Source organism: Hemibagrus wyckioides, linkage group LG09 (assembly GCF_019097595.1).
Source record: "Hemibagrus wyckioides isolate EC202008001 linkage group LG09, SWU_Hwy_1.0, whole genome shotgun sequence".
Taxonomy (NCBI): Eukaryota; Metazoa; Chordata; class Actinopteri; order Siluriformes; family Bagridae; genus Hemibagrus; species Hemibagrus wyckioides.
This window is the reverse complement of record NC_080718.1, coordinates 25,645,630-25,717,718: the sequence shown is the minus strand read 5'-3', so window position 1 is coordinate 25,717,718 and position 72,089 is coordinate 25,645,630. Positions and strand designations below refer to the sequence as shown.

Sequence of the window (72,089 nt, the reverse complement as noted above, 5' to 3'; positions counted from 1 at the left end):
TTTTGTCTCTTAAGAGTACTCATTAGCTTCGTAGCTGTAGAGCTAATACGTAACCGTGGCTAACCTTTCCAGCTCTCTCTCACTGTTTAGCTACACATGCTACTCCTGAGACACCACTGATCCTGATAAGATAAATTTATATATTTCTGTAAAGCTGCTGTCACAATGTCCACTGTTAAAGTGCTGAACAAAATAAAATCAAATATTTTTTATACTTTGTGGGGGCTCAAGTGGTTAAGGCACTGGCTTGTTGATTGGAAGATCAGGGGTTCAAGCCCCAGTATGGCCAAGTTGCCACTGTTGGGCCCTTGAGCAAGGCCCTTAACCCTCTCTGCTCTAGGGGCACTGTATCATGGCTGACACTGTGCTCTGACCCCAACCTCCAAGGATGGGATATACGAAGAAAGAATTTCACTGTGCAGTAATGTATATGTGACAAATAAAGGCTATTTCTTCCTACCCTTATCCAGAGTGACTTATACATTATCTCAGTTGGAACAGCTGAGCAATTTAGGGTTAAGGTCCTTGCTCAGGGGCCCAGAAAAGGCAGCTTGGTGAACATGGGATTCAAAAATATGAGCTTTTGGGCAGCAGTCCAACACCTTAACCTTATGCTACGACATCCCCGCTGTTCCATTTGAGATGAAGGAAAAAAACTCGTACACTAGGCAGTAGGGCATAGTGTAAGTGTGTAGTGTGTACCGAGTCATTTGGGACACAGCTTTGGAGTTGAAGTGAGAACATGCTGGACTCCGAAGAAGCCTTAGCTAATCATATACATGTGGGACAAGTGCAAAACTGATCCATCTGATATTTTAAGAAAATTGGACGTTTATGGAAACGAGGTAGAAATACAGTTTTCTTTTTATTTTCACCTTTTTCAAAAGGCAACCTGGTTTTACAACACTTTTATTATTATTATTATTATTATTATTTCCCCTCGGGGTCATGTATACCAGTATAGTTTAACATGAACAGAATAATTATTCCAGATTCCTTCATCACAGTATACCATCATACCCCTAACACACAGTAAACCTTTAATAACAATCTAAAAGAACAAAACCTGCTTGTTAGTTCACACACAGCATCACAAAAAAAAAAAAAAAAAAATCCTTTCATGGTTTTAATTCAAAATAAAAAATAGCTCCAGAACAGGTTTTTAATATGATATCATAAAATATCTAAAAAGAGAGCGGAAAAAAAAAAAAAAAAAACTTGTACCAGTAACAAATGCTAGATTTATCATCATTAACATCATTGTAATGGCTGCTCTGAGACGCTCTTCAGCAGTAGCCTGAAAACCTTTCCGGTGTTCCATTGGGTTTCTGTAAACGGAAAAAGCGAACGGCTTCGATGCGTGACGTGTCGGTTTCGGCTTTTCCTCTGTAATGGGAAAAAAGGGGGGATAAAGAACCAAAAAAATACAGTCCACCAGTTTTTGAGAAAGGTGGTACAGTACATCCTCGTTAATCGTCCACGTGCAACCGTTCAGAGTCCTGCCGGTGGAATCAGCGGGAGTTACATAGCGTATTTCTGAGTCCACTCTCGCGCCATTCTGTTGTATCTGAAATGAAAGAGAGAGAAAGAGAGATTAAACACAAATCTAAATCAGCTCCTAGGAAAGTAACACATTCTATTCCATTACACATTTACTGTACAATCCTACATTATTTAGTTGTGGTAGTAGTGACATCACAGTGCTGATGGCTGATTGGCTGGAAGGTGGCGATTCATTTTCTATAACTGCTGCTATGACACTAGTCTCTATAAGCATATACAACGATCAGGCATAACATTATGAGAGGTGAGAGGTGAAGTGAATAAGACTGAGTATCTCATCATGGCACCTGTTAGTGGGTGGGATGTATTAGGCAGCAAGTGAACATTTTGTCCTCAAAGTTGATGTGTTAGAAGCAGGAAAAATGGACAAGCGTAAGGATTTGAGCGAGTTTGATGAAGGGCCAAATTGTGATGGCTAGACCACTGGATCAGAGCATCTCCAAAACTGCAGCTCTTGTGGGGTGTTCCCGGTCTGCAGTGGTCAGTATCGATCAAAAGTGGTCCAAGGAAGGGAGTGAAGGCTGGCCCGTGTGATCCGATCTAACAAACGAGCTACTGTTGCTCAATTTAGGCTGTTTTGGCAGCAAAAGGGGGACCAAGACAACATTAGGCAGGTGTTCATAATGTTATGCCTGATCAGTCTAAGTATATGCAATGTATTTAAAAAAAAAAAAAAAAAAGAACTGGAAACTTTGAGCCTCTTTAATTAATAAGTCTTTTAAGAAAGTTGTTTATAAATGTTTGTGAAAGTCAAAAACCTCTGTTGGATTAATAAAACTCAGCCTTTTCTTTGTGCTCGTGTGTGTATGTTGATCATATCTGAAGTCAAGAGCAAAATTAGTTACGACGGCTCATTTGCATTTAGACACGCCCACAAAACTCCATAAAAGGTCACGTAGACAGGAAACTGGGAGCAGGAAATAGTTACTAAAAGCAAGACTGAAAGGCAGAAGTGGAAGCTATTCTGACTCGCATCTGACTCTTGCATGGGCTCATTAATTAATGCAGCTAAATTAACCAACAACTGAGTAACAACCCTGTACAGGCAGGAGATATTAATCTGGTGTGAAACTGATTGAAAATTAAAAGGGAAAGGTTGCGTACTTGTCTTTGTCTGATTTGTAGATGTGTGCGATGTCCGGAACTAAAGGGTCATCTGGGTTGGGGTCACACAGCAGTGAGCATATGGATAACAGCACTGAAAGACAGATGGATTGAGAACATTATTCCTTCATATTAAAAAATAAATAAATAAATAAATAAATAAATAAATAAATAAATAATAAAAAAAAGTGATCATATTTTTTTTTTATTTCACTCACATACAAAAATAAAATAAACAATAAATGTAATATATTTTATTATTAATTCACATAAAAAAACAATAATAGTATTTTTTTATTATTCATTCACATTAAAAATAAACAAACAAATAAATAAATAACAAGTGTAATAATTTTATTATTAATTCACATTAAAATAAATAAATAAATAAACAAATAAATAATAATAGTAATTATATTTTTATTATTAATTCACATTAAAATAAATAAATAATATTTTTTATTATTCAAAGGAGATCTCCAGGCAATTGCATTCAGGGAATGTACGGGTGGAGTGTAGAAGTATACGTACTTAATCTACATTAAAACATCAGGTGTAAACGCATCTGGGAGGAATTTACGAATAAATTTGTTCATATTCAGTTTGGTAAAGGAAGCTCAGTGAACTTAGTTTTACTGCACAGACCTACACTGAGATGCAAACATAAACAAGGTGCAACTTTTTTATTTTAATTCACAAAAACGTCCTGGATACACAAACACGAAACCTCACGATGATGGAAATAAATCCATGAATGCCAAAATAAGCTTTACTTTTGTTATGGGCAGGGTTGCCACATCCTCATTTTTCCATTTTTCTTTCAAATTAGGCAATCCTGCTGTTCCACATTTTGTGTGTGTGTGTTTTTCTTTGTCTGTGTGATGAAGATTCGGTGCATCTCATTTTATTTATATAAAGATCTCGATTTATTTATACATAAAAAAAAAAATAAAGCAGCACCACAGGTTCTGTTCGGCCCGGTTCTTGTTCTAGAGTAAGTGAGGTTGCAGTTGATACCTTTAGACACTGTGAGCGCAGGACTCCACTGAGAGCGCAGGATGTCCAGACAGATGCTGCCGTTACTGTTGATGTTTGGATGGTAGATTTTTGTTGTGAAGGCAACCTTGGGGAAAAAAAGTAAGAAAAAAGGAGGATTGTGTCAAGATTCTCGGATGAAGCGTCTACTCACTAATGATGAAACACTTCAGAATTATGCTGAAGCTATTTATATTTCCTAGTATGATTTCATGATGGGACACCCCTCCAAATCTTTCAGGTTCAGGTGTTGTTTTCCCTTAGTTCCAGTGAAAGGAACTCTTAATGCTTCAGCATACCAAGACATTTTGGACAATTTCATGCTCTTTGTGGGAACAGTTTGGGGATGACCCCTTCCTGTTCCAACATGACTGCACACCAGTGACCAAAGCAAGGTCCATAAAGACATGGATGAGTGAGTTTGGTGTGGAGGAACTTGACTGGCCTGCACAGAGTCCTGACCTCAACCCCATAGAACACCTTTGGGATGAATTAGAGCGGAGACTGCGAGCCAGACCTTCTCGTCCAACATCAGTGCCTGACCTCACAAATGCTCTTCTAGAGGAATGGTCAAAAATTCCCATAAACACACTCCTAACCCTTGTGGAAAGCCTTCCCAGAAGAGTTGAAGCTGTTATAGCTGCAAAGGGAGGGACAACTCCATATTACATTCATGTGCATGTAAAGGCAGACGTCCCAGTTTTGGAGTGACTTACAATTATCTCATTTACACAACTTGCCTTGCTCAGGGGCCCAGTAGTGGCAGATTGGTGAACCTGGGATATGAACTTATAACGTTCTGAGCAGTAGTCCAACCACTTAACCACTAAGCTACCACATCCCACAGAACAAGCCTGCATTAAGACAAATAATCCAATTCAAGTCAAAGAATCTTTTCACTAATATCAGTTATGTAAGAAATGCTCACATTTAGTGATGATGTGGACCTAGCAAACTATTCAGTGAGCATTTGAATTACAAAATGTAATAAATAAATAAATAAAATAAAACAAAAATGTAGGAGATCTTCTGTTACAGATCCCTTGTTTATCCTGAGCACTTAAACCGCCCACTGTTCTTCAGAAAAAAAACAAAAAAAAAACCTCCAGGACATTCTTTGCTTTTCCAGCATTGTCTATTTATATTTGACCTCTTTCTCACAGTGAGATCTTTTCGCACTGAGGACGACTGAGGGACTCGTACACAACTATTACAAAAGCGGCAAACATTCACCGATGCTTAAGAAGACAACATGATACATTAAGAGCCAGGAAGGGGGGTGTGTAAACTTTTAAACAGGATGATGGGTGTACACTTATTTTGTCTTCTGGGAAACATGATCTTTAAACAAAGTAATAATAATTTTAAAAAATCATGTTTTATGACCTAAATAAAGGTAAATAAATAAATAAAGTAATAAAATAAAATAAAATAAAATAAAATAAAATAAAATAAAATAAAATAAAATAAAATAAAATAAAATAAAATAAAATAAAATAAAATAAAATAAAATAAAATAAAAAGGGACATGTTTATTTTTTCCTCCCTGACTGGGACATGAGTGCGAATCCCATAGCTGAATCAAATGCACTAATATAACACATGCTCTCTGGGTGTCAGTCACAACAACATCAGCCAATCACAGCTCATATATAAGGAAGAGGGCAGATAGCCAAGAGAGAGAGCAAAACTGGCCATTATATCTCAGAATCTGTCTCAGGTTCAGCATGCTCTCTCACCTGTCAGTCAAAGCGACTCTAGCCAATCACAAGCAGCAAGTTATATAAAACAAATAAACAAATAAATGACATTTTGTCCAGCTTCACATGTCTCTGAGGAAGCATGAATCCACCTCAGCTGGAAGTGGTCATAAGATGAGGTGACCAACATTCCCAAACCACACGATGCACTTTATGTGGCTAGGACGACTTACTTTAAGTCCTCGGCTCTGTGGTGTTTTATGTAGCACCAGGAACCTGGAGAAACGTTGTTTAATTTCGCTGTGTACTGTGTCAGCTATATATAATTAAAATGACAATGAAAACTTCTTGACGCTTGACTTTCAAAGCCATCTTTAAATATCTCTCTACTCAATGCTAAACCGGTCGTCATAAACTACCCTTGCTTGCTAGCTATTTTAGCCTCGTATCTCTGGAAAGTAAACATATTTCATCTGAATCGACTGTATTTGGAAAAGTGATGAGACTAATTCTTTGGAACAAAAGAAGGGTGAGCGCAAAATATTGTGTAAGGACGAGTCCTTTATGTCATTTACACAACCGCAGCGAAGTGGTACGGAGAAGCAGAAGTTGGTTACTAACGATGATATGGACTAGCACATTCATGTAATCTGGCAGGTTGACTCACCTTCGGTGGTTTAAAGGGGTAGTCTGTTGGGAAGTGAATAGTCAGGAAGAAAACCCCGCCCTGATACGGACTGTCACCCTGAGAGAGAGAGAGAGAGAGAGAGAGAGAGAGAGAGAGAGATGAAGGAAGGAAACGTTTGGCAGAAACCTCTAGAATTTTTGTCTTTGTTAACCACAATCAATGTAACTGTGTTTCTCAGGCATTATCTGAAAAACAAATCTAATCAAATAAGAAATAACAATTAACTTGGAATAAAGTAAAGAAAAAAAAATTCACCGCAATGTTTTCTGTTTCATATTTTGCCACAACAAAAATAAATAAATAAATAAAATTTCAATATTGCTGCATTTGCTGTAACTGAAAGGCTGCAACTCAACTCAGAATTCACTATGTAGCTGGAATGAATGGAGGGAAAGAAAGAAAGGAATAAAAGGAGGGAGGGAGGGAAGGAGAGAAGGAAGGAAGGAAGGAAGGAAGGGAGGAAGAATGAAATAAAAAAGGAATGAAATAAAAAAGGGAAAGAAAGGAAGGAAGGAAGGAATGAATGAAGGAAGGGAGGAAGGAAGGAAAGAAAGAAAGAAGGAAAGAAAAAAGAATTCTGGGATCTGCTCTGATGTCATTTTCCTCAGTATAATAATTTCTTAAAGAAAGAAAGAAAGAAAGAAAGAAAGAGACGTAATTCTGGGATCTGCTCTAATGTCATTTTCCTCAGTATAATCATTTCTTAGTTCTCAGGAGAGAGAGAGAGAGAGAGAGACAGAGAGAGAGAGAGCGAGAGAGCGAGCGAGCTGTAAGATTATTCTGCATCTCTCCACTTGTAAAGGAAATAAGGAGAACCACAGCAGGAAATGAGGAGCAGCTTGAGAAACACTACACTACACTACATGTCTTCAAACAGACCCCAAACTGGACCACAAATCATCCAAAAAGCAAGAAAATAAAAATAAAAACAATAATATTAAATAAATAAGTAAGTAAATAAACAAACAATCATACAAATGACTAAACAGGTATACAAATAGGTAAATAAACAATTAAATAGGAAGCCTTTTAAATAACAAAAAACATTTAAAAGTATAAAAAATTACAGAATAAAAATCTATCAACTTTTGAATCATTTAGCTTCATCATCATAACGGTAAACAAACTAAAATCTAAAAAATAAGATTATCTAGAAAATCAATTTCTGCATGAAAAGCCCTAAAATCACACAATTTGGATTTCCTGAGCAATTCATACACGGGTGAGTCAAATGAAAAGCTTGGTTTCGCCAACTGCACACAAAACTGGAAGAATTTTTTTTCTACAGGAATCTGGATTGTCCTTAAGCACTGGAGGAATGATTGCACCGAACATCATGGGGATATATATGTTGATGTGTTAGAAGCAGGAAAAATGGACAAGCGTAAGGATCTGAGCGAGTTTGACGAAGGGCCAAATTGTGATGGCTAGACCACTGGATCAGAGCATCTCCAAAACTGCAGCTCTTGTGGGGTGTTCCTGGTCTGCAGTGGTCAGTATCTATCAAAAGTGGTCCAAGGAAGGAACAGTGGTGAACCGGCGACAGGGTCATGGGCGGTCAAGGCTCATTGACACACGTGGGGATCGAAGGCTGACCCCTGTGATCCGATCCAACAGACAAGCTACTGTTGCTCAGACTGCTGAAGAAGTTCTAATGCTGGTTCTCATAGAAAGGGGTCAGAATACACAGTGCAGGACGGGTCAGGGCTGTTATAGTAGCAAAAGGGGACCAACACAATATTAGGCAGGTGGTCATAAAAGTTTGTGATCGAGACGTGAAAACAAAATTAAAGACTGCTGTATTTGCTTGCAGTTGTTCAAAATGATGAAGATTTTCCTCAGATCTTCCTCAGATTTGGAGAAACTGCAAGCTTTCATTTGATCAACCCTGTAATACAACTGAATTCAATGTAAAATCAGCCTTTTGGACCAGATGAAACATTAAACAAACATCATGGAACAAAGAGAGAATGAAAAAGGCCTGTTCTTACTGGTCCCATTATTGTAGCCTGCCAGTGAAACACTATAGAGACAGAAAGAAAAAGTTAGAATTAGCATTTTGACAATTAACACTTCATCACCCTGGATCTTTTCTAGAACTTGTAGAGCGACAACAACCACATGCACGAGGACTGGTGTGAGTGCTGCATATATACTGTATCGTTTTTAACCCTTTTTACCAGTACACTGGTGTTCCAGTTTGCAGGCAGAATGGAAATGGACTTTTTCAGTCAGTATAAACAAATATTCAGGCTGCGAGTCTGATATAAAATGAGTCTGTTGGCTTTCAGTGCGATTTAGACGTGCGTTTTTCCCTCTGTTGGAGAACTTCACACAGAATTGTAGTAGTTGAAGGTGAAATTTGTTTAGATAAACAAGCACTTGGAGCATCTCAGAGAGCAGAAATGGGTTTGATATCAACATTTACTTTGAAAATGTGTGGGGAAAACTAACAATTTTTTGGTTTTTTTTTTTTTTTTAGAGCTTTTCTATGAATATATTGCCCCTTATAGGCTAGGAGAAAAACTACAAATTCTTAAAGCTTTGAGTGTCTACTTTCATATTTTATAAGTTTCATAAAACCGTCACTGTGGACTGTGACATGGCAAAGAAATTCATAGTTGAAAACAAGCACAAATACATTTTTTGGTGCTTAAGTGTGTAATTGTAGATATGGTGAAGTTTTCTATAAGGAGATGTGCATTTATTATTTCATGGAAGGAGTCTCCAGTGTCAGGTGTTAGACGCCTTCAGACATATCGTTCTACAGCGTTTAACGTATTGATGAACGGATAAATTAAAAAAAGTGTACTCGGTTTAGAGTTGCTGTGGTATAAGAGGAATAAAACACTAGTAGGAGGATCATTAATGTCAGAGTGTTCTGATTGTTTTCCTCTAACGGCGCTCCCCTATGTGATATTTTTAATTGCTTACAGGTTAGTAGAGAGTTAATAAACACTTACAGTCCTCTCCCATCGGTCCTGCTGAGCATTGTGAAGGAGGGTCCCGCTGCAAGTCCTGTAATTCCTACATAGACAGAGAGAAAGAGAGAGAGAGAGAGAGAGAGAGAGAGAGAGAGAAAAAAAGAGGGGGGGGGGTTTGGAGAGATACAGACAGAGAGAGAGAGAGAGAGAGAGAGAGGGTCTTTACATGGTGCATTCATAAATGTTTTTGCATACAGTAATGGAATATTCCATGGAAAACTCCATCGTTTGTAAAACTCCTCCGTTAGCATGAAGTCATTTCAGAGGAATTTCTCCGGCGCATGCTGCAGCTCCTTGCAGATTCAGATTTTTCTCTTCTTCTTCCTGTCCGTGTTTACACCCGCGACTTGAGTACGTCACTCGCTCTAAACAAAGCCTGGCTCACATCACCTCAGCTGATTAATGCATGCTAATATATACTATATTGCCAAAAGTTTTGGGACACCCCTCCAAATCATTGCATTCAGGGGTTGGGCTTGGCCCCTTAGTTCCAGTGAAAGGAACTCTTAATGCTTCAGCTTCATACCAAGACATTTTGGACAATTTCATGCTCCTAACTTTGTGGGAACAGTTTGGGGATGACCCCTTCCTGTTCCAACATGACTGCACACCAGTGCACAAAGCAAGGTCCATAACTTGACTGGCCTGCACAGAGTCCTGACCTGAACCTGATAGAACACCACTGGAATGAATTAGAGCGGAGACTGGAAGCCAGGCCAAAACTGGGACATCTGTCTTTACATGCACATGAATGTAATATGGAGTTGTCCCGCTCTTTGCAGCTATAACAGCTTCAACTCTTCTGGGAAGGCTTTCACAAGGTTTAGGAGTGTGTTCATGGGAATTTTTGACCATTCCTCTAGAAGCGCATTTCTGAGGTCAGGCACTGATGCTGGACGAGAAGGCCTGTCTCACAGTCTCCGCTCTAATTCATCCAAAAGGTGTTCTATTAGGTTGAGGTCAGGACTCTTTATGGACCTTGCTTTGTGCACTGGTGTGCAGTCATGGAACAGTAAGGAGCCATCCTCAAATTGCTCCCACAAAGAAATTGTCCAAAATGTCTATGTATGGAAAATTAGCGGAGGTTATAGAGATATACACGAACAAACAGGCTAATTGACCAGATGAGGCTAGATGTGAAAGCTATGAAAGATAACAGAACCTGCTCAGGTGCAGAAGCACAGACCCGAAATTTTTTCCTAGCTGATAAAAGTATTCAAAGCGGTCACTTGCTGGATTTATCCAATCAGGATTGTTGATTTATGAATATGTAAATGAGAAGCAGGGTTTAGGAATGTAAAGTGTCAAAGATCAGATTATGAAGAGCCAGAATTCAGTGTTAACCCCGGGGAAAGGAGGAGCAGTGTGAAACCTCTGACTACATAAACCCAGGACTTTGTTACTCAGAGTTTATAACCTCTAACTACATAAACCCAGGATTCTGTTTACTCAGAGTTTATAACCTCTAACTACATAAACCCCTCATGTCTTTGTACACACATATGAAGCTGATTGAGGTGATGCAGCAATTCCTCTTGATTCCTCCTAAATGTTTACAGAACGGATTGGAGCTCTTAAAAACATGCTATGTTTAAACCAGACAATTAGGAGCTACTTAAGATGTAAGACTTATGACATCTGATTATAGAAAATCTCTTATTTAGAAAATAAAATTTTGCTAACTTGGATCAGTGATGAATCTTGACTCCAACAGAACATCTTACATTTGTATTCTATTTGAAAACAGATGGATTGTGTAAAGTTTGTACTCCCTGTCTGGACTATTAAGGTTTTTCTTCTTTCTTTTTAGTCTTATTTTTGTGTGTGTTGTATCTTGTAACTAAGCTACTGTAATAACACAAGAATTTCCCTCATGGGATCAATAAAGTCTATCTATCTATCTATCTATCTATCTATCTATCTATCTATCTATCTATCTATCTATCTATCTATCAATCATCGATCCATTCATCTATCTATCCATCCATCAGCCACCTATCGATCAATCCATCAATCTATTTATTCATATCTATTTATCCATTCATCCATCTGTCTATCTATCTAATATCAATCCCTCCATCCATCAGTTTATCTATCTAATGTATCCATCCATCTCTTTCCATCCATTTATCCATTCATCCATCTGTCTATCTATCAATCCCTCCATCCATCAGTTTATCTATCTAATGTATCCATCCATCTCTTTCCATCCATCCATCCATTTATCCATTCATCCATCTGTCTACCTAATATATCAATCCATCCTTCCATCAGTCTATCTATCTAATCCATCCATCTTTTTATTCATATCTATTTATCCATTCATCCATCCGTCTATCTAATATATCAATCCCTCCATCCATCAGTTTATCTATCTAATGTATCCATCCATCCATCTCTTTCCATCCATTCATCCATCTGTCTATCTATCTAATATATCAATCCATCCTTCCATCTGTCTATCTATCTAATATATCAATCCATCCTTCCATCAGTCTATCTATCTATCTATCTATCTATCTATCTATCTATCTATCTATCTATCTAATGTATCCATCTATCTATCTAATGTATCCATCTATCTATCTAATGTATCCATCTATCTATCTAATGTATCCATCCATCCATCCATCCATCCATCCATCTATCTATCTATCTATCTATCTATCTATCTATCTATCTATCTATCTATCTATCTATCTATCTATCTATCTATCCATCTTTCCATCCATCCATCCATCCATCCCCTTATCTTGACCGTATCATATTACAAGCAGTACTGTAATCTTCTAAACACTGGATATTTAAGGGTGGAGTGTTTTTGTTTCTTTTGAGTTCAGAATGATTTATTACACCCTGCATCTGTGTACTTCTAAACTGTGAATTTTTTAATTGTTGTGTAATATTAAAAACATCAATTATAATAAATAATAATAATAATAAAATCCTTGCATTTCATTGCCTTGTACCCATGTGCAATGTCAATAGAGTTGAATCTTATCTAATCTTATCTAATCGAATCTAAAAAGCTCAGTCTCAGCATCGCTTTCTAAGATGGATTTTCCGTCCAGGTTTGTGTCTGTCTTGCAGCTGAAAAGAAGAAGAAGAAGAAGAAGAAGGAGAAGAAGGAGAAGGAAAAAAGAAACCTCAACTTTGTATTTGTCAGCGACTTGACAATTAGGGTCATGGCTACAGACGCAACTTAACCGTGTAATTACATCGGTCTGTAAACAGCGCACAGATTACCGTAGATGAGGTCAGCATTGCAAAAGAAAGAAAATGCCAGGAAAAGATCTAAAGTAAGGGAAGTTAGTGGTCAGAATACGCTTCTGCTGTTCGTCAGAGAAAGATTAGGAGCTGAGATTTTAGAGCTGTACAATTTCATCAATTTTTTTTTTAATGAGAAGGTACTGCTGATATTATACTGCTGACGAAGAGAAAAAGTCAATCGATGGTCAGATCAGACCTCACACTGTACTGTACATGACACAACATTTCATTTCCATTCAGTTTATTTGTAAAGCACTTTAACAATGGACATTACACAGAATAATTTCTAAACTTTATAGTTAAGCTAATATTTATCCCTAACATTTATCCCTAATGAGAAGCCTGAGACGACGATGGTGTGGAAGAACTCCCTGAGATGATATGAGGAGGAAGAAACCTTGAGAGGAACCAGACTCAGAAGGGAACCTCATCCACACTGGGTGTACCAGTAGGATGTGATGCGAGGTCAGTTGCACTGGAACCGTGTTGCGATTCCAGTTGTACGTGAACGCGATTGTTGTCATGATCCAAGGCCGTGGCTCAAATCGGCTAGGTAGTGTGAGATTAAGTGCTCGGAAAAGATACGCGTTTTTCCACTACCTTAGTATTATAGTATAACAGTAACACAAATGTGGGCCATTTTGATTAAAATGTACAGAATAAAAGCTAAAATAATTGTATAAAAAAAAAAAAAGAAAAAAGTCTAAATACAGAGTAAAAACCTGTAGAATTTGCAGAACCAGCTAATGAATTTTTTCACATACGTATTATATCTTTATAATTATATTACTATTAAACTACAGGAAAATTTACAGCCATAAATTTAATTGTTTATTTATTTATTTATTTATTATACACCTAGCAGTAAGGACATACTTATAATGTACACCATATTGCCAAAAGTTTTGGGACATCTGCCTTTACATGTGCATGAACTTTAATGACAGTCCATTCTTAATCCGTTGGGTTTAATTAGTTGTCCTGCCCTTTGCAGCTATAACAGCTTCAACTCTCCTGGGAAGGCTTTCCACAAGGTTTAAGAATGATTTTACGTGGCCCACCACTTCCCAGTTGCTTCCACTTTGTTATAACACCATTAACAGTTGTTGTTGTTGATCTTTCGGCTGCTCCCTACGTGTGTGAGGGGTCACCACAGCAGACCAACCGGTCCGCAGAACAACTTGGCACAGGTTTTATGCCGGATGCCCTTCCTGAAGCAACCCTCCCATTTTTATCCAGGCTTGGGACCGGCACTGCATCCGGTGGCTGGGGTTTGGGCACTGGCTGGGAATCGAACCCGGGCCTTCCGCATTGTTCCACGAGAAAGTTACCACTGAGCCACCAGTGAGGAAATGTCACGAATGGACTTATTGCGCAGGTGGAAACCTATCATGGTACCATACTTGAATTCACTGAACTCCTGAGAGAGACCCATTCTTACACAAATGTTTGTAGAAGCAGTCTGCATGCCTAGGTGCTTGATTCTATCCACCGGTGGCCAGGGGAGGGGTGTCCCAAAACCTTTGGCAATATATGGTAGATTTAGTCTGATTGATTAAAGCCGGGTTTTGGCTGTCTGATCTTTTATGATTATTACCTGTCACAGCGTAGGATATGAAGTCAATCCAATCTTGGCCGAATTCTATAACAGAGTGTGAGATAATGCGTGTTTTCTGCTTCAGATTATCTGATGAAGATCCTCTGGTGATAGATCTACAATTCAAAGTCATTAATCAGCGATTAATCGTCTACGCAGAAACAGCTTACAAATTGAGTTTGAAGTAAATCGAGCTTGTTTTCTGACCATATTTGTAGCTGTGCTTTGCGTCATCCTGGGTCTGTGGCTTTCGACCAATCACAGAACAGTATATTAAGGCTAAATGACATCACAAAACTACCTAGCAGTTTCAAGTCCCTGCTTGTTTCTTAGCTACGAGTCTTTTATCATCGTTGTTAAATAGATCTTATTTGAAAGAGTACACGACATTTCTGCACTAGGGCCTGGCAGCTTAAAAACGATAAATATCGCGAGATGTTGCGTTGTCATAGGAAATATCAAAGTCAAGTATCGCGATATTCCCTGATATATCGAACAACCTTTAAGGAAAAATAATAGATTTATTTGATTTAAGGGAAAACCCCTAATCACGGGCAACTAATTTATGCGTTTAAGTAAATGAATATATCTTATAGCTTTTTCTATATAAAGGTCTATAAAATGTTGGTTAATGAGAGAGAGAAAATAATAATAAACAAGTTTGTGATGATCAGTGTAAATAAGTGACCTTAGGTTGGAGTTGGGGGAAATAAACCGGGTTTAGAAATATATTTAAGTGCCGTTTTTAAGGTTAGATACTGTTTACTTTAAAGAGAGGCATTTTTAAAAGCATTTTTGCAGAAAATAAATCGTTATAAATGTGTAAAAAAAGGCGTGTCGTTATGGTTTGTTGACAGATAAACTGAGCCGGCTTTGTTCTCGCTAGCAAAGCTGTAACGTTAGCTAACGCTGTGTAACAAACCCAGCCTTAAGCAAGCAATAAAACTACATTAACCATCTCTCAATACGCCTTAATTACCTGTCATAGCTGTTTTATTAGCCGTAATGTCAACAGAACATTGATTTACCTTCTGAATCCTTTTCAGAGCCATCACATCCACCGACACCTCTAACCCCTTTTTTCTGCAACCTCTTCAACACCGCGCACTGAAGGAGGAAACATGACTGAGCCGTATCCCAAACCACTCTGTAGTGAACATCGAGTGCACTACAAAAGGCCCAATCGACTGTGGGTTTATAAAGCTGTTCAGTGCACTTGCGTAGGGATTTTTGAGGTGTTTGAAAAGCAACCAGCAGCATCAGGAAATCGAGCATGAATGGATTTCAAAATAAAGTTGGAAGTGGATTATTATGGAACGAACAAATTGATTCAACTGACAGTCAAAAACAAACAAACAAACAAACAAACAAGTTAGACAGATAATCATATTTATATCTAAATGAATTCCGGATGCAGATTTATATGTGCTTTGTCAGCAACCATAGAAAAAGGAAAAGAAGACGTGACGTGTTTGATGATTTATTTATAGGATTGGTCAAACGTCGTTGATTAATTTTCTACATTTGCGGCTAATTAATTTTATATTAATGTTCCTATAATAACATCTTCGACATGGAGATGTATGAAGGATGCTGCTTATGAACATCTATTTTAATAAACATAACTGTTGATATGATTAAGATGTCTGTAAGGAGATGTTTTTTATTTCTTTTATTTTGTAAGAAGAGGATTTATTTATTTTTTTGGAAGGAGTCTCCAGTGTCAGAGGTAAAGCTTACATTACAGCAATTTGGCACTAATTACATTCAATTTATTAAAGAATGACAGACCCTACTTGGGCATTGGTGCCTCAAGTGGTTAAGGCTCTGGGTTGTTGATCAGGGTTCAAGCCCCAGCACCACTAAACTGCTACTGTTGGGCAATTGAGCAAGGCTCTTAACCCTCTCTGCTCCAGGGGGCGCTATATCATAGCTGCCCCTGTGCTCTGACCTCAACTTCTTCAGCTGGGATATGAAGAAAAGAATTCCACTGTGCTGTAATGTATGTGTGGTGATAATAAAGGTTTCTTACCCTCAGTTCTTTTTCTTTATCTCCTCCATTTATAGATAATTTGAAATTTGTGGACACACACACACACACACAGGGTTTTCATGAAGTTCTTGTACAAACCAGTACAGTTGCTAGATAGATAGATAGATAGATAGATAGATAGATACTATTGCATATGTTATCAATAATTATGAAATACACATTTCTTCTTTAAGGAAATTATTATTATTATTCATTTTTTAAAGAGTTTAACAAGCTGTATTTCTTGCTTTGGAAACATCATTACCATCCAGAATCCTGTTAAAAAGATGAACTAAAAATTTTATTATTAAGTGTGTGGCTGCTTTGTAGTAGAGGTCAGTGTGAGTTATAGACAGACAGATATTATTTATTAGTAACTTAATTTGTAAATTTATTTATAATTTTATTTATAATTTTATTATTTGTTGTATGTACTTACTTTTTTTTTTTTTTTTAAAGCAATCCGTTTCCTAGATTGTCCAAGTTTACAGTGAAAAGCATTTTTTGTGCCATTCTGGTGTTTTTGTTTTAAACAATAATCTTGTAATAATAAAAATGCACACAACTTTCATTATCAGCTGAACGGTGTCCGAGTAGAAAAGCCGAGCTGCTTGACGTTGCCATGATACGAGTGTGTGATGGTTTAGATGAGGAAAGCTGGAAGCTTCAAATTACTTCAAAAAAGTAAAATGAAAATGAAGTGAAAATAGTGTAAATGTAACACACACCATTTTATATTTTATAATTGTGGTGATTTTCAGACAACAAAATATTTTACACCTTAAATCACAGTTTTTTGGGATTGTTGAGGCCAAAAGTGCTTAAATTGGTCATAGCTTTTTTTATTATTATTATTTTTTATTTGTGATGCAGCTTAGATTATTTTTTTTTGTGGAAATCTAGTTAAATTGGTGAAATCAATAACAATATAGGATTTTTCTTTTACACTCCTAGCAGTGAAGACACAGGATGATGGACTTGGCGATATCACATGTCACATGAAAAACTGCAAGGACCTCTGATTATCATGGGGTTTGCTTGATCTTACATTCTTTTCTATGATTACAAAAATTAAGAAATCCTAAAGGGACTGTTAAATCAAGTCAAAGTTCCACTTTTTATTTCAAATTAATTTTATTTATTCTATACTTTATGCTTTGATACAGAATTTAAACTGTTTTCAGAGACTTTCTCGTCTTTTCTTGCTGTTTGGATTCCGTGTCCCATTCTTTTTGCACACTTGTGGTTCAGTAAATTTTTTGCACGTGAGAAACTCCTCCCGCATTCGGCGCACGTGTGCCCTTGCTTGTTTGCGTGCATCTGCGAGTGAGCTCTGAGACCAAACTCCAGACGGAAACACTTCCCACACTCGTCACACCTGAAGGGTTTCTCCTGCGTGTGGACGCTGGCGTGTCTGAGGACACTGGATAAGTGGGCGAAACTCTTTCTGCACTCGCTGCAGGAGTACGGCTTGTCACCACTGTGCGTCCGCTGGTGCGAGGACAAGCTTTTCCTCGTCAGAAACCTCTTCTCACACACCTCACACCGGAAGCTGTCTTCTGTATGGACGCGTCGGTGGCGCTCGAGATCGTCGAGGGTGCTGCATTTCCGTCCACACTCTCCGCAGGTGAAAGGTCTGGAGTGTGGATGGACTTGCTGGTGCGAGCGAAGATGCCCGGCTGTGATGAAACTCTTGCCGCACTCGTCACAGCGGTGCAGATTCACTCCCGTATGGAGCTGCTGGTGCTTTCTGAGATACGTATCCGAGCTGAATGATTTGGAGCACACGGAGCAGGAAAATGGCCGCTTGATCACGTGAATCTTCTCATGCAACCTGAGAGAGCGGATATGACTGAAACTTTTCTGGCAGGTTTGGCAGACATGTGTTTTCTCGCCGGAGTGCATGCGTTGATGAAGACGAAGATGGCTAGCTTGGGCGAAAGTCTTCTTGCAGAGGTCACAGGTGAAGGATTTGAAATCCCTGTGGCTTCGCTGATGTCTGGACAGACAAGCGGCTAGGCTAAACCTCCTGCCGCATGTTTCACAGCTAAACGCCTTCTCGCCCGTGTGAACCCTGCAATGGACGTTAAAGGTGCTCTTAGCGATGAAGGTCCTGCCACATTCCTCGCAGTGGTATGGTCTCTCTCCTGAGTGAATCCGCTGATGGGACACCAGTCCATTCCTCAGCTTGAATCTTTTACCGCAGATGTGACAACCAAAAGGTTGAATCCCCCGGTGCTCATTTAGGATGTGGGCACCTAGTATGTGCTTGTTCAGGAAGCATTTGTCACAGCTAGGGCAGTTAATCTGCTGGGTTCTGTTGTGACTAGTCCGATGCGCAGCTCTCGCTTTAGCTGTTGCAAAAGCTTTTCCGCACTCTTCACATTCCAGAGGTTTTTCTCCCTTATGCTCAGAATGTCTGTGAGCCATCAAGCTACATTTAGCAGAGAAAAGCTTCCCACATGACGTGCAGTTAAATGTATCTTCTCCTTGGACAGTGTGCACTTTGAGGTAACGCTGGCGGCTGAAGGACTTGCCACAGTAGCGGCACTTGAAAAGTTTCTGTTCTGATTCAGGAGAAGACAGATTTGATGTTTGGTTTCCTGCAAATTGGTGTTCAGGGGAGGATTGGATTGATATATGGTCATCTTGAGATAGTTGTTCATGGGAGGATGGGTTTGCAGATGGTTTTCCTTCAGTTTGATGTTTAGTAGAGGAAAGGTTTGAGGTATAGTCCTCTCCAGACTGGTTTACATGACAGAACACATGCAAGGTGTATTTCTCTTGAAATTGGGGTTTGAGACTGGACGATTGTAGGGTGTGATCCTTTCCAGAATGGTGTTTATTAAAGGACAAGTTTGAGGTAGAGTCCTCTCCCAGTTGTTGTTTAATTGAGGAAGAGTCTGAGATAGAGTCCTTCACAGAATGGCATTCACGGTATGAGGTGCAGTCATCTTGGAATTGGTATTCAGGAGAGTATGAGTTTGAGTCCTCTCCAGATTGGTGTTTAGTTGAGGAGGAGTTTGAGGTAGAGTCCTCTCCAGATTGGTGGTTAGTAAACAAGAAGTTTGAGGTACAGTCCACTTCTGATTGATGTTTAGTAAAGGGCAGGTCCTCTCCAGATTGGTGTTTATTTGAGGAAAAGTTTGATGTAGAGTCCAACACAGTTTGTTGTTTATTTGAGGTCAGGTTTAAGGTAGAGCCCTCTTCAGAATGATGTTTAGTTGAGGACAGGTTTAAGGTAGAACCCTCTTCAGAATGATGTTTAGTTGAGGACAGGTTTAAGGTAGAACCCTCTTCAGAATGATGTTTAGTTGAGGACATGTTTGAGGTAGAGCCCTCTTCAGAATGATGTTTAGTTGAGGACATGTTTGAGGTAGAGCCCTCTTCAGAATGGTGTTTAGTTGAGGACAGGTTTAAGGTAGAGCCCTCTTCAGAATGATGTTTAGTTGAGGACAGGTTTAAGGTAGAACCCTCTTCAGAATGGTGTTTAGTTGAGGACATGTTTGAGGTAGAGCCCTCTTCAGAATGGTGTTTAGTTGAGGACAGGTTTAAGGTAGAGCCCTCTTCAGAATGATGTTTAGTTGAGGACAGGTTTAAGGTAGAGCCCTCTTCAGAATGGTGTTTAGTTGAGGACAGGTTTAAGGTAGAGCCCTCTTCAGAATGATGTTTAGTTGAGGACATGTTTGAGGTAGAGCCCTCTTCAGAATGGTGTTTAGTTGAGGACATGTTTGAGGTAGAGCCCTCTTCAGAATGGTGTTTAGTTGAGGACATGTTTGAGGTAGAGCCCTCTTCAGAATGATGTTTAGTTGAGGACAGGTATAAGGTAGAATCCAACACAGCTTGGTGTTTAGTTGAGGACATGTTTGAGTCCTCTCCAGATTGGAGTTCAGGGTAGGACAGGTTTGCGTTGTGGTCCTTTCCAGTCTGGTCTCTAGAAGAGGACACGTGCAAGCAATGCAGTAGGATCTGCCGTGTCTGGCTCTTCACTCTGCATGGTTTTGGATCAGTGGCATTGCTGGAATGTTCTCTCTGAGCTGGTGGGTTGTGTAATGCTTCAAACCTGAACTCTGTGAACACAAACACAAGCGATGAAATGTGTACAAAAAAAAAGATAGAAACATTCCCAAGTGCACAGAAACGCAACACAAACATACTAAACTGCAACAATATAATAGATGGTAGAAAACAAGCAAAAAGCAATTCAGCAAACAAAATATGCAAAATGATTCAAGGTCTTAAAAAAACAATATGATGTAATCAAAACATTTTTAAAGACTAAACATGCAAAAAAATAAAATATAAATAAAAAAAAAAGATTAAATAAAACTAACACAAACATAATAAATCAGACAACCAGCAAGAATCAAATTTAAAAAGCAAATGAAAATTAAAATAAAGCCCATACAATACATTAAAGTAATTTAAAAAATTTTAAATAATAATAATAAAAAAAAACAAACAGGCAAATATAAAAAATATAAAAATAAAGCTCAGGCACTACAAAAAAATTAATAAATTATACTAAAATAAAAAAGGGAATGAAAATTAAAATAAACCTATGCAATATATACAAAGAATTAAAAATTATAATAAAATAAAAAGTGAATGAAAATTAAAATAAAGCTTATGCACTACATAAGAATAATAAAAAATAATACAATTTAAAAAAGCAAATAAAAATTAAAATAAAGCTCATGCACTACATAGAATATATAATACAATAAAGAAAAAGAAAAGCAAATGAAAATTAAAATAAAGCCCATGCACTACAAAAAAAAAATACTAAAATAAAAAAGTGAATGGAAATGAATAGAAAGCCCATGCTCTATATATAAAATAATAAAACAATTATAATATAATAAACAAAGCAAATGAAGAAGCAAAAAAAGGCCATGCATGTACATAAAAAAATAATAAACATAAATAAATAATTGTGAATTGTGTCTAATTGTTACTGAATTTCCCTTAAGGGTCAACACAAAATCTTTATTATTTTTCAGAATAGGTACCAATTTCCCCTCTAAAGTTGTGTTCCAAACTACTGAGTGAAATAAACAGACATGCTCAACACACATCTTACCTTTAAACAGATTCAGAAACACGCTGCTTTGTCGCTCAGATTCTCCTTTGGTAAATAACTCTGCTCTGGAGTCTTCCATTGCTGTGTGCCAGGTCAATGTCGTGGTTTCACGCCGCAGAGCATATGATCAATCAGAGACGTGAGAAGAACGTCTGGTTGTTGAGATGTTGTGTTTGCTGATGGGGATCAAATTTGGATCTCTGCTGCACCATGTAATCAGTATTTCACTATTTAATAGATTACACACCTTTATATGACACTAACCCTATCTCTAGGTGAGTGTGTGGAAATTTAATACATTATCATCTAATAAAGCATGCCATAACTGCACTGGTTATTAATGCACTATTCTTTCATAAAGGGGAAAAAATGTACTATCGTGTTCTTGGTGCCTGCAGCTTTGAATGTTTTCCTGCTCTAACTCACTGAGGCACACACACGTGAACTCAGGAACGGTGGTTAATCAGGTGATTAGTTGAAACAGGTGTGTTAGAGCAGGGAAAACACTAGCATGGGCAGGACACAAAGTTCTCCTGGACCTCGGCTGGGAATGTGTGTAAAAACAAGGACAAAGTAGATCATGCATTTTGATTGAAGGTCTAATATTTTCTTGCAGGCTCTCCAGGTTTCTTCCCAGCTTCCAGAAACAAGTGAGTGGAATAGTTATGCTAAAATACTCCAAGGAAAGAATGTGTGTGTGTCATCCAGGGTGTATTCCTACTAAACAACCAGTGTTCTCAGTATAAACCGTGACCTTGACCAGGATAAAGCACTTACTGGTGGTGATGGTGGTGGTGATGATGATGATGATGATGATGATCACACACACTGATCTGAGTTACAATTTTGTACCTTGTTTTTTCCAAGAGTGTGATTCTATCCTTACTGTTCTGATGCTTCTTGACTTTTCTACTCTGTAAATGTAATCATGGGACTCAGGATTATTCGCTGCCAAGAACAGTTTTCTCTAGAGTGAAAATTTAGCATTAAAAACAAAACCTTGCCTTTTCTGCTGCCATTTCAGAAATCAGAATCAATCAGAATACTTTATTGATCACCTCTTTGAAATTAAAATGCAGCTGATTGCAGTACAATCTAAGTAAAATAAAATATAAGAATTGAAAATTAAATAAGTTTTGGGACACCCCTCCAAATCATTGAATTCAGGGGTTGGACTCGGCCCCTTAGTTCCAGTGAAAGGAACTCTTAATGCTTCTGCTTCATACTAAGACATTTTGGACAATTTCATGCTTTGTGGGAACAGTTTGGGGATGACCCCTTCCTGTTCCAACATGACTGCACACCAGTGACCAAAGCAAGGTCCATAAAGACATGGATGAGTGAGTTTGGTGTGGAGGAACTTCAGAGTCCTGACCTCAACCTGAGCTTTGTGCACAAATCAAGGTCCATAGTCATGTTGGAACAGGCCAGCTGTTATATTTGGCTTTTCTCCCAGCAGGATGGAGTCTCTCTCTCTCTCTCTGTCTCATCACTTTCTTTTTCGTCTATCTATCTAATCAGTTTCTTTTTCATCCACATCTCTCTCTCTCTCTCTCTCTCTCTCTCTCTCTCTCAAAGCATCTTCCTCATCATCTCAGTAAGTGTTTTGCTGGAAAAAATAAACCGGATTTCTGTACCAGCTGCTTCGTGGCGTTGATAAAAGTTCCACATAAATACAATCGAATTGCACTGAAATGCACAAATCAGAGCTAATCCACAATCAGACAGAATTAAATCCTGTCATAAACATGTTTGTTTGCAGGTAATCAGCTTGAGCTGGGTGTGATTTCATGGCCAGGTTCCATCTCCCAAATCCTGTTTGTTTTTTTGTTTTTTTTATATGAATGTCCTTAAACCTACAAACATAATAAAAAGCAATAATTATTTTGTTTCTGAAGGAAAGTGATTTTAGAAGACAAAATAAGTCATACCCAATAATTAAATATAAAGTTCATCCACTAGGGGGCACTACACGCTTAATCACACGGATCTCACTGAAGTAAAGTGTCTGAAAAGAAAAATAATAATAATAATATAAAGCAAGTCACAAACCCACGTGCAGTGTATGCTTTTACTGAAATTCTCCCAAAAGGGTATGAATATCAATTCAGGTTTTGTAAAGATCTGTCTGTATTCTGATCCTGGTCTTGTTCTCTGTATAAATGTGCCTTGAAAATAAATACAAATTGCACTGAAGATTGTTTACAACCTTCAAAGTGACAATATGTAGAATTTTTGTTTTTGTTTTTTTCCAGTCAGGATGCTCCTGTCCAATCACATACTAGGATCCTGCAGTCAATCCACAATCCGTATATTTTCTTTTTTTTGTTTTTTTATTTTCCCTTATTGAAAAAAGGGCTTTCGCATGTTCCTGAAATGTGAATGCTTTTACAATATTTTATACTGTGGGGTAGGAATCTGTAATGCTATGGAAAAGGCTCCATGTCCGAGTGAGATCCAAACATATATTAATAAATATAGTGAAATCTTCTTCAATCCAATATGTGAGCAATCCCTTAAAGCCTTTCATTAGAAACAGAAATTAAAAATACTACACTCGGTGTGTTTACATGTCCATTTCCATCAATCCAAACAAATTCCCCCCCCAAAGTACTGTTTATATGTACCATAAATGTGATGTATTGAAATCCTATTCAAATATCTGTTTACATGTGTGTTACATATATTCCGAGTGAAACAAATCATGTCTGTGGTCACGTTCACACCGGAGATAGCGGAGAGTTCCACCGTGGACATGACAACAAAGTGTATACATCTCCCGCCAATGATTATTTTCTCAAACGTTACCCACTTTTCATGACCAAGAGAGAGATTTACAAGCGGTGTTCCAACATCCTCCATATTTAGGATGTAAAAAAAATAACTGGTAAATGAGCATCACTGCACTGCTCATGTGCACGAGGTATCTTTTGAATTCGATGAAGAAGTATTTGCTTTAAAGTGTTTACACTGCACATTCTTTACTAGTTACCGGTTTATTTAAACTGGTTTGAAATACCACTCGGATGGGATCAGATCATCCAAGGTGTTTACCTGAAGACTTTCCATTCCAATTACAGTTCAGTCATTTTGCAGACGTCCTTATCCAGAGCAACTTCTCATTTTATACAGCTGGGTAGTTGAAGGTTAAGGGGCCTTGCTCAGGGGCCCAGCAGTGGCAGCTTGGTGGATCTGGGATTTGACCAGTAAGCCAACACCTTAACCACTAATCTACCTATTCACCACTTCTCCTGCGCCGTCTTCACACACCCCCCACTGACTGAACCACAAGAAAAAAAAAAATAAATAAATAAATACATTCATACATAAAATCAATCAATAAATAAAAACAAATATTTACATTTCTGCTTTTGCATAATTAAGTGATGCGCTTCAATTTTAGCATGAATACATTCAGGAGTAAAACTGGTTAAATAAATAACCATACAAATGACTAAACCAATATACAATTAGGGCCCAGTACTGGCAGCTTGGTGGACAGATTTTTTGGTTGCATTTAAACGTAGAGGATTATTTTTAAAAGAATGAAGCACTGCCCTGTGATGGACTGGTGACCTGTCCAGGGTGTACCCCTGCCTTTCGCCCAATGTGTGCTGGGATAGGCTCCAGCAGATCCCCGTGACCCTGATTAGGAATAAAGCGGGTGTATGGATGGAAGAAAGAAACACTTTGAATCAGAAGTGAATGTAATTCCTTGATCACTTTCATCAGTGTGTTGCAAACACTCTACACTGAAATGCAATCAGGATGCTCCAAATGACAGGTTTACACGTAGGTCAAAATTAACTATAACTTCTCCTGAAAATAGATCATTGTTTTTTAGCACTAATTATTTGCCATTTAGCCGCTTGCTCATCTTGCGTACGTTTGTGTCTATGAAGTGATCTGCAACTGATAAATGAAGCTGGTGCTTGAGGGTTATTATTAAATCACCACTCTTGTTATCGTTAGTAGTTGAAATGCAACAACAGAAGACCTGCTTCAGGTTTAAATAAATATTAATACCTAGCAATTAAAATACTAGCACTCAGAATGGTCATTTCTCTCGAATGTGAAGAATGGAGAGCTGTAGGGCAATGTCATGATCATTTTATAGAATAAGATTCGAAGAACTGTATAAATCTTTTAAGAAACCGTAAAATACACATACTGTACAAATAATAATGTAGAAGTGTACAGTTTCCATTCCTGATTGATTTACATTCGTGCTTCGGACGATTAATTCGTTCTGCATTCTATTGCTTTATGATTGTGTCTCTTCAATAACAGGCAGGATTACTCGTGCAGGGCTTAAAGTGGGTCCATCAGCTCTTATTGTTTTTTAGTAAAGGGCAGCAGAGGAGAGGCGATGCTGTGGGATTATCAGGATAAGTAGTGATTGATGATATTTTAATAGATTTAATCCCTCCGGAGTGATGATGTCTTGGGGTTGTGGGTTTATAATCTGATCCTCACTTCTGCTAATCTGTTCTCTCTCTCTCTCTCTTTCATTATTTATAAGCGCCTCGAAAAAGCAGCATCCTCCAGAATCTCTTTAGCTTAAAGATGCTGTCATTTTTAAAATTGGAGAAAAGCAAAAAAGAAAAAAAAGATAATTAAAGGAATCTATAAAAAATAATAAATAAAAATTGACCAGTAGATGACCATCTGTAGAGTCTATCCCCTGACTGACCCCTCCTCCTTTTTGTTTCCTTTTGTTTAAATATCATCATTTATTTTTCTTTTTGAGAAAAATAGGAGGGGTTTGGGTTGTTGTTATTAGATTTGTTCATTGTGACCAACGGCAATGCAAATTAATTGTATTAAATATAAATGTATATAATATTGACCTTTGAAATAAAATTTTATGCAGACTTGGCTCATCATAGATTTTAAGACATTACATGATGTGTTTATTCACACACAATAGAACGAGAGCTTTATGGACCTTTTGTTCTCCTGAAGCTCTTGAGTTTATTTATTGTGCTGCTGTCACATGATTGGCTGATCGGATAACTGCATACATGAGATGTTCCTAATAAAGTGGACAGTGAGTGTAGTAGTTAATTTTTTTTTTACTTGTGTATTTTATGCTAATGTTAGGTACACACCCTTTCCCACTGTCCCCTAAATTTGTCAATTTTTAAAAGTTTAAAAATTCAATCATTTATTACGAGAAATAAATAGATATAAAATATATCTGCATGGCATTCTGTGAAAATTGAATAATTAATTATTTCAATTAATTCATTCATTTAAGGAAATAGACATGCAAGACTGGGCATGTTTGGAGAGAATTGAGTTTAAAATGACCTTATAAATATTTACAGGGCAAATGATAACAATATAAAATAAGATAAATATAATTTATCTTAAATAAATTAATAAATATCTTAATATCTTAATTTAATTTATATTTATAATATAAGTTCAAAATAAAGGTGAATTTGTTTTATTTTATTTTTTATTATGATTAAAAAACCCTGGAACATTTGCATTAAGCAAAATCAAGAAAAAATGTAGAAAAACATTTAGTTCTATTAGCTATAGTAAAAATTTAATTCATATAATTAGTAATCATTTGACTGACCCTTGTATAAACACAATTATTTAACAAGTTTTGTTTAATGTAAAACCTTTTGTTTTCCAATTTACTTAAAACAATATTATTTCATATTTATTACAAACTTGACAAAATGAGCCATTTTTATTACCAAGAATGAAAATCTCATCAGACCATTTAATTGCGTAATTTTTTTTGTAGATTTTTAATTTCATTGCAAATTTTATACATAGACCTACAATTCTCAAGCCAGAAAAATATACTGAAAATATATTAGAATAAAGATAATTTTATGCAACAATAATAGTGACATTATGTGCTGGTGTAACAGTGCCAAATACCAATACTAATGTAAATCCAAGAATTCACTTCACTTTCCATTACTGGTGTTTGTCAAGCAGCTGAAGAACAGCTCAGGACACAGAAATACAAACAAGGTCAGGGGACAATTATGTGATTTCTGAGCCACTCAGAGGGAATTACACATGATTATGTAGAAGCTTTAAAGCTTAAACCTGAACATTAAACCACAGCTGGATGGATATGAATGTGTTCCTGCATGTCATGTAATTATTATACCTACAGAGTGAAGAAAAACAGCAATATAGCTGATTTTGATATACAGCATAGACTCGCAGCATGGGCTATTTCCTGCAACTATTTCATGTATTTCAGTTTATTTCCTGTCTCCCAGGTGACAGTCAAACATAGTCATTACACCCACATTTCTATGTTTATCTAAGTTCATTTTTATGAAATAATTCAATAAAGCAAGGTCAACACAACAAAACCAATCGTACACAAGGGCCTGTATTTGCAAACAAAACCAAAAGGGTCAGTGGGTTTTATTTTTTTAAGAGCGGATTTGTGGATTTGTGCCATTCTCAATAAATGAGAAGTAGCCTATCAGGCTCAATAAAGAAGGTGTGGCTTCTGTGGGGGTCAGTAAGGTGTGGCCTGATCAATTCCGGAGGTCAATATCTTAGTCTGAGTAAAGGATATCCTAGGAAAGGAGGCATGGCTTTTATCTTTGTTAGTCCCAGTAAAGGAGGTGTGGCTTCTTTGTTTGTCATTCTCAATAAAGGAGGCGTGGCTTCTAGGTTTGTCAGTCCTAATGAAGGAGACATGGCTTCTATGTTTGACAATCCCAATAAAGGAGATGGGGCTTCTGCGTTTGCCATTGCTAATAAAGGAGCCATGGCTTCTAGGTTTGTCATTGCTAATAAAGGAGGCGTGGTTTCTATGTTTGTCAGTCCCAAAAAAGGAGATGTGGCTTTATTGTTTGTCACTTCCAGTTAAGGAGGTGTGGCTTCTAGGTCTGTCATTCCCAATAAATGAGGCGTGGCTTCTGTGCATGTTTTATTAATTTAAAAAAAATGACATGTCCATTTTTTTTTCTTTGTTCAGTTGCTGATTATGTGTAAAGAATTCTCAGTTACATTACAGCAGCTAAACGTTAAAGCAGAAACTCCAGTCCTCTGTTTGTTGTCTATGGCTATGTTACAGCGTTACCTCTGACTTGTACAAGATGCTGACCCCAGAGACTCCTCCCACAAATGCTAAATAAAAGCCAATCCTGCAGAATTAGAGGAAGAGTCCATGAACACCATTTACTTAAACTCATCCTTTATTTGTCGATTTGTGACGATTGCTTTCTTGAATATTCAGCAGTAATGCAGATAAAGTGCTTCAGAGCTGTACATGTCCACAGACAGTATCTTATAGTCATAGATTTTTTTTGCAATGAGAACGTTTAGAAAAAACAAAGAATAAAAATACATCATCTGCAGTAAATATAAAATAAATAAACTGCTCTAAGTGACTTGACGGGTGACACACTTGTACACTTATAGCCATCGTTTCATTACGCATGACATGACATAAAATAATTCAAATGAAACACTTATAAACAACAACAAAAAACAAAACCACACATTAAAAATAGAGGTCCATATCGTATCTGTATTATCAGTTCTCGTTTTCAGAGTTGCTGTTGGTTTCCGGACGAGGAGACGAGGCTTTCAAAGCGCTCTTGCTGTCCTGTTTGGATGTGCTGGATAAATCGATGGCCATATCCTCCACCTCCTCTGTCGTCGAGCCTCGTCTCGGCCATGCGGCGTCTCCGTCTTTCCCTTTCGTCTCCTCGTGGTATGGATCAGTGTGTGTGGATTCGGTCCTCTCCGGGGATTTCTTGGACATTTCAATAGACTTTTTATGCATTCCTGAATGAGGAGAAGAAAATACACTGGCGTTAAAACCTGACCCAAACCTGCACACATGTAGAGTTGTGTAAGAAATCATGAGGAAAAGCCCACCTCTCCGGCTGGGGCCAGTCTCTGGTGTTGGTGATAGCTTGTCCTGATTTTGCAGAGTGAGAGGAGTCCCTGGGTCAACAAGGACGAAACTTCAGTTAAATGAAATCAGCCGGAACACAAACTCCCTCGTGTGCCTCGCTTTATTTTTCACTTATTTGGCTCGATAATAAGTGACCAGCATAAAATACTGTTAATTACTTAATGACGTTACGTACCATCGACCTTACCCAAGCTAGTCAGCTACTAAAACACAACAGAGCGCTAGCCACAGTCAGCTTATAGCTTTTTAGTTTGCTTAGTGAGTGTTTAGCTTTTCCAAAAGTAGTTTTTTGAGTGTACGTAGCTAGCAAACATTGGTTATTGCTCACTATGTCATTTCTTTATTTTTCATTTAAACAATTAGCCAGCTTTGCTATAATTCCACTTACACTGTGTGATTCACATCAGTGGTCAAGTTCACTAGCTGACTGTTGCATAGTGTAATTAATAACAATATTTTATGCTTGACAGTAACTTGAGCCATAGAAGTAAAAACAAAGGCATCACACAATCAAGTTTGAGCTCGGCTGAACTTTCAGGAGATTTCATTTCATATTAAAGACCCTTGTGACCCAGAGATGCCTGTCACTTTAGCAAAAATTACGATTAATATTTAGAAAAAAACACCATGAAACATACCAGTGCTTCATTCAGAAATAATGTCTAAGAGGTGTTTCTAGTTGTTATGGTGTGTATGATTTAGTGAGATGCACTATATTGCCAAAAGTTTTGGGACACCCCTCCAAATCGTTGAATTCAGGGGTTGGGCTCGGCCCCTTGGTTCCAGTGAAAGGAACTCTTAATGCTTCAGCTTCATACCAAGACATTTTTTGGACAATTTCATGCTCCCAACGTTGTGGGAACAGTTTGGGGATGACCCCTTCCTGTTCCAACATGACTGTACACCAGTGCACAAAGCAAGGTCCATAAAGACATAGATGAGTGAGTTTAGTGTGGAGGAACTTCACTGGCCTGCACAGAGTCCTGACCTCAACCTGATAGAACACCTTTAAGATGAATTAGAGCGGAGACTGCGAGGCCGACCTTCTCGTCCAACATCAGTGCCTGACCTCACAAATGCGCTTCTAGTGGAATGGTCAAAAATTCCCATGAACACACTCGGAAAGCCTTCCCAGAAGAGTTGAAGTATAGCTGTCCCAAAACTTTTGGCAATATAGTGTATATCTAGAAAAAATTGATTTTATGACAGTTTAAAAGAGATGAACTGTTGTCCACATGAAATGGGTATCATTTTAAAACCATACACAAAACCTGTGTATAATCACGAGACATGTTTTGCTGCATGTATCACTTGTGCAGTAAACAACGTGTGTATAAATGTTGTGGAATTGAAACACTTTTTTGTACGTGTGTGTGTATAGATGGATAGATGGATACTTGCCAATCACCTCTTAATAACCATGATCTTATTAGTCTACATTTATAGATTTCTCTTTGCTTGCTTTCTGTAATACATCTTTATTTTCCTTTTTAATCTTAATGCTACTAAATTTGTGCGCACATCTAAAACGTTTATAAATTATATAAAATCAACAATAACTACAACATGATCATATCTAATCAGTCGAGGTTATTTCCACACACTCACAACGTTGTGATCTGAAATGACAGGATTCTCCATGAATTATTTGGCTAAATATTTCCTTTTTTTCCCCATGCGTTTTAGTCTTGTGCACGTGCTTCCCCTTTTCACGTGTGATTCTCCTCACATCAATTTGTTTTCACTTTCCTTGAGTTCACATGAACAGATTTAGCGTGAAATAAGTTTACGAAGCTCTCTCTGTGACTCACCCAGGAGCCAGGGCGCACAGGAGCCCATCATGCCGTTTTTAGCTGAGTTGAGGATGGATTCTGGTAAAGGGATGGAGTGACGGACCATGGCTCCGTACAAGCCGTATTCCGCCATCACACTACTGCGACCCCAGCACTTCTCACGCTTCCTCCATTTGGCCCGGCGGTTCTGGAACCACACCTGGACAAAAACACACACAGTACTGTTAAAAATGGCTTTTGGACACTTGATATATTTCATATCATTTTTTTAATGCATGTGATTTTTTTCCCCCCGACATTTTTTTTCTGCAATTCATTCGTTTTCACGAATTTCTTTTCCACACGTAAAGACTTCTGAAATATTCCTCACAAAATCACACGATATAACCAAAATGCATGTTATTTATTTATTTATTTATTTATTTATTTTTCTTTTCTTTTTTTTAAGGAAAGCTTACAGCAAAATAAAAAAGACAAAAACGTTCATATTTACCGCTTTTTCCACCTAGTATAAAAGTAGGATTAGAAATTGTTTAAAATAATGATCTGTGCATTTATTACAATATAAACCTCGTTATATTTGCCAAAAAATAACCATGGATCTATCAGAAAAGGCTTTGTTGTATGAAGCTAATTTTGTTTTAGTTTAAAGTGAACTGAAAATATTTTTTATTTGTGTTGCTGAAACAGTTGCTGATCAAAATGATAAATAAAACAATAAATAAATAAATAAACAAACAAACAAATAAGCATAATGTTCAGGAAAAAATAGGGCAATCTTTTCAGCTGATTTTTTTTTTTTTTTTAATAACTGGCTTAATCTTAACATACACTAGAACCTTGAGCATTTTACTGGTGCTATTTAACGGAATCATGATAAAAACTGAAACAATCCTGAATGTGACATAAATAAATATTTTCTTACATCTCCTTCATCAAACTCTATCACAGTTAAAAAAAACGGTCAAAGAGTAAATAATCACAGATTTTCTCTAATATAATTTCCGCATGTTTGTCTTTCTCTCTGTCTCTGACCATCTCAGCATCTGGACATTATTTGCCATAGTTTTGCTAGAGCACGTGCAGGAGTCTAACACGCATACCTGTATTCTGTCCTCAGGGAGCTCCGTCTTCATGGCCAGCATTTCTCTCGCGTAAACATCTGGATAATGAGCCTCGTTGAAAGCCTTCTCTAGTTCTTCCAGCTGGTGAGAAGTAAACACCGTCCTGAAGACGACACAAAAAACAGTTAAGTATATAAAGACACAAGATCCAAGCTGGTCTGAATTCCACAAATTTCACTCATGCATTTTTTTGTTTGTTTTTCACGATTCAAATTTATTTTCTTTTCCAAGTTGATGAGTACAGATTACATTTCACCTTATTTGCTATTTTACATACCAGAGCTCTTAACCAGGTTGCTCATCAAAAATCTCTTTTATCCTGAACTGATTTAAAGGTGTGTGTATCATCAGTAGCGTTTCGTCACGTGTCCTGCTCTCAGCTGTAATTAGTTCCAGTGCTCTTACCTGTGTCTCCGTTTTTTCCGTTTCTGGGAGTTGCTTGAGCTTTTTTCATCGTTATGATCCCCAGAAGGACAGTCATCATCTGAGGATTTCACAGAGAAGAATGTTCATTCAGAGGACTTTATGCACACATCAAGTCATTCATTTGTTGAATTAAAATAAAGAAAAACACAAACTAATGTCAGTTGAATAAACATAGAGCATAGTGTAACTTATAAAGTGAAAATGAAATCAATATTGAATTTATTAATAATTAATTATTAAGATTGGACTTATTTTTTTTATTTAGCTAATGTATTTACTACTACTACTACTACTACTACTAATAATAATAATAATAATAATAATTATTATTATTATTATTATTATTATTATTATTATTATTATTATTGATTTTTTTAATTTATCTGCTTAATTACTTAACCACTTTCTTCATTACATATTTTTGTCAAGTGTTCAAATTACATTTATATTTAATTGGGTGTTTACTTCAATTATTTTGAACAATTATTTCTTTATTTCCAGCAGAAAGCATTGCCGGATATATAACAATATAAACATTTTTGTCCCAGTTGTTTCCCGCCTAATTTGCAATACATTTTGACAATCGAATTTAAATTGATGATGATGATGATGATGATGATGATCTCAAAATGCCCTATATATAATGTCCGGGGAAGTATAATTAAATTCTAGAATTATTTGATTATATTTATTTCAGTATTTTTCCCCCTTATAGACTTGTGTCTCATGCAGGCTGTATTCCCGCCCCGCTCCCAGAATTCCCAGAAATATGTCTTTACTTAAGACACTAGAACATTTCAGTGCTCATGTGTATCTTGCATGTAATGAATAGAAGTTTATTACATGCGAATAAACGTCCGAATGCCTCGCGCTTTGGGTGTCTTTTGTTTCGTTTTTGTTTTCTTCAGCACTAGAGCTGTTGAACAGCTCCCAACTTTAGAACGTCAAGGGAAAAAAACAGAAAAACAAAGTGGACTAACCGGAATAGACGTCAGGCCGCTGTGGCTCCGTGTTATGGTTGAAATGCCTGTCTGTCCGGGACTGCAGGAGTGGGATGTGTCCCGGGAGGAAACACGGAGCACCGGGAGGCTGCTGCGCCGCCAGACTGCAGAGGAAACCTAAACCGAGCGGCAGGGACCCCGCGGGCAACGAGAAGCCTCCGGCCCTGGTGCCGTGACCCACATCACCGCCCTCATGCTGTGCGCTGACTTCAGTACCGGGCTGACACGCCCGGAAGTCCGGCTCGAGACCCAGCAGGTCGGTGATGGCAAAGCCTTTGGACCGAAATCCGGCGCCGCTGCCGCGCGACTTGTCGGCACCGTAATAAGTCGGAGTTGTTAAGAGCTTCGCGTGCGGCTTTTCCTCTACTTTCTCTCGTCCTGTCATGGTGTGTGTGTAGTAGAGCTCAGGATTCAGTTTGAATTATAAGTATTTATTCTCAGACACCAGCACCGGTCAGGCGTGAGAGGTGAGAGGTGAGACGAGTCTGAGTCTGGTGGGACAATTTATCCCTCCATCGCTCCGTCCAGGGAACTCCAGCATCCAATCAGAGTTGAGCTACAGTTGATTTTACTGAGGCGTTTCCCTTTTTCCTCCCCAATCCCAGAGGATTAATTGCCACCAATTTTCCTTTAAATCCGACAGGGATTTTCAACCACTTGGTCCTTAAGTAGGTTTTCCCCCAGATTTCACTTCCAGTATGCAACAGCAGCTTATAACAATAACGAATAACAAAAAATGCGCCTATAAAAACATTTCAGCTGAACAGAAAAAAGCACTTTTACTACACCAGGAATCAATCGACATAAAAACTTAAATTTTGTTAATCTGTTAAGCCCTTTAAGATTATTTATTATTATTGATATGATTTATTGTTTTCATATTCATATAGTATTTATACTAATATGTATGGATAAAAAACATGATCACTTTGTAAATAATATGTTTTAACATGCATTATTATTATTATTATTATTATTATTATTATTATTATTATTATTATTATTATTATTATATAATATAACTGGATTATTATATAAAAAAATATCACGTTTAGTGTATTTTTTAAAATTAAAATTCAGTTAAAGTAGTCAACATTTCCAAAGAAAGAATAATTTCCGTGTGCATTCCTAGAAAGAAAAAGGTTCCTTAAGAGATTTACAAGACAATAACTTAATTAATTAATTAATTAATTAATTAATTAATTAATTAATTAATTAATTTATTTATTTATTTATTTATTTATTTATTTATTTATTTATTTATTTATTTAATTAATTAACCATTTTCAGTAAGGTCATTCGAGGTCACGAAGCGACTTTCAGAGCTGTAATCTACAATCTCACGTCATTTTGCATCAGATTCCCATTTTAATATGGACATAATTGGACAGTAAATAAAGCAATTTTGCATAATGCCATATTCTCTAAATTAACATAATAATAAGCGTCATATCTGAAAGGAATGATTTTTTTTTCTGACTTAAAATATTTTTAAACAGGGGGTACTTTATATTGATTATTGTGGGTTTTTAGTACTTTTACTTTAATCTGCAAAATACAATAAGAGATTAGGATTTAAGATTTATTATTATTAATTGTTTTAATAGATTCCAATTTAATACAAAACTCTTTGTGCATTTTTCCCCCTAGAATAATAAATACAATATTTTTAATGGTATTTATTAAGTAAAATTATGAATGATGAGGACATTTGCGGTTTAAAGAACATTTGTAGGATGACAAAATGTGCAAATTATTAATTAACTAATAAAAGCAATTATTTAATTTATTAGAAATGTTACCACAGGAAATAAACATGTTAATTAATCGCTTAATAAAAAGACAGAATGTCATCAAATCATGTAAATTAAGTAGAAAAATCCCCGGAATGTAATACTTGTGTTGCGTTTTTGACATAATTTTTTGTTCTTAAAAATTTGCGAATTTTCTAAATCTAATGTAAGCAATGAAATACAACTTTGCACAAAATGTATTTTGTATAAAGTCGGATTTTGAGTGATTTAATTATATGGCTTATTAATCATAAACAAGAGCTTCACACAGTTTATTTTTTTTCTGACACGAGTATGTCTTAACTTTTTCACGCACAGTTTTGCGTGATTACGCGATGATCTTCAACAAATTAAACGGTAATATCAGACATATTTTTGTGCGTATTCCTGGCGTGTTTAACTCTGATCTACAGAGTTGAAAAACACTCAATACACAGATCCTCTATGCTGGTTTAATTGATGCGTTAATTAATCAGTTATCGTATTAATTCATTAGTCAAGCTTTTTGTCGGTTGTTCTAAAGAGGGGAGAGGAGCAGTTACGCAGCAGAAGGACACAGTTGCGGTTCACACACACACACACACACATAATGAATAGCGCGTGTGTGGGAGTGTACAGGAGAGAGTGTGGGGCGTTAGGACGCGGTTTTCTCTCTCTCTAGAGAATAAGGACAAAAGGAAATCCACCTGTGGTCTCAGAGATAATTAAAAACACGCACACGCCCTCATGAAAACATTCTAGCACACACACACACACACAGAGAGAGAGAGAGAGAGAGAGAGCACTGCGTTCTGTAGACACACTGGATATTGTTATCGTCATTGTTCTTGTCATTGTCACTAAATATCTCAGTTTTCTCAGTGGACAGAAGACCAAAACGTACAGAAAAAAGATTCGTTTTCAGATGTATCCGGATTAATGTGTGGACGTAGCCTTATTAGTTAGTTAGTTGAAAGCTGTGGGTGCGTCTCAATCAGCTCTTTAGCTCCCTAGATCGTGTACATGAGCTCGTGCACTGCGAAGGCTCAGTACACGTGGGGACAGTGATGAGTAGATTTACAGCAACAATTAATTTTTCCTCATCAGTCAGCAGAGTGAAACCTCAAACATATCAAAGATCTAAGTTTTATTTGTCATGTAGATTTGTTAGCTTAATCGCATGCATTTCACGGTACTTCAAGCAGCATCGTAAGATAGATTTGTAAGTAATCACATGAGAGCTCCAACAATGATATTTACCAAAAATTTTGGACAGTTTCATGCTCTGAACTTTGTGGGAACAGTTTGGGGATGACCCCTTCCTGATCCACCATGACTGCACACCAGTGCACAAAGCAAGGTCAATAAAGACATGGATGAGTGAGTTTGATGTGGAGGAACTTGACTGGCCTGCACAGAGTCCTGACCTCAACCCCATAGAACACCTTTGGGATGAATTAGAGCCAAGCTGTTCCCACAATAGCATGAAATTTTCCAAAATGTCTTGGTATGCTGAAGCATCAAGAGTTCCTTTCACTGGAATTAAGGGGCCGAGCCCAACCTGATCAGCACCCTGACTACTGAACTAGGGAGACGACTGAGACGCAGCCCTTAAGATAAACTGATGAAATTTACATACATCTCATAGTTCACATACATACATAAATTTATACATACTTGTACATATTTGCATACATCACATAGTTCATTTTGTGCACCTGAACCCTTTTTCTCTAAAAGATTACCATAAAAATGCTTGGCCCCCTGCACTCGCTGGAATTAAACCTGACATTCCTGTACAGATGTGGTCTGAGTTTTAGCCGAAGGTTGTGAGCTCAAATCTCATCCCATCAGCCACACCGATATCCCTCAACTGTCCGATATAGCTCACTCCAAGCTACCCTCGATCTAATCTACGTCCCGGTAAAAGCATCTTCCAAATGAATAAACATAATGTAAGCGCATGCCTAATCACAGTGTCTAAGGAGCAGCTTTGCATCTTTAATTATAATCATTAAGGCAGGAACGTGTGGCCGTTACATTATTCATATTTGTGATAGATTTGAAGTGTGTCTTGACACGAGATGGGAAGTGAGATTACGGAGAGACTTGTAGATCATTAATGTGCCTTGTCTAATTTACAAAAAAATCTTTAATCCCAGGCCTAAGAGTTGTTTATCGCTCTGAATTAGGTTAATCTATGAGGAGCCTCTTTTTGCATAATTAGTGGAGCAGAGGCGGGGACAAGGACTGATTGATAAGTGTGTGTGTGTGTGTGTGTGGGCTGGAGGGGGCTGCCTGTTCAGACTATTGCTTTCCAAGTAAACAATAGACCAGCAAAACAATTAGCAACCCATGATGTTGTGCTTTGTGGGATGTGACCCGGGACGTAATCACTGTCTGCGTCTGATTTTACAGACTTGTATTAGTTTCAGCATTCACCTTTTACCATTAAGGAAATATTCATGTACTCATATTATACAGTATCAAAAGAGCTCTGTGTATAGCAGCTATAGCACTGCTGTGATGATGCAGTAATAAGAGCTTTATTAAGTTTACTGCAACACTAGACACAAATAGTATGATCTGAAGCAGCCACGAGGCTTAATCAGCTCCCTAGGTCAAAAGTCAGGGCACTGGTCAGGGAGGCGGCCATTTTAAGGTCTCTCTCTCTCTCTCTCTCTCTCTCTCTCTCTAGGTCACAGACTTAGGATACACCATCAGACTAAAAACTGTATTGGGAGGAAATTATAAATACAGTATGTATATATATATATATATATATATATATATATATATATATATATAGTGAGATACTCACCTTTGTAGGTGAGTATCAGTCTTTTGAATCTGACGTGTACAGCTAGTGGAAACTAGTGGAGGGAATGCATTAATGGGGTGGTGTGACTCAAACAATGCACTGCTGTAGCTGTCAAAGGATTAAGATCTTTTAGCAATTTTCAACATTATTTGACTTCCTATACACGCACTCTTTGAGTCAAACAACTTTAAAGATGTAAAAAAAAAATCCACTAGCTGGAATATGATCCTGCTTGAAGTAACATGACAGAAATGAATGCCATATGAGTAATGTGAGCAATGTAATGTAATGTTAAGCTCACACATATGAGTAATATGAGTAATGTGAGTGTTTTAAACCTCTATGAGGTATAAAACTTTAATATTTTATTTGTTTGAGCTTTTACACTGGTGACCAATGAGAAAATTAGAATGTTACTGGAACTGAGGCGACAGAGCTAGGGCACTAGCAAGCTGATTGAGATGCATCCAAGGTGGAGAAAAAATGAGATCCTTGTGTAAATTCTGTCCACGTATTTGATTGTCCTACTGTTGTTGATCTTTCAGCTGCTCCCTATGTGAATGAAGGGTCATCACAGTGGGCCAACTGGGCCGCAACTTGGCACAGGTTTTATACTGGATGCCCTTCCTGACGAACCCTCCCATTTTATTCAGGCCTGGGACTGCATCCAGTGGCTGGGGTTTGGGCACTGGCTGGGAATCGAACCTGGGCCTTCTGCATGGTAGGCAAAAAATCTACCCCTGAACCACCAGCGCCCTAGTTGTGTGTCTTAATAATCCTGTGATATTATCTCTGGGATAAACTCCCACAAATTTATCCAAAAAAAAAATCTTTAAACGATATTTCAGTATTTATTTTTATTTATTTTCAGGTTTTTTATTCTCACACATATATAAATTGTTGACATTCAGGAATAAGACATTCCTGATATTTTCTCATGTGAAGAAATATAAATAAAACAAATCTGCCAAAAATAAAACCCAAAAAAAAATCAGGTAATATGGTTTGTATATACAGTACAATGCAGTAAAATACAATACAGTACAATATAATACAGTACAATACAATACAATACAATACAATACAGTACAATACAATACAATACAATACAATACAATACAATACAGTACAATACAATACAATACAATACAGTACAATACAATACAGTACAATACAGTACAATACAATACAGTACAATACAATACAATACAATACAATACAGTACAATACAATACAGTACAATACAGTACAATACAATACAGTACAATACAGTACAATACAATACAATACAATACAATACAGTACAGTACAGTACAGTACAATACAATACAGTACAATACAATACAATACAGTACAATACAATACAATACAATACAGTACAATACAGTACAATACAGTACAATACAATACAGTACAATACAATACAGTACAATACAGTACAATACAATACAGTACAATACAGTACAATACAATACAGTACAATACAATACAATACAATACAATACAATACAGTACAGTACAGTACAATACAATACAGTACAATACAATACAATACAATACAATACAATACAGTACAGTACAGTACAATACAATACAGTACAATACAATACAATACAATACAGTACAATACAATACAATACAATACAATACAATACAGTACAATACAATACAGTACAATACAATACAATACAATACAGTACAATACAATACAGTACAATACAGTACAATACAATACAATACAATACAATACAATACAGTACAATACAATACAGTACAATACAATACAATACAATACAATACAGTACAATACAATACAGTACAATACAATACAATACAATACAGTACAATACAATACAGTACAATACAGTACAATACAATACAGTACAATACAATACAATACAATACAGTACAATACAATACAGTACAATACAGTACAATACAATACAGTACAATACAATACAATACAATACAATACAGTACAGTACAGTACAGTACAATACAATACAGTACAATACAATACAATACAGTACAATACAATACAATACAGTACAATACAGTACAATACAGTACAATACAATACAGTACAATACAATACAGTACAATACAGTACAATACAATACAGTACAATACAGTACAATACAATACAGTACAATACAGTACAATACAGTACAATACAATACAGTACAATACAGTACAATACAATACAGTACAATACAATACAATACAATACAATACAATACAATACAATACAATACAGTACAGTACAGTACAATACAATACAATACAATACAGTACAATACAATACAATACAGTACAGTACAATACAATACAGTACAATACAATACAATAGAGTACAATACAGTACAGTACAATACAGTACAATGCAGTACAATACAATACAGTACAATGCAGTACAATACAATACAGTACAATACAGTACAATACAATACAGTACAGTACAGTACAGTACAATACAGTACAGTACAGTACAGTACAATACAGTACAGTACAGTATAGTACAGTACAATACAGTACAGTACAATGCAGTACAATACAATACAGTACAATGCAGTACAATACAATACAATACAATACAATACAATACAATACAGTACAGTACAATACAGTACAGTACAGTACAATACAATACAGTACAATACAGTACAGTACAATACAGTACAGTACAATACAGTACAATACAATACAGTACGGTACAGTACAATACAGTACAGTACAATACAATACAGTACAATACAGTACAGTACAATACAGTACAATACAATATAGTACAATACAATACAGTACAGTACAATACAATACAGTACAGTACAATACAATACAGTACAGTACAGTACAGTACAATACAATACAATAAAGTACAATACAGTACAATGCAGTACAATACAATACAGTACAATACAATACATTACAATACAATACAGTACAGTACAGTACAGTACAGTACAGTACAATGCAGTACAATACAATACAGTACAATACAATACATTACAATACAATACAGTACAGTACAGTACAATACAGTACAATATAATACAGTACAATACAATACAATACAGTACAGTACAGTCCAGTACAGTACAATACAATACATTACAATGCAGTACAATACAATACAGTACAATACAGTACAATACAATACAATACAGTACAGTACAGTACAGTACAGTACAGTACAGTACAATACAATACAATACAGTACAATACAATACAATACAATACAGTACAATACAGTACAGTACAATACAGTACAATACAATACAGTACAGTACAATACAATACAGTACAGTACAATACAATACAATACAGTACAACACAGTGCAATACAATACAGTACAATGCAGTACAATACAATACAGTACAGTACAATACAATATAGTACAATACAATACAGTACAGTACAGTACAATACAATACAATACAATACAGTACAATACAATACAGTACAATACAGTACAATACAGTACAATACAATACAGTACAGTACAATACAATATAGTACAATACAATACAATACAATACAGTACAGTACAGTACAATGCAGTACAATACAATACAATACAATACAATACAATACAGTACAATACAATACAATACAATACAGTACAGTACAATGCAGTACAATACAATACAGTACAATACAGTACAGTACAGTACAATACAGTACAGTACAATACAGTACAGTACAATACAGTACAGTACAATACAATACAGTACAGTACAGTACAGTACAATACAGTACAGTACAGTACAATACAATACAGTATAATACAATACAATACAGTACAATACAGTACAGTTCAGTACAGTACAGTACAATACAGTACAATACAATACAATACAATACAGTACAATACAATACAATACAATACAATACAATACAGTACAGTACAAAACAATACAGTACAATACAATACAGTACAGTACAATACAATACAATACAGTACAGTACAGTACAGTACAGTACAGTACAGTACAGTACAATACAGTACAATGCAGTGCAATACAATACAGTACAATACAATACATTACAATACAGTACAATACAATACAATACAATACAGTACAGTACAGTATAGTACAGTACAGTACAATACAGTACAATACAATACATTACAATACAGTACAATGCAGTACAATACAATACATTACAATACAGTACAATACAGTACAATACAATACAATACAGTACAGTACAATACAGTACAATACAGTACAATACAATACATTACAATACAGTACAATACAGTACAATACAATACAGTACAATACAATACAATACAATACAATACAGTACAATACAGTACAATACAATACAGTACAATACAGTACAATACAATACAATACAGTACAATACAGTACAATACAATACATTACAATACAGTACAATACAATACAGTACAGTACAATACAATACAGTACAATACAGTACAATACAATACATTACAATACAGTACAATACAATACAGTACAGTACAATACAATACAGTACAATACAGTACAATACAATAAAATACAGTACAGTACAGTACAATACAATACAGTACAGTACAGTACAGTACAATACAATACAGTATAATACAATACAATACAGTACAGTACAATACAGTACAATACAATACAATACAATACAATACAATACAGTACAGTACAATATAGTACAATACAATACAATACAGTACAGTACAATACAATACAGTACAGTACAATACAATACAGTACAATACAATGCAGTACAGTACAATGCAGTACAATACAATACAGTACAGTACAGTACAATACAATACAATACAATACAGTACAATACAATACAGTACAATGCAGTACAATACAATACAATACAGTACAATACAGTACAGTACAGTACAGTACAACACAGTACAATACAATACAATACAATACAGTACAGTACAGTACAATACAATACAATACAGTACAGTACAGTACAGTACAATACAGTATAATACAATACAATACAGTACAATACAATACAGTACAGTTCCGTACAGTACAGTACAATACAGTACAATACAATACAATACAATACAGTACAGTACAGTACAATACAATATAGTACAGTACAATACAATACAGTACAATACAATACAGTACAGTACAATACAATACAATACAATACAATACAATACAGTACAGTACAATACAGTACAGTACAAAACAATACAATACAATACAGTACAATACAATACAGTACAATACAATATAGTACAGTACAGTACAATACAATACAATACAGTACAGTACAGTACAGTACAGTACAATACAATACAATACTATACAATACAGTACAATACAGTACAATGCAGTGCAATACAATACAGTACAATACAATACATTACAATATAGTGCAATACAGTACAATACAATACAATACAATACAGTACAGTACAGTACAGTACAATACAGTACAGTACAATACATTACAATACAGTACAATACAGTACAATGCAGTACAATACAATACAGTACAATACAGTACAATACAATACAATACAGTACAGTACAATACAGTACAATACAGTACAATACAATACAGTACAATACATTACAATACAGTACAATACAATACAATACAATACAATACAGTACAATACAATACAGTACAATACAATACAGTACAATACAGTACAATACATTACAATACAGTACAATACAATACAATACAGTACAGTACAATACAATACAGTACAGTACAATACAGTACAATACAGTACAATACAATACAGTACAATACATTACAATACAGTACAATACAGTACAATACAGTACAGTACAACACAGTACAGTACAATACAGTACAATACAATACAGTACAATACAATACAGTACAGTACAATACAGTACAGTACAATACAATACAGTACAATACAATACAGTACAATACAATACAATACAGTACAGTACAGTACAATACAGTACAATACAGTACAATACAATACAATACAATACAGTACAGTACAGTACAATACAATACAGTACAATACAGTACAATACAATACAATACAATACAGTACAGTACAATACAATACAATACAATACAGTACAGTACAGTACAATACAGTACAGTACAATACAGTACAATACAGTACAGTACAATACAATACAATACAATACAGTACAGTACAATGCAGTACAATACAATACAATACAGTACAGTACAGTACAGTACAATACAATACAGTATAGTACAATGCAGTACAATACAATACAGTACAATACAATACAGTACAATACAATACAATACAGTACAGTACAGTACAGTACAATGCAGTACAATACAATTCAGTACAATACAGTACAATACAATACAATACAATACAATACAATACAGTACAGTACAGTACAGTACAATGCAGTACAATACAATTCAGTACAATACAGTACAATACAATACAGTACAGTACAATGCAGTACAATACATTACAGTACAGTACAATACAGTACAATACAATACAATACAGTACAATACAATACAATACAGTACAGTACAGTACAGTACAATGCAGTACAATACAATACAGTACAATACAATACAATACAATACAATACAATACAGTACAGTACAGTACAGTACAATGCAGTACAATACAATTCAGTACAATACAGTACAATACAATACAGTACAGTACAATGCAGTACAATACATTACAGTACAGTACAATACAGTACAATACAATACAATACAGTACAATACAATACAGTACAGTACAATACAGTACAGTACAATACAATACAATACAATACAATACAGTACAATACAGTACAGTACAGTACAATACAATACAATACAGTACAGTACAATACAGTACAGTACAATACAGTACAATACAGTACAGTACAATACAGTACAATACAGTACAGTACAATACAGTACTGTACAATACAATACAGTACAGTACAATACAATATAGTACAATACAATACAGTACAGTACAATACAGTACAATACAATACAGTACAGTACAATACAATACAGTACAATACAATACAGTACAATACAATACAATACAGTACAATACAATACAGTACAGTACAATACAGTACAATGCAGTACAATACAATACAATACAGTACAGTACAATACAATACAATACAGTACAATACAATACAGTACAATGCAGTACAACACAGTACAGTACAATACAATACAATACAATACAGTACAGTACAATACAGTACAATACAGTACAGTACAATACAATACAATACAATACAGTACAGTACAGTACAATACAATACAGTACAATACAATACAGTACAATACAATACAATACAATACAATACAGTACAGTACAGTACAATACAGTACAGTACAATACAGTACAGCACAATACAATACAGTACAGTACAATACAGTACAGTACAATACAGTACAATACAGTACAGTACAATACAATACAATACAATACAGTACAGTACAGTACAGTACAGTACAATACAATACAATACAGTACAGTACAATACAATACAATACAATACAATACAGTACAATACAGTACAGTACAGTACAGTACAATGCAGTACAATACATTACAGTACAGTACAATACAGTACAATACAATACAATACAGTACAATACAATACAATACAATACAGTACAATACAGTACAGTACAATACAATACAGTACAATACAATACAGTACAATACAGTACAATACAATACAATACAATACAATACAATACAGTACAATACAATACAATACAATACAATACAATACAGTACAATACAGTACAGTACAGTACAGTACAGTACAGTACAGTACAATACAATACAATACAACACAGTACAGTACAATACAATACAATACAATACAGTACAGTACAATACAGTACAATACAGTACAGTACAATACAATACAGTACAATACAATACAGTACAATACAATACAATACAATACAATACAGTACAGTACAGTACAATACAATACAGTACAGTACAGTACAGTACAATACAATACAATACAATACAATACAATACAATACAATACAGTACAGTACAATACAATACAATACAATACAGTACAATACAGTACAGTACAGTACAGTACAGTACAGTACAATACAATACAATACAATACAATACCGTACAGTACAATACCGTACAGTACAATACAGTACAATACAGTACAGTACAATACAGTACTGTACAATACAGTACAGTACAGTACAGTACAGTACAGTACAATACAGTACAATACAGTACAGTACAATACAATACAATACAGTACAGTACAATACAATACAATACAATACAGTACAGTACAGTACAGTACAGTACAGTACAATACAGTACAGTACAATACAGTACAGTACAATACAATACAGTACAATACAATACAATACAGTACAGTACAGTACAGTACAATACAGTATAATACAATACAATACAATACAATACAAATATATTTGTAATATGGATTATAATGATTATAACGCCGGTGATAGAAGAGATGCCGATTTCTGATAAACGCACTGCTTCATCTCTCAAAGGGCCTCAAAACCAAGATAACCCGGATTAAGTTAAGTCATCTCCACGGGTTAATCTACTCGCTGCTGTAATGAGTCTTCTGCTGGATTGCTTAAATTAAAAGCAAACAGCAAGAGTCATTTGAGTGCGAGGGAGATTGAGCGGCCTCATTCGCTAATGCATTAAGTAATTTGATTTCCTTAATCGTTAATGTAATCGTAGCACGCAAGCAGCATTTGGTCAGGAGAAGACGACGAAGCAGACAGGTTTAAACGTTTAAAGACCAATCAGGGGAAATGAGTGCAGGGTGATGAAAGGAAATGGAACAGAAAGAAATAATACTTTGGAAAAAATAGGATGTTGTTGTAGATATGAGCATGTGCTTGTGGTGTGCCAATGGATTTTTACAATGGGAACATAGTCAGAAACATTTGTTTTGATAAGATTCACCTTTTCTGTATTAAAGAAAGTAGAAGCTTATAATGTAGAATAAAGTAGATTTTATGAACTTTAAAATCAAATAAGATTAAAATATGGTTCAGGTTTGAGGTTCCTGGATCTGGGGTGGAACCAGAACGAGTCAAGTTCACACACACACACACACACAGAGGCAAGAGCATGGACAAGTAAGTACAGAGAGGCAAGCCAAAAAATCCTTACTCTTGTCCATTTTTCCTGCTTCTAACACATCAACTTTGAGGACAAAATGTTGACTTACTGCCTAATATATCCCCCCCACTAACAGGTGCCAGGATGAGATATATATATCATAAACTAAACTGTAAAATGATTTATTATTTTGCCTTCAGTCATTTAGATTTAGCAGAAATTTCTTTCAGATTAGTCTCCTTTAAGCTTCAAGCAGCACACATTAACTAAATTGTATTATTATTATTATTATTATTATTATTATCATTATTATTATCTTTCCTATGATGTGACCTTTATCTATAATTATATAATAATTCTAAAGGGTATTAGGGTTTATCCCTTTATTATCCATCTATAAAAGGTAGCAAGCTAGTGAAGGAAAATTGGATTGGGTCAGACTAATGCCATAAACGATGGACGATTGGAGTAGGCTCTTACTGCTAGAATGACAGAATTTATTTATTTATTTATTTTTTAAAAAGAAAGATCTAATCTCTTTGGCTTGTTTACTTTGCCTGCGACATGATTAAATCTCCAGCAGAGGAATTAAAATGGGTGTTCGATAGGATTTGAAAGGAATTTGTTTGTAATGTTAATGTGTCAAAAGAACACTAGTATAAAGAGACACAATGGCTATTTCTCCTAAAATTTAAAAAATTGGCAATCGGCAAAAATAGCTAGAAAATGTACCGTGGAAAGTTCTTTATGTGCTTTTGTGGGAGTATTTTTTGTGGTTTAGAGTGTATTTGAATATATTCTTGTTTGTGTTTTATAAAACAATAGGAATCAGAGGACAGCATGATTGGGTTGTCAAGCACCACCTTTGTTTATTGACCACCTCTGTTTACAGGTTTAACAATGTAGGGTTTAACACGACATGTGGGATAAGAGGTTTGGGTACGTTTGTTGACTACCGAGACTGAAGGTTTGTACCGAGACTGTGTAGAGTGAGTAACAGTGTTAGTAACATCAGTCTGACAGGCTTTCTCGGTAGTGGATGAAACTTGGACAGAAGCATCAATCCTGGTATGGCCGGGGTTGAAGCTGTGCCCAAGGTCATCGTGCCCAGTCATAGGCGTATTAGTACCTAGAGAGGAATAGAGCTGGACCACATCGTAAGGAGTCAAGGGTTGAGGGAGATAAAGCTGGGAGAAAGTGGGAAGAAAAGTGCAATTAAAACTGCGGCTAGTGCAAATGTAACAGAAAAAGAGCAATAAATTAAAACTAAGCAATAAAAGACAGAGCAGTGGCCCTGAGACTTACCCATGCTGTCCTCGGATGTCAAGTGAGCTGTTGGATGACAACAAGCTGGAAAAGTCCCACTGATAAGGGCAAAGACGCCCATTATTTTATATGACTGACCTTGAAAGTTTAATTATAATGGAATGTGAAAAAGTAAAAGATAATGGTGTCCAAAAAGAACCTGATATTCCAAAAAGAAAATAGGAGGGACTTTCCCAGCAAAGAGGGGTTGGTTTGAATATTATGAGAAGATAAGAGAAAAGAATAAAAGGACTATGGTTTGGGATGTTATTTTGCGAGTTCGTTGGGATGGTCATGCGTGAGCAGCTCAATTCTTGTAACCAGCGCTGAGTGCAAATAAAACCTTGAATCTGTATTCATCCAGTCTGCGTAATTCGTCTGCTTTAGTTAGAGTCTTGCTGAACTGTCGGGTCAGTGTGGAGTTGGAGTCAGATAACAGCACAGTATTAATTGAGCAGTATTAAATAGAGTACTATTGCGTTGGATAAAAATATTTTCCACACTTTCAAGTTAATTTGTTTTAAAAACCACTGACTTTTGTTAGCTTTTCTTCAATGTTAGCCATGCTAGGATACTTTCTTTTGCTGCAGAGCCAGCAGGTTTGTTTACAAATGTAAATAAGAATCTCCTGTCAGGAAGATAAAATCTTCACTATAACACACTGTAACAAGAAATTTCACACACCTAGCACCATCAGTTGAATCAGCTAATCAGCTGGTGTTAGCTTGGCGCTAGTTAGCATGACGCAAATCATGCTAGCTTTTCGAACATCTCACATGTCAATCAAATGAGCTGTGTCGGTAGCTTACAGTCTTTTTGCGAATGATTAACAAGACATACGATATTTTAAAGGTTTATTTTTCGAGTGTAAAAAATTCTCAGAGCTTCTTAAGTCAAACTGTTTATAAGCATAAGCTCCAAAATATGGAGCACAGAGGAAAGCAATTAAAAGTACATTTTGTAAGTGATTAAAATGTTTGTTTTCCCCTTTGGTTAGTCTTTATTTCTGTGTAGAACATGATTGTCAGATTTCATAATGATGAAAACATTTTCTTTTGTGGCTTTTACACACCATTTGAGACACAGAACTAACATCTGGCTTGACTGGAATTTGGACTATTTAAGCCACTTCAATTAATTAATTAATGTTGTTCCATAAAAATAGAACAAAATCAAGAATAACTTTTGTATATCGAATGTGTTGGCTAATCATCTGTTCAGCAGATCTTCTTAACTAAATAATTTCAATTAGACAACAGAGTGGTGTGATACATGAATGTAATACACAAAGTAAATTCTCAGACATTCCAATGTTCTGTCGATTTGTCCTTACCTGGTCAGGTTTTCCTACAGCAGTGCAAAATTACAGCTATATCTATCGATCCATCCTACCTCATTGAAAAACCCAACTGTGGGTTTCTGCTTCATGTCTTTGACTACATAAAATAATCCAGTTTAACTTTGCCGAAGTTTCTTATTAGGCAGTGGTAGCATGATATTGTGGACAGTGCGGAATAGCTCATCGGATTGTCCTACCTCATCAGACGGTGCGGAATACCTTATCAAAATGAGCAGGAAGGATGATTTACAGTTTTTAATCTGTAGATAGATAGATATTACACCGTAGCTCACCCAAAAAAACGATGATAATATACATTTGAAATAGGATTAGTTATTGAGATAATTTATAATCAATGCAAAACAATATATAATGAAAAAAAGGGAATATTGATGTTAATAAAGAAATCATTTCAAAAGAAAAATACAAAAAATAATCAGTGTTATACACGTCAGTGCCTGATCGGTGTATATACATAATGTAATAAAGAATATTTTGTGTTGAACCTTATTACCATATTGTCATATTCTTTCAACTGTAAAAAGTTCCACATTATTTCTGCTCGCTGCTTTTTTCCCTTCTCATGTTCATTACTCATCATTTATACATTTCTCTTTCATTTGGAAAGCTGGAAAGCACAGGCAGGCGATTAACAGTGCAGAACAATGCAATGGCTGACTGTTATTCTTTTTAAAGAATGGGGGATGTGAAGGTGGAGACTCTCTCTCTCTCTCTCTGCTCATCTGCTCACTCAACTGAGCTAATGACTGTCACATATGCATTGAGTGACTCGTGTGTGTCAGTGAGAGCAAAGGAGCAACAGTTTGTGAAGGACACAAGGCCTCATCCCTCCCTTTGTCCAGCCTACACTGATCTTTGATTAGACAGAAAGCTTTCACACAAGGCATGTATCTCCCTTTGGGCCATGTGCCCTAGATAGGGACCTTTACACCCCTCCTCACCACCTCAAAATGTAACCATATGGCCTACGGAGGCGTCGCTTTATGCATTCAATTGAAAATCAGTAAAACTGATCTCATCACTCCTCCTCCTGCTGCTGCGCCGCCCAGCCAGGCCTCTCAATATGGGTCATATATATTCATGCACTTGATGGGAGGGTGGGTTCATCAGACACACACACACTGCACTGCTATTTAACACAGATTGGCCCATTTATCAGGACATGGTGGTTAATTAAGACAATGAATATGGAAACTACTGAGGGTCAAGCGCGCCGCCCCTCAGCCGGGGCAACTTTAACAAAACTCGCTATATAAATAAATAAGAGACCAGCTGGTGCCATATTGTCAACGACACAAATGGGGCAGTAATTGGCTCTGCAGAGTCACAGAAGACAGAGAGGAAAAAAGAGTGAACAAACGACTGAAGCAACCTGATGCATTTTAATGTGTTAAGTTTTATTTTTTATAATTTCATAAGAGACAGAGTAAAAAATATACAAATTTGTCTCTTATCACAAATGTAGTCAGTACATTTGCTGTGTGTTGTTTTTATTATTATTATTTATTCTGGTTCACTCATTTTTACTTGAATACATTTTAAAGGTAATGTACAAAAACAAACAAACAAAAAATCTGCAATTTAGCTGTTGAGATTGTTCTTTGGTCCAGCATGGATCCTGATGTCTTATGTCCATTTTTAATTTATTTATTTTTTGGGGGAATTTTCCATACACTATTTTGCCAAAAGTTTTGGGACACCCCTCCAAATCATTGAATTCAGGGGTTGTTTTTCAGGTGTTTGTGCTTGGCCCCTTAGTTCCAGTGAAAGTAACTCTTAATGCTTCAGCTTCATACCAAGACATTTTGGACAATTTCATACTCCCAACTTTGTGGGAACAGTTTGGGGATGACCCCTTCCTGTTCCAATATTTGGTGGGTTTGCTTCAGTTTCTCTGGTTTCCTCAAACCTCTCAGTAACATGTTGATAGATGGATGAGTGACACTAAAATTCTATGTTTACAGCCTTCAACACCCTTATCCAAAGTGACTTATGTTTATTCATTCAGGTTGAGGGCCTTGCTCAGAGGCCCAGCAGTGGCAGCTTAATGGTCCTGGGCTTTGACCTCATAACCTTCCAAGCAGTAGTCCAACACCTTAACCACTGAGCTTACACTTCCGCGTGTGTGTGTGTGCGTGTGTGCGTGCATGCGTGCGTGTGTGCGTGCGATGGACTGGTATCCAATTCTGGGCGTATTCCTGCCTCAGGTCCTATTTCTGGGATAGGTTTCAGATACAATGTAGCCCTGAAAAGCAGAAAATGACCTCTGAGGATGAATAAGTGAATGAATAATCCATGTTTAATGTGTAATTTATCCGGAAAAAACATGTTTTATAATAGAAAATAGTAACAGTGTCATATCGTTCAGTACAATATGTGCTTTTGTGACTCATGTAGCAGACCATGAAAGGGTTCGAATGATATGAACCCTGTCGTGACAGAACCTGTTCCTCAAGGTATGTTCCGGATATTTGTAAGGCTCTTTTTTAACAGCTACTAGTTTTAACATATTACAAGGAAATAAACCATAATTGACTCAAATAGATTATAATTGACTTATCAATTATCCGAGGTGTTTCAAAGCACCGACCGCGCGCGTGCAGGTGTGTAAACCCTACGCGCGTTCCCACCCACACGTCATCCTCCCGCCCAACGCTCACGCAATCACTGCGCGACACGGACAGACTGTCACTTTATTAGCTGGCACTATTGGCTCCCGTACGCCTGTTGATGTCTTCTGGCGAATTAACATGGAGGACAGACTGAATACGAATTCGGGAGGACGAGGACACACGACTTGCCGAGTGAAAACCAGGTCATTTGTAAAATGTTGTTGTTATTTTTCTACCATAAACACCGAGCGCTGTTTAGTTAGCGCGTTTGCTATGGTTGTGTCCTAAATTGCTCCCTGTGCGCTCTGTAGGCGCACAACTAGGATCGTTTAGTAGTATGGTTATACTGCCTACGTAGTGCACTATACAAGTCAAGTAAGGGGCGGTTTGGGACACAGCCTTCTATCGCTTCTATTATTACTACTATTTATTTCGTCTCTTCTTAATACCGCTTTATAAATATAAATAATTTTATAATGTCGTTATGTAGAGCTATTTACATGACTAACAGGTTAGTGTTTTAAATTTTATTTACTATTAATGGATGCTACTAATAGTTTCAAAATGTTTTAAAACACCGTTCTTTCTCCTCGTTTTTGGGTTTAGAAATCCGCCTAAATGTATAAAATACAATATAAAATAGATAGAAATCCATTCTTTACTTTAGGGGAGGGAAATATTTGTGGACTGAGAGGTATAACAATCCACAAATGAATGGACTTCAGATCCAAATACATCTCTTTTTGACCTGTCTCTGTAGGTAGTGGACAACCCTGAGAGCGAGAACGTTCCCCAAACATACACTGTCCACCATCAAAGTATACCTCCATTACAATGAAGGTGCCAAAGCTGGCCGTCATCTTCCTCCTGGTGGTCTGCCTTGTGGTCTACCTCACCTACGTGAAACGATGCTTTGAGAACAGGAAGTTGTCCAAGCCGTTCCTGGAGCAGCTTTACAGAACAGACCTCCACAAGAGACCGACGTCGGCCGAGATGGCTGGTGAAATGTTTCGCTATGGCATCATGTTTGATGCTGGGAGCACCGGGACGAGAATACATATCTTCCAGTTTCAGCAGGAAAACAATGGTATGAATATCTACAGCTGTTTGTTTTTTTCCTTAATACAATCTGAAATCATTCCACACACTAAGCCATGCCTCTCAGAATCTGAAAGATCTCTTTCTCTCTCTCTCTTTCTCTTGCTGTGTTCTTATAACAGACAAATTAGGCACAGTGTCCACAGACATGAACCGTCATTCATTCACACCTTTATTCTATAGCAAATTATAGAAATTATGTTTGACACTTGTCACTTTAATTGGGTGCAGCATCAAGGTAACGTGTGTGTGTGTGTGTGTGTGTGTGTGTGTGTGTGAGAGAGAGAGAGAGATTTACATTACTAGAGACACTGATGTAATTTTATTAGGCTGACAGCCTGCTACAACTTTCTAAGCTAAATCAGTGCTGCTTTGGGACTGATTTAGTTTTAAGCCTATGACTGTAATATCATAATGCATGCCATTTTATTTTAATTTTTTTTAAGCCTAATTTTTTTTTTTTTTAATTTTAAGCCTTTTTTTAAGCCTTAAGTGCACGCACTTACGCCGGATGAGAAAGAGACCTGATGAGACACTTTTATTCCTCTCTGGCCAAAGTATTTGTTTCTTCATGCTGTTTTATGATTACGCTGAAGTCTCAAGTCACACAGCATGAGGAAGCTCCTGTCTGATATGTTACATGTTTCCCTCTGCTGTTAAACCGGTTTTCTCCTATTCAGACAGCTGGCTATTGAGCTGAATAGATTTCAATTTTGTCACACCCTTTAATTACACCTCGAGAATTTCTCACAGATACTGGTGTTTCGTTAGAAATCCTGACGTGGAATTTTTGTCCTTGCAGCAGCTCCTAAATTGGGTCCCGAGACGTTTAAAGCAATAAAACCCGGACTGTCTGCGTACGCCGATGATCCAGAAAAGGTAGGGGTCAAACGCAAAAACACACTCGGACAAGCTTGGACTTCTCATAAAGGCATTTGACAGCAATAATTAAGAAATAATTTGTTAATTATCAGAGGTTTCACACTGTACATTCCTAAACCTTGACTTAGTCCCTGAGCTTTTACTATAGAAACAGTCACCTATCATTCATGTTTACAGCTCAAACTAATTCTCTAGTTGTTATGGAAAATGAATGATAAATTAATTAACAAACTAGCAGCACGTCATTGTGACTCTGTTGTGTTGCAGAGTAAAGCAGGACTGTTGGAGCTCCTGGAGGTGGCCAAGCAGACCGTTCCTCCTGCCCAGTGGTCCTCCACCCCTCTGGCCCTCAGAGCCACAGCAGGACTCAGGCTGCTGCCGGGGGAGAAGGCAACACACCTCCTCGACAAGGTTGGAGAGCGACTACTATATTATTAGGAACACTTGTATACCAAACTGCCAATTGTGTAGTGCTTAAAATTGTGCAGATTCAGGCTGAGTGTTTCAGAAAGTCTCCTGAAATTGTCACACACACACACACACACACACGGCATCATCATTCAGCAAATACACACACCAACATCATGCATGTGGCAGGTGCTTATGGGTGTATATAGACACACACACACACACACACAGAGCATTATCATGCAGCAAATACACACACCTTTTTTGTAAGTTTGAAGGTGACATGAGTTTTTTTTTTAAAAAACACTAACTCTAATAGGAAAACAGGTTAGTATTAGTTCTCAATAACAGTCTAGAATAGTACATAAGTGAAAATTCTCCCTGCTATAGCAGCAGGTCAGGATAATGACTGGAGTAGCGTGTATTAGCACACAAAGTACGTTTATAATGTTTCATTTTTAACATAATTGAAGGAAACAAAAGACGATTGTGAGTTTAACAACCTGCTTCATAAATCACTGCTCTAGAGCTTTACACAGGATTCACCGCTCTAGAGCTTTACACAGGATTCACCGCTCTAGAGCTTTACACAGGATTCACCGCTCTAGAGCTTTACACAGGATTCACCGCTCTAGAGCTTTACACAGGATTCACCGCTCTAGAGCTTTACACAGGATTCACCGCTCTAGAGCTTTACACAGGATTCACCGCTCTAGAGCTTTACACAGGATTCACCGCTCTAGAGCTTTACACAGGATTCACCGCTCTAGAGCTTTACACAGGATTCACCGCTCTAGAGCTTTACACAGGTTTCACCGCTCTAGAGCTTTACACAGGTTTCACCGCTCTAGAGCTTTACACAGGATTCACCGCTCTAGAGCTTTACACAGGATTCACCGCTCTAGAGCTTTACACAGGATTCACCGCTCTAGAGCTTTACACAGGATTTGTACTAGCTCAAGTAATCACTTACAACCTTGATGAACAGAAAAGCATCTCAGATCGCACAAAGTTAATGTAGATGAGCTACAACACTCGTCTCAGCCAAGAACAGCAATCTGAGAATGCAGAAAGCACAGGATCGTCTAAAACTGACGAAAGAGAATCTTCAACTGTCCAGATTTGGTAAACATGTACCGACATGTACTGTAGTGTCAGATTCTCATCAAACTGTCATATATTATATTCATTTATACTGTGTGCATTTTTAACAAGAACTGAAAGAGCAGCGAAGATCCTGTTTAAATCCACTTCCTGTTTTTTTTATTTTTTATAATGAGTAGAGCTCTAACTGGATGATTACACAGAGGTGACCAGGATCTGACTGTGTACTCAGTTGAGACACTGTGAAAGGGAAAGTAAATATACTTTTGTGTACAATTGGCATTATTATTATTATACCAGTGGTGAGTTTTAAAGGTGCACTTCACTTTCAAGATAAACTATACACACTAATGAAGCCACTAGAAGAGGGTTTATCAGAACAAAGCTAAAGCAGGTGAGGTTTTTGAGACATCACAGGCTTGGGTGTGGCCCGCAGGGTTTGTACAGTAATTATACTCCTTACACTAACACAATAAGGCAGAATAAAGACACACTGTTTGGTTTACTGTCCCATAATAATCTAGGAATTAGACTAGAGCTCTGTTCTCGCAGGTAGCAATAAGACAGACGCAGAAAGGATGACGGATCACAAGGGAAGTTAGTTGCTTAAGGGTTATGTTAATTCCTGGTTAATTCCCTCCCCAACCCACACAACCCTGTTTATCACCATGTAAGTTAGATTATTTTGTGTAAAACAGCAGTTTTGTCAAACTTGTTGGCTGTATGGCTAAGGGGGAAATCAGTCTCTCCATGATTTTTGCGAACTCTGTAATATTTTTTAAATAATAATACTTCATAATATTTAAAAATGGCAGCAGATTTTCCACAGATTTGGGCTGAAACACACATTCAGCCAAAGCCCTCTTTCATTCTCATGTATGTGGAACGAAAGTCATTACACATTACACAACGATCAGCCATAACATTATGACCACTGAGAGGTGACGTGAATAACACTGATGATCGCCTCATCATGGCACCTGTTAGTGGGTGGGAAATTTCATCAGCAAGTCAACATTTTGTCCTCAAAGTTGATGTGTTAGAAGCAGGAAAAATGGACTCGAGTAAGGATTTGAGCGAGTTTGACGAAGGGACAAATTGTGATGGCTAGACCACTGGATCAAAGCATCTCCAAAACTGTGTTCCTGGTCTGCAGTGGTCAGTATCTATCAAAAGTATCTTTTAAATCCTGTAAGTCCTTTAAGTCCTGTAAGATGTGAGGTGGGGGCCTCCAACGTACAGGATTTGAAGGATCTGCTGCTAACATCTTAGTCTAGGATAACACAGCAAACCTTCAGGGATCTAGTGGAGTCCATGCCTCGACGGGTTAGGGCTGTTTTGGTAGCAAAAGGAGGACCAACACAATTTTAGGCAGGTGGTCATAATGTTATGCCTGATTGGTGTACATATGTGTCTTCATTGGTAAGAGTTGGAAACACACACAGAAAAATCCAAACATCCACAGCAAACTCAAGCATTTTTTGGCTACAACAATCGCAAAAAAAAAGTCTGTCCAAACATATACCAGATGTGTAGAGTTTGTAGTCCAGTACCAGTGAAGCCTAATGACCAGAAATAGATGTCAAGTTGAATTGATCTGAAACCTGAAATGTCTAATTGATCAACACAAATCAGAGCTGGTCAGTTGACTTAAGCTTGATGAATGAGGTTTTTTCTTTCATTGTTATTGATTTAACTATTTCGCTATTTCTCTCTCTCTCTCTCTCTATTCTAGGTGAAGGAGGTGTTTGCCGTATCTTCATTTCTTTTTCGGTCCGACAGCGTGTCCATCATGGATGGTACAGATGAAGGTGCGTATATCTCTTCACATCACACTTTTTTTCCCCCCAGCTGCAGAGAAAGGTATAAATCAATATTCATCGTCCATTGAGGATGTTTTTTGTTAATCAGTGTGACTTCTGCAACCACATTTACGAGTGTACAGTGCCCCACGGTTACAGGTAATAGTGTTGATATTAGATATTGTAACAGCTCAAGTGTTTAAAACTGGATTTACGTTGAACCCAATGTTCTCGAGCTCTTGCCAGAGCAAATATGCAAATAAGGCTGCTTACATTACTGGCAAGAGTTGCATGCAAATGTGTGTGTGTGTGTGTGTGTGTGTGTGTGTGTGCTTGCCTATGTGCATGGGTGTGTATGTTTAAGGGTGCGTGTGTGTAGGTGAAAGGTGACTGTGTGTGTGTGCATGCATGTGTGTATGTTACCATAAAACCTTGTATATATGTGCATGTGAGTTTCTACAGGATGCACATGATTTTTGGAAATGTTTGGGAAAAGTGTGGGCTACAACCTGATAGGATCTATGTTAAGACACTGGTGCAATCCTGACATGACGGGATTTGGTGCTTTAGGAATTAAGGAAGAAACTGCACATTGAAACCGAACACGTTTCTGTTCATCCATCGCTCCATCTCGCCACTCCGTCGCATTTCGCAGCCTGACGTAAAAAAACAGAATCCTAGATTGAAATTTTTTGTTGTATAACGTATCCAGCGGCGTCTAATGCATATACCAGGGCTTTAATCCAATCCTCTAAAGTAGTTCCTCTGAGCAGCAATGAGTGCAGTGCAGAGAATAATGTCCCCACTTAATCTGCACAAACGGATTATCTTCCATTAATTCACTAAGCATCAAATGTCATTTTCTTTAAAGATTTTTATTTATTTATTTTTTCTTTCCGGACACTGGCATCCCTGTGTCTTCATGTTGTGTGTGCGCGTGTGTGTGTGTGTGTATATATATATATGCTTGTGTTAGGAATCAGGGGGATGTGTGGTGAACAAAAACGAAGCATCAATTTTTGATCACGTGGGACACCCCCCCCCCCAAAAAAAAGAAAAGAAATAAATTTAAAAAAACGAACGGTTTACTCTCATGAAAAAATATTTAATTTCATGTTTAAACTAATAAATGTCATATTAATATAATTATTATATATATAATATATGAATAATGATAATGTTTATTCTTATTAACAAACATCACATTTTATATTTTAATGATTTATAAATTTATTATATATATATATATATATATATATATATATATATATATATATATATATATATATATTTTTTTTTTTTTTTTTTAAATATATTTATATTTTTCATTTTTAATTATAGCAGCAGTAAACAAACAAGGTGACCTCTAAAGCCATGCCACTCAATAAACCAGAATATAAAATAAATATATACAATAAATAGTGATGTAAAAATCTGGAGCTGCTCTATACAGAAACGGCGCCCACTTTCTGACCAATCAGATCGGGGAATTTGGCCGCGCCCTGGTCTTTATAGTTTATATGAAATTGTTCAGTGTGACGCTGTGTTTCATGTTAATTCTATACAATGACAGATTTTTTTTTTGTGTGTGTGTCTGTGTGTGTGGGGGTGTGTTTTTTTTTTTTTTTTTTTTTTCATATACAGGGGTCTCTGCTTGGATCACCGTAAACTTTTTATTAGGTGAGAGACTGAGGTTTTGTCGTCATTCATTCATAATAATACGTTTACATGATAATGAGTGAATATTAAGTTCAGTCGTTAAGATGCTGTGGTCTGTTACTACAGGCTTATAAAAATATTTTTTCTGTTTTTCTGCACTGATAAATTTTTTATTCCTTTTCTTCCCTGGATTGTGTTTCTTTTTTTTGTTCTCTATTTCCTGTGCTTTTTCCATCCTCTACTTTTGTTTTCTGTGTGGTTTCTTTTTTTTTTATTCCGTTTGGTTTTCTCTTCTTTTTCCCCTTTTGAATGTCTTTTTTTCCTGCCTTGTATTCTCTTTTTTCTCCCCTTTTCTTTTCTTTTTGTTGTTTTTTTTCATGTTTTTAATTTTAAATTTCTCTTTTCTTTTCTGTTGAATTTTATATATATTGTGTATATATATTTTTTTATGAATTATATATTTTTCTTCTCTTCTGCCATTGGTCTCTCTCTCTCTCTGTCTTTCTTTTTCTCTCTCATTCTCTCACTCACTCACTTTCTGTCTTTCTTTCTCTTACTCACTCACTCATATTCTCTCTCTCTCTCTCTCTCTCTCTCTCTCTCTCAGGTGGTCTTCATAAGTCTGAAGTTCCCACAGTGGGCATCCTGGATCTGGGAGGTGGCTCAACCCAGATCACTTTCTCTCCACAGGACGAGGTTAGAGACAAACACACACAGACAGAGAGAGAGAGGTAATGCCTCATAAACTATCAGGGCGACCTACTATCTTCTACTATAATCAACAAATGACTGGCTAATCCCACAGGCCTACTGTGAGACAGACAGACAGAGAGAGAGAGAGAGAGAGAGAGAGACAGACAGACAAAGAGTGGGAGAGACAGACAGTCGGAGAGAGTGTTCGACAGAGAGGCAGAGAAAGTGTTAGACAGACAGATAGAGAGTCAGAGAGAGTGAGACAAAGAGGCAAAGTGTTAGACAGACAGACAGACAGACAGACAGACAGTGAGAGAGAGAGTGAGACACTTCCTTGTCTTTTTTTCAATACTAGGTGAGAGCATGTGTTAGAGAGAGCATTAGATGAGCCTCAGCTGTTTTTCAGCTTCCTGAATGAAATATACATTTATATCTCCACATTTTTATATATTCTTATACTTTTGTGCAATCCTTTTATTTTTGTTTTAGATTTTTATGTTCTGTTTTCTGTCATCCCCTGTCACTGGAATTTCCTACATGGAATTAAAAATATATTATCTAGATTTCTCTTTGCTGACTTTTATGCTCTGAATTCCTCACAGAAAACCATCCAGACCTCCCCGATCGATTATGTGACGTCGTTTCAGATGTTCAACACCAGCCACACTCTCTATTCGCACAGGTAAAGTGGGCGGGGCTTGGAGCTGGAGAGTGTGTGTGTGTTTTTAAAAATGTTACTTATTTATTTATTTATTTTTTAAACTTGGTACGTAGGCTGTAGTGTTGCATAATAATAATAATCTGTCTTCTGCTTGCAAACATGTCAGTCTATAAAGGTATAAAGGATCCAAAATTTAGGATCTGAATTTAGAAAACAAGAGAGGGGAAGAGAGAGAGTGAATGAGAACTAGAGAGAGTTAGAGAGAGGGAGCGCGAGAGGGAGAGCTAGTGCAAAAGAGAGACAGAGAGAGCTAGAGCTAAAGAGAGAGACACAGAGAGAGAGAGAGGGAGAATCACAGTTCTTGCACTCATGATTAGACCGTAAGCACTAAAGCCCTTTAATTTATAAAGTCTAAGCAGAACCTTAGATTGCTAGATTATAGTTTAATTAATGCCCTCCAATTAACCCAAAGGATTGGGACGTGTGACTGATGAGTTTAGCTTTAATTTAATACACAAAATAAAGTCTTCAGCTTTGTATATTGTTTTGTATCTGATTTATTTATCATGATTTCTTTGCTGATCCTTTTGAGAAACTCGACCCTGATTAGATCAGATAGTGACTACATTAAAATACTTTCACTGATAATATCTGCTCCCTCTGTCTCTCTCTTCAGCTACCTGGGACTTGGTCTGATGTCTGCCAGACTGGCCGTGTTGGGAGGGGTTGAAGGACAGCCTGGTACGTGCTCTTTCAATCTCTACTCATCTTTGGCATTTAAAGACCTCATCCCCTGCTCCAATAAATAAGCCATTATCTAATCTCTTAACACCAAAGATTAATTTCTTGGAGGCCAGCTGTTGCACCGATTTGGCACCAGCTCGGGTTCAACGCCACGCTGCAGTTCACCACTGGGATTAGCGTTTTATACACTTGAAATTTTAATCAGATTTTTTTATTTTGTTGTCGTTATGTAAGCCCATCCTGGTTCTATCAGTGTGCTTTGTTTTCTCTTAACTGAAAAGGTATTCATGTCACTAGATAGCAATAATGTCCACTTTGTCAAAGTCAGATGTTGAAGAAGCACATATCTGAGTCCTGTTTATATGTCTGGCCAAAAATGGTGTTCAAATTTGAGCTATAAGGGAAAAAAGTGTACAAAACAGTGTACAAGGTGTGCCAGGATTAACTCTCCGAATGGTGTTTGATGCTGTAACTTCTTCTTCCAGTAGGGGGTGGTCAGGAGCTGGTGAGTCCATGTCTGGCTCCAGATTATACCGGAGAGTGGGAGCATGCAGAGGTCACTTACACCTTAAAGGGTCAAAAAGCAGGTATGCCATAGTGACTCTGTCTCATTTCATGTGACACACTTCCCCAGGAGCTTAGAGTGAAATTCATAATATACAGCCTACATTTTACTCTGTTTTCCTTCACTTCCCCAGTGTGGCCAAGTCCCAGATCCATTCTACCATACTCCAGTATTGGACCAGTCTCAATTCCTGTGAACCCACTCTTTCAGTGGCCCTGTCCCAAATCTAGCATTCTTCATTTCTTCACTGGCCATGTCCCAATTCATGCCACCTACTTCCTGTAGTGGCTCTGTCCCAAATCCAGCATTCTTCATGCCATTTCACTCCTATAGTGGCCTAGTCCCTAATGCAGCATTCATTTCTTCAGTCTCCCTGTCCCAGTTCATGCCTGTTGTTAGTGGGCCAGTTCAAATTCACTTCACCTTTACTTCTTCAGTGGGTCAGTCCAGATTCACTTTACATCACTCCCTTGGTGGTCCAGTCTTAATTCCTTGTAATACCATATACAATCTATGCAACTCCCTATTTGACCCAGTCCAAATTTACACAACCTCCTGTTTCCAGTGATGTCCCATTTTGTTTATACTTAATTCCCCATTGTCCTTGTCTCAATTTACTTTGACAATACCCGACTATCCAAGTTCCAATTCACACTACCTCGCTGATTCAGTGATCTAGTCCCAATTCACTCTGCCTCACTGATTCAGTGGCTTAGTCCCAATTCACACTACCTTGCTGATTCAGTGGCCTAGTCCAAATTCACTCTGCCTCACTGATTCAGTGGCCTAGTCTAAATTCACACTACCTCGCTGATTCAGTGGCCTAGTCCAAATTCACACTACCTCGCTGATTCAGTGGCCTAGTCCAAATTCACACTACCTCGCTGATTCAGTGGTCTAGTCCCAATTCACACTACCTCACTGATTCAGTGGTCTAGTCCCAATTCACACTACCTCACTGATTCAGTGGTCTAGTCCCAATTCACTCTGCCTCACTGATTCAGTGGCCTAGTCCAAATTCACACTACCTCGCTGATTCAGTGGCCTAGTCCAAATTCACACTACCTCGCTGATTCAGTGGCCTAGTCCAAATTCACACTACCTCGCTACCAGTGGTCTAGTCCAAATTCACACTACCTCGCTACCAGTGGTCTAGTCCAAATTCACTCTACCTCGCTGATTCAGTGGCCTAGTCCAAATTCACACTACCTCGCTACCAGTGGTCTAGTCCAAATTCACACTACCTCGCTGATTCAGTGGCCTAGTCCAAATTCACACTACCTCACTGATTCAGTGGTCTAGTCCAAATTCACACTACCTCGCTGACTCAGTGGCCTAGTCCCAATTCACACTACCTCGCTGATTCAGTGGTCTAGTCCAAATTCACACTACCTCGCTGACTCAGTGGCCTAGTCCCAATTCACACTACCTCGCTGATTCAGTACACCAGATTAATTGATCTAGTGGGCCAATCCCAATTCACTTTGATTCAGTTCACTGCTTGCGTTTCAGGAGAGCCCATCTACGAGTCATGCTTGAGCAAAGTGGAGAAGATGATCTATAAACGAGTGCAGAAAGCAGAGGAGGTGAAAGACATGGAGTTCTATGCATTCTCATATTACTACGACCGTGCTGTGGACCTGGGGCTCGTCGGTATGCGCTCTGCAGCTTTAAATGGCTGATAAATTCTCACCTAGCTCACTCTGTGGCATCATAAACACTGTGACTCTCACATTTGTCTCTCTGACTCAGATGAGAAGAAAGGAGGCTCCCTTCGAGTAAGCAACTACATAGATGGCGCCAAAACAGGTAACTGTTTATTCTGTCTAATCTTTTTACATACAGGACATATGAAACAAGAATTTGACAAAAGACAGTAGAAATGGACTCATAGAAAGCAGGAAACTCTTCATGTGTAATTAGATAGTTTAGTTGTTTTTTTGGACAGTGGAGGACATCATTACTTCATATACAAGATTAATTTCCTTATTTTGCGTCCGGAGTGTGTTAACGTTGCCTCTTTAACAGGAGTTCATTTCCGTCCGCTAAATAGGAGTGCTAGATATTAGAAAGGACTAGAATTCCTGCAAAGATTGTCCAAATATATTTGAATCAAAGCTGGCAGTCTGTGGTTTAAAACTACTCAGAAAGAAAAAAATTGTATATATTTTGGATTCACATTACGCATTTTTATCATAAGAATCCCAGATTTTATAAACATGCAGCACAGAAAGCTCCTCAGTAGTAAAGTGGTGCTGTATGGCATTCATTTGCATATTAGAACCTGACTGGCTTTTAGGTTTTATGACCAAACATGTATTAGTGAGCTGAGTTTTATCTGTAGGATTTACTGGTTCAACCAAAAAAATGCACAAGCCTTTTGTTAAGCAGAGGTTTAGAGTCTGAGAGCAGATCATTCCTCATCATTCTGTCCCCAATAACCAGCAAGAAAAAGGCAGAGATGTTGCATAAGTGTGACTGAAAGGTAGGAGGTAAAGTGTGTGTTTATGATTGAACTGTTTGTGTTCAATGTGCAGTGTGTAAGAACATGGAGGCTAATGCAGGACAAAACCCGTTCCTCTGTCTGGACCTCACCTACATCTCGGTGCTGCTGCAGGAGCTCGGATTTCCCACTGACAAGGAGCTGAAGGTACACACACACACACAAAGACATGTGCACTGAGATGGAGACACACACACGCATACAGAGAGATTTAGACACACACAAAGACATGTACACTGAGATGGAGACACACACACGCATACAGAGAGATTTAGACACACACAAAGACATGCACTGAGATGGAGATACATACACACACACACGCGCGCACACAAACAGATTGAGACACACACAAAGACATGCACTGAGATGGAGATACATACACACACACACACACACGCGCACACAAACAGATTGAGACACACACAAAGACATGCACTGAGATGGAGATACATACACACACACACACGCACACAAACAGATTGAGACACACACAAAGACATGTGCACTGAGATGGAGATACACACAGATAGAGACACAAAGACATGTGCATTGAGAGGGAGATACACACACACACACACACACAGTGAGAGATTGAGACAAAGACATGTGCACTGTGATGGAGACACACACACATACACACACACACACGCATAGAGAGAGATTTAGACACACACAAAGACATGCACTGAGATGGAGATACACACACACACACACACACACACACACACACACAAACAAACAGATTGAGACACACACAAAGACATGCACTGAGATGGAGATACATACACACACACACACACGCGCACACAAACAGATTGAGACACACACAAAGACATGCACTGAGATGGAGATACATACACACACACACACGCACACAAACAGATTGAGACACACACAAAGACATGTGCACTGAGATGGAGATACACACAGATAGAGACACAAAGACATGTGCATTGAGAGGGAGATACACACACACACACACACACACACACACAGTGAGAGATTGAGACAAAGACATGTGCACTGTGATGGAGACACACACACATACACACACACACACGCATAGAGAGAGATTTAGACACACACAAAGACATGCACTGAGATGGAGATACATACACACACACACACACACACACACACACAAACAAACAGATTGAGACACACACAAAGACGTGCACTGAGATGGAGATACGCACACACAGATAGAGACAAAGACATGTGCATTGAGAGGGAGATATACACACACACACACACAGTGCACATGTCTTTGTCTCAATCCCTCACTGTGTGTGTGTGTGTGTATCTCCCTCTCAATGCACATGTCTTTGTCTCTCTGTGTGTGCGTATCTCCATCACAGTGCACATGTCTTTGTCTCAATCTCTCACTGTGTGTGTGTGTGTGTGTGTATCTCCCTCTCAATGTACATGTCTTTGTGTGTGTCTCTCTGTGTGTGCGTATCTCCATCACAGTGCACATGTCTTTGTCTCAATCTCTCACTGTGTGTGTGTGTGTGTGTGTGTGCGCGTGTGTATCTCCCTCTCAATGCACATGTCTTTGTGTGTGTCTCTCTGTGTGTGCGTATCTCCATCACAGTGCACATGTCTTTGTCTCAATCCCTCACTGTGTGTGTGTGTGTGTGTGTGTGTGTGTGTGTGTGTGTGTGTATCTCCCTCTCAATGCACGTCTTTGTGTGTGTCTCTGTGTGTGCGTATCTCCATCACAGTGCACATGTCTTTGTCTCAGTCTCTCACTGTGTGTGTGTGTGTGTGCGCGCGTGTGTATCTCCCTCTCAATGCACATGTCTTTGTGTGTGTCTCTCTGTGTGTGCGTATCTCCATCACAGTGAGGGATTGAGACAAAGACATGTGCACTGTGATGGAGATACGCACACACAGAGAGACACACACAAAGACATGTACATTGAGAGGGAGATACACACACACACACACACACACACAGTGAGAGATTGAGACAAAGACATGTGCACTGTGATGGAGATACGCACACACAGAGAGACACACACAAAGACATGTGCATTGAGAGGGAGATACACACGCGCACACACACACACACACAGTGAGAGACTGAGACAAAGACATGTGCACTGTGATGGAGATACGCACACACAGAGACACACACAAAGACGTGCATTGAGAGGGAGATACACACACACACACACACACACACACACACACAGTGAGGGATTGAGACAAAGACATGTGCACTGTGATAGAGATACGCGCACACAGAGAGACACACACAAAGACGTGCATTGAGAGGGGGAGACACACACACACAGTGAGAGATTGAGACAAAGATGTGCACTGTGATGGAGACACATACATTGAGACACAAATACATGTGCACTGAGATGGAGACACACACACACACACACACAAAGACGTGCACTGAGATGGAGATACACACACATTGAGACACAAATACATGTGCACTGAGATGGAGATACACACACACACACACACACACACACACACACACACACACACACACACACACACACAGTGAGAGATTGAGACAAAGACATGTGCACTGTGATGGAGACACATACATTGAGACAAATACATGTGCACTGAGATGGAGATACACACACACACACACACACACACACACAGTGAGAGATTGAGACAAAGACATGTGCACTGTGATGGAGACACATACATTGAGACACAAATACATGTGCACTGAGATGGAGATACACACACACACACACACACACACACACACACACACAAAGACATGCACTGAGATGGAGATACATACACATTGAGACACAAATACATGTGCACTGAGATGGAGATACACACACACACACACACACACACACACAAAGACATGCACTGAGATGGAGATACACACACACACATTGAGACACATACATGCACTGAGATGGAGATACACACACATTGAGACACAAATACATGTGCACTGAGATGGAGATACACACACACACACACACACACATTGAGACACAAATACATGTGCACTGAGATGGAGATACACACACATTGAGACACAAAGACATGGGCATTGTGATAGAGATACACACACTCGGACTGAGACACACACAGACGTGCATTGAGATGGAGACACACACAGATTGAGACACACAGAGACGTACACTGTAATAGAGACACACACACACAGATTGAGACACACAGAGACGTACACTGTAATAGAGACACACACACACAGATTGAGACACACACAAAGACATGTGCATTGAGAGGGAGATACACACACACACAGTGAGAGATTGAGACAAATACATGTGCACTGAGATGGAGATACACACACACACACACACACACACACACACACAAAGACGTGCACTGAGATGGAGATACACACACATTGAGACACAAAGACATGTGCATTGTGATAGAGATACACACACTCGGACTGAGACACACACAGACGTGCATTGAGATGGAGACACACAGATTGAGACACACAGAGACGTACACTGTAATAGAGACACACACACACACATTGAGACACACACAAATACATGTGCACTGATATGGAGATACATACACACACACACAGAGATTTAGACACGCACAAAGACATGCACTGAGATGGAGATACATACACACACACACATTGAGACACACAAAGACGTGCACTGTGATGGAGACACACACACACACGAAGACGTGCACTGAGATGGAGATACACTCACTCATATTGAGACACACACACCCACCCACACACACACACACATTGAGACGAACAAAAAGACGTACACTGTGATCGAGACACACACACGGAAAGACATATGCACTGCGATGGAGATATACACACATATCAAGACAGAGAGTGTGTCTGTGTGTGTGTGTGTGAACCTGCTCACTAGATGATTTCTTTCTGCATTATAATGACCCTGACCTGATCATTCTGATCATCATTCTTTGCCATTCATCTAAACATGAGCATTCTACCCTGTGTGTGTTTCAGCTGGCCAGGAAGATCAGGGAGGTGGAGACGAGCTGGGCGTTAGGAGCCACCTTCTATCACATGGAATCTCTCCACAAACATTAACCAGGTCCACCTTTCACGCTTCTGTGCAAAAGACTTCACTTTTCTTTTCTTTCCCCGAATCACGTGCCTGAAGAGGACAGTGCTGATGTAGGATCAGCTCCTTTCTTTCTGTTAAACTGTTGAAGATAAACCTGTACAGGAAAAACTGATCCCAGATCAGCACTCATTCTGGGAAGATGAAGATGATGAAGAACTAGATGCAAACTCTGTTTCCATGCACACAGCAGCCCTATCCTAACGACTGTGTATAATAACCTTTTACTCTCCTTTGTTTTTCCCTACACACACACACACACACACACACACACACAATATGCCAGGGTTTCTTCACACACTGGAAATACTATAGACGCACACAAAGACGTGCACTGTGACAGAGATGTGTGTCTGCCTATGTGTGTGCGTGCGTGTGTGTCCTGCTGTATGAATGTGTGTCCTCCTGTATGAGTGTGTGTGTGTACTCCTGTGTGTGTGTGTGTGTCCTCCTGTATGAGTGTGTGTGTGTACTCCTGTGTGCGTGTCCTCCTGCGTGCATGTGTGTCCTCCTGTGTGCTTGAGTGTGTGTTTCCTCCTGTGTGTGTGTGTGTCTGTGTGCATGCTGTCAGCTCAGGATGTATACAGAAATCTGGGAAATTTCTGGAAGGTCATACTGAAGATACCGTGTTCTGAGCACGTGTTTCAGGTTCACAAACACAGCAGGCCATGTGTGTTTACAGCAGCCATCTTCATTAGTCATCTTTATCCTATGGAATCTTGTAAAAAGCATAAGAATGAGAGTAAACCTACATTCACACAGGCAAGTGAAGAAACGGAAGATGAATACGTTGATTTGTTTGTTGTTGTCGTTGATGTTTTTTGCATCTCTCTGAGCCATGATTCTGCTGACGTTTATCATTTCTTTGCAAATTAGTTGTAACAAAGGCTGGCCTAAGACTCGAGACTTGGACTAGACCTGAGGCTTGGGCAAATTCCTCACTGCGAAAAAATAAGCTCTTGATAAATGTCATTTTAAGCTTTAATTGTTCTTATTTTGGATCTCAAAATGAATGCTTAAAATTAAAGCTTGAAATGTCGAGGAATAGCTTAAATCATCTCGGGTTTGGTTTATTAAAATTGATAATATGAAATACTAGCTACAGCTGAATGTACTCAGGATATTTCTTTTATTGCTTAGATGCTTCTTGCAGTGCTTGCTCTACATCTTCCTAAGGAGTTTTCTCCACCAAAAAAAACAAAAAAAAAAAGAGAGAGGTTTATAAAGAGTATTACCGAACATAAACAATACATTTTGAACAAATGCAACATCAGTAGATGGTGTGGTACATTCTGGCTTTCGTACATATATATCGTGAGATTTATTAAAAGCTGAAGGAGGCATGTCGGGGCCTGACGTTGTTGATGTCTGAGCCTGGATTAAAAACCTTTGCATTATGCTGAACAAATCCACTGGGCTAGGGAAAACTATGCTTTGGAAATGCAAACCTGAGCCCTGGTTTCTGATCAGAATGCTGGCTACGTTATTCTCAAAGATGTTAACTAAGACTGCGCTGCTTTAAGGATCATAATCGGGACCGACTCTAAGACTAACGAGATCTTTCGTGTGCATGTAAACATAGTTACTGCACTAGTTAAATGCACTAGAAGTGATTCTAATGCCTGTGCAGGAAAAATGCAAGAAAGCTAATAAAAATATATATGGTACACAATCTTTTTCTCTCTCACACACACACACACACACACACACACACACACACACAACTTGGGACTACTGCAGAAATGTCACTCAGCGAGACAGTTGTATTTTGTATTACTGGTAAATTTGCGCTCTGGGAAAATAAGTGTTTCTGGATCTTGATTGTATTTGCTGTTGATTTTTCTATAGAATGTGAGATGATATACCTCTTCTGTCTTGAATGTTTTTTTTTGGATTTAAACAAAGTATGAAACGTGCCGATCGGTGAAACACAAGCCGCTTTGCATTTGTACCATGACAAAGCATGCCATAATGTACTATTGAGGTCTTTTTTTGTTTTAAATATAAAATCTGAAAAATGAACTACATCCTCGCCTGTGTTTGTTTGTTCATTTATGACTTGTTAACACTGGTGGGTGGTCAATAGGGGGCGCTTAAAGTTAGCCATAGAAATAATTACATATTTTAATAACGGAATAAAATCTTTTATTTAGTCGTACTATTCCACTGTTAGTCATATCATTTATTTAAAATAAACAAAAAACAAAACTATATTTCTTTCATGCACCAATCATAGCATAACATTATGACCACCTGTCTAATATTGTGTTGGGCCCCCGTTTTGCTGATAAAACAGCCCTGACCCGTCCTGCACTGTGTATTCTGACCCCTTTCTATCAGAACCAGCATTAACTTCTTCAGCAATCTGAGCAACAGTAGCTCGTCCATTGGATCGGATCACACGGACCAGCCTTCGTTCCCTACGTGCATCAATGAGCCTTGACCGCCCATGACCCTGTCGCCGGGTTCACCACTGTTCCTTCCTTGGACCACTTTTGATAGATACTGACCACTGCAGACCGGGAACACCCCACAAGAGCTGCAGTTTTGGAGATGCTCTGATCCAGTGGTCTAGCCATCACAATTTGGCCCTTCGTCAAACTCGCTCAAATCCTTACACTTGTCCATTTTTCCTGCTTCTAACATCAACTTTGAGGACAAAACGTTCACTTGCTGCGTAATATATCCCACCCACTAACAGGTGCCATGATGAGGAGATCATCAGTGTTATTCACTTCACCTCTCAGTGCTCATAATGTTATACCTGATCGGTGTGTGTGTGTGTGGTGCCGAAACATACGTGTGTGTACGTAGCTCCGTAAAGTTTTTAAAAGCATGTGGCTTGAGGCTGAGCTCTGATTGGCTTGTTTCAAATTATCCTTGAAACTGTCCACTTTTGTTGTTAGCAAATCAACATTGTCTTTCTATATTTGGCCTCATGTGATTGAACCATTTGCAACGAGTCTCATTACTGCTCATTACTGTCATATAACGGAGAGATGACTGATTAATGTGAAACCAAGCAAAATATCTTGAGGTGAAAGAAAATTCAGTTATATCTTTACAATACTCCCCTTTCACAAGGTGTTCGGATGAAGAAATGAAAAGAAGCAAGGAGCTTGGAGCAGATGGACCCAATCTGCAAATAGAGCAGCAGTCAAGTGATGGGGGTGGAGCTTCCACTCTGTGCTTTTCCAGCACTTCTTATTGAATGCATTGGTCATGCTGTCAGTGGAAAAGAGACTGGTCACTGACTGATTTAAACCAGAAGATCACTGAGAAATTTGCAAGCCAGTCCCGCATTACTAACAGATTGATTTTAAGTTTCTTTGCGCCCCCCCAAAAAAATTTTTTAACACCAGTCACCACTGCTTGTTAACTATAAATCGTGTGTAGATAGTGATGTTTAATACATTTTTTTGGCTTTATTTTCTTGCATTCTCAGTATTTGCACCACAATCCAGAGTTCAAGATCTTCTAAACACAAAAGTAAAGGTGTTATGACATCACTCAGGGGCGTCGCTAGGGCTAATCATTCGAGGCTCGAGCCCTGAATGATTTATCCCGAA

At 37.6% G+C, this 72,089-nt stretch overlaps 4 protein-coding genes and 1 long non-coding RNA gene across 6 annotated transcripts; 1 reads left to right on the top strand and 4 right to left on the bottom strand.

Moving 5' to 3' along the window:
* Window positions 1-846: 846 nt before the first annotated feature.
* On the bottom strand, window positions 847-15,079 carry ube2d1a (ubiquitin-conjugating enzyme E2D 1a). The gene is made up of 7 exons (XM_058398270.1): window positions 14,970-15,079; window positions 9,054-9,117; window positions 8,082-8,113; window positions 6,070-6,147; window positions 3,685-3,790; window positions 2,668-2,761; window positions 847-1,567 (listed from the first exon to the last, which is right to left on the bottom strand). The coding sequence occupies exons 1-7, from the start codon at window positions 14,991-14,993 to the stop codon at window positions 1,522-1,524; spliced, it is 444 nt and encodes a 147-aa protein (XP_058254253.1). The 5' UTR covers window positions 14,994-15,079; the 3' UTR covers window positions 847-1,521.
* Window positions 15,080-17,116: 2,037 nt separating this feature from the next.
* Window positions 17,117-21,435, bottom strand: LOC131359910 (zinc finger protein 665-like). Its single transcript, XM_058400057.1, has 2 exons — window positions 21,057-21,435; window positions 17,117-20,043 (listed from the first exon to the last, which is right to left on the bottom strand). Exons 1-2 carry the CDS (start codon window positions 21,133-21,135, stop codon window positions 17,117-17,119), a joined length of 3,006 nt encoding a protein of 1,001 aa, XP_058256040.1. The 5' UTR covers window positions 21,136-21,435.
* Window positions 21,436-28,587: 7,152 nt separating this feature from the next.
* Window positions 28,588-33,703, bottom strand: vsx1 (visual system homeobox 1 homolog, chx10-like). The gene is made up of 5 exons (XM_058399847.1): window positions 33,298-33,703; window positions 32,297-32,375; window positions 31,871-31,994; window positions 30,786-30,966; window positions 28,588-28,841 (listed from the first exon to the last, which is right to left on the bottom strand). Exons 1-5 carry the CDS (start codon window positions 33,701-33,703, stop codon window positions 28,588-28,590), a joined length of 1,044 nt encoding a protein of 347 aa, XP_058255830.1.
* Window positions 33,704-52,345: 18,642 nt separating this feature from the next.
* Window positions 52,346-70,524, top strand: entpd6 (ectonucleoside triphosphate diphosphohydrolase 6). Of its 2 annotated transcripts, XM_058399415.1 has the most exons (14): window positions 52,346-52,504; window positions 53,062-53,388; window positions 54,202-54,278; window positions 54,549-54,692; window positions 57,529-57,604; window positions 59,240-59,275; window positions 59,862-59,950; window positions 60,550-60,629; window positions 61,285-61,349; window positions 61,838-61,939; window positions 63,430-63,570; window positions 63,670-63,726; window positions 64,455-64,567; window positions 68,403-70,524. In XM_058399415.1, the coding sequence occupies exons 2-14, from the start codon at window positions 53,136-53,138 to the stop codon at window positions 68,484-68,486; spliced, it is 1,317 nt and encodes a 438-aa protein (XP_058255398.1). In that variant the 5' UTR covers window positions 52,346-52,504; window positions 53,062-53,135; the 3' UTR covers window positions 68,487-70,524. The 2 variants fall into 2 exon arrangements, with proteins under 2 accessions (XP_058255398.1, XP_058255399.1); XM_058399416.1 differs by lacking the exons at window positions 63,430-63,570; window positions 63,670-63,726; window positions 64,455-64,567; window positions 68,403-70,524 and adding an exon at window positions 62,051-63,092.
* Window positions 59,860-63,433, bottom strand: LOC131359501 (uncharacterized). The gene is made up of 2 exons (XR_009205788.1): window positions 63,090-63,433; window positions 59,860-63,019 (listed from the first exon to the last, which is right to left on the bottom strand). It is a non-coding gene; the product is annotated as an uncharacterized LOC131359501 (long non-coding RNA).
* Window positions 70,525-72,089: the final 1,565 nt, after the last annotated feature.

Coding starts and splice junctions, on each gene's coding strand:
- LOC131359910 (XM_058400057.1), bottom strand. CDS start 21,135: ATGGAAGACTCCAGAGCAGAGTTATTTACCAAAGGAGAATCTGAGCGA. Junction 20,044..21,056: donor GTTTCTGAATCTGTTTAAAG/GTAAGATGTGTG, acceptor TTGTGTTCACAG/AGTTCAGGTTTGAAGCATTA.
- vsx1 (XM_058399847.1), bottom strand. CDS start 33,703: ATGACAGGACGAGAGAAAGTAGAGGAAAAGCCGCACGCGAAGCTCTTA. Junction 32,376..33,297: donor GCGGCCTGACGTCTATTCCG/GTTAGTCCACTT, acceptor TGAAATCCTCAG/ATGATGACTGTCCTTCTGGG. Junction 30,967..31,870: donor TCCCTGAGGACAGAATACAG/GTATGCGTGTTA, acceptor GTTTTTGTCCAG/GTGTGGTTCCAGAACCGCCG.
- entpd6 (XM_058399415.1), top strand. CDS start 53,136: ATGAAGGTGCCAAAGCTGGCCGTCATCTTCCTCCTGGTGGTCTGCCTT. Junction 54,693..57,528: donor CAACACACCTCCTCGACAAG/GTTGGAGAGCGA, acceptor TCTCTATTCTAG/GTGAAGGAGGTGTTTGCCGT. Junction 57,605..59,239: donor CATGGATGGTACAGATGAAG/GTGCGTATATCT, acceptor TTTCATATACAG/GGGTCTCTGCTTGGATCACC.
- ube2d1a (XM_058398270.1), bottom strand. CDS start 14,993: ATGGCTCTGAAAAGGATTCAGAAG. Junction 6,148..8,081: donor AGGCTACAATAATGGGACCA/GTAAGAACAGGC, acceptor TCTCTCTCTCAG/GGTGACAGTCCGTATCAGGG. Junction 3,791..6,069: donor ACCCCTTTAAACCACCGAAG/GTGAGTCAACCT, acceptor TTTTTCCCCAAG/GTTGCCTTCACAACAAAAAT.